Source organism: Muscardinus avellanarius (assembly GCF_963383645.1).
Source record: "Muscardinus avellanarius genome assembly, chromosome: X".
Classification (NCBI taxonomy): Eukaryota; Metazoa; Chordata; class Mammalia; order Rodentia; family Gliridae; genus Muscardinus; species Muscardinus avellanarius.
This window is the reverse complement of record NC_137792.1, coordinates 63396538-63468626: the sequence shown is the minus strand read 5'-3', so window position 1 is coordinate 63468626 and position 72089 is coordinate 63396538. Positions and strand designations below refer to the sequence as shown.

The 72089-nt window shown below is 36.1% G+C and overlaps 1 protein-coding gene across 1 annotated transcript; it reads left to right on the top strand.

The window, feature by feature from the left end:
* Positions 1 to 33210: 33210 nt before the first annotated feature.
* LOC308278929 (ADP-ribosylation factor-like protein 6-interacting protein 6) lies at positions 33211 to 54125 on the top strand (the record flags this gene model as incomplete). The annotated part of the gene is given in 3 exon segments (XM_080718926.1): positions 33211 to 33355; positions 53423 to 53887; positions 53890 to 54125. Coding segments are annotated over 3 exon segments (846 nt in total).
* Between the last annotated feature and the right edge of the window lie 17964 nt (positions 54126 to 72089).

Genomic DNA, 72089 nt, shown 5'->3' with positions numbered 1-72089 from the left:
TACAGGCACTCACTCTTGGTATCCCCCCACTTTCCTTCCTCCCAATACCCAGATTGATGTTGGTATATATTCACATGTATACACATAGTCTACAGTAGTATTTCTATTAATGAAGCCAAGTCTCCTGAGACTTTTCTTAAAAATATATAATTATGCTGAGATATACATAAAGGTAGAAGGTATTCATAAAGAGAAGCTGAAAATTTTTCTAGAAAGACTAGCATATGTAAGGGAATATGCTGGAGTTTTTTGTTTGTTTCTTTGTTTGGTTGGTTTTCTTTTCTTTTTTTCTTTTTTTTTTTTTTGTAGTACTGGAGATAGATCCAGGGGCATTCTACCTCCGAATATACCTCCAGCCTTAATTTTAATTCTTTAGTTTGAAACAAGGACTCACTGATTTGAAAATAGCCTAGTTAAGTAGCTGAATCTGTCTGTGAACTCGGATTCTCCTTTCAAATGCTGAGATTACAAGTGTGTACCACCACACTCAGCTTAGGACTAAGCTATTAATAGATAAAAACTTTACTCCTTTTAGAATAACATATAGAAAGACAGTATAGTTCAAGTGTAGACAGCAGACAATAAATAACCAAGACTCAATACACAAAAATTCACATCACTTTCACAAGGCTATTTGATATCCTGTGATATATATTAATCCAATAGTTCTTGGATATCAATGAAAAGTATAAAAAATAATAAAATATGTGTACAATGTACTGTTGTCTGGCTTATTGTGTTCATCATATCATTACATATTTTATAGTTTGCTCCCTTTCATTCTTCTATACAATTCCAATTTGTCATTATATGACAATACATTCATTTTTTTATTCACATTATGAAACTTTGAACATTTTTCTTATGCAAAGAATACTCTGTAGATGAGAAAATAAGGTGATCTAACTGAGAGGGATGGGAAGATAAAGAGGATAATTTCCTAATGTACACAATTCACATTCATAAACATATAAAAATCAATCACTAAGCCAAGAATAAGGAGAAATTGGGTGGGAATTGAGGGAGTACTAAATGAGTAATGTGTGCATATATGCCTCTACCATCTTGTACTCCATGAAGATGTATGACTAGAATGCACCAATAAAAAATAAATGTTTATATATGTCTTTTGGTGAAAATGTACACTAATTTCTTACTTAATATGGTATTGGAAGCCTTAGCAGGGCAAATAGGCAAGAGAAAGAAATGAGAGTATGAAAATTTGGGAAAAAGAAGTTAAACTGTTCTTGTTTCCATATGACATAATTATATGCATAGAAAAACCTATATACTCCATCAAAGAAATGTCAAAAGTTATAAATGAAGTATATAATATTTCAAGATCCAAATAAACATCCAACAAACAATACCACTTTTAAATAGCAACAATAATCTTGGTGAAAAAAATGAAGGAATAATAATATTTACTATAGATACACAGAAATATTTATAAATAAGCTTATCCAAGAAAGGGAAAGATCTTTCATATTTTTGTTTTTTTGTGTTTGTTTCTGGGGATTAAATCCAGTGGTTTATGTTCAAGTTATACTCTATCCCTATTTTATTTTATTTATATTTAATTTAATTTGTTTTTAGAACTATTTGAATATTTATTTTTATTTATTTTATAAATATTGGTATAATATAGTCCCTTAACAAAACCTAGTTCAGAGTGATAGTGACATACATGCACACAGTATTTAGTGAACTCCCACCCACTCCTTCTCTTCCCCATATATGATATTGAGATTAGCACTAGTATTCTTACATATGTATAAAATGTCAGTAGAACTGTTTACTTCATTAATTCTACATCTCTTCCCTACTTCCCCAAAGCCTTCTCACTCTCTCCATTGAACTTTGTCTTCCACTATCTAAAGTCTCTCTTTTATCCCAAATACTCCCTAACTTACACAAATGGGACATTTTTGTGAGTGTGACATAGGGTTGTAAGTTTGTCCTGCCCCTTCAGGGTCTCAAGTAATCACTAGAAGTGATGTCTGTGGGATAAAATATTTTTTGTTTTTAATTTTAAAATAGGGCCTCACCAAGTTCCTTAGGCTGACTTTAAACTTGAAATCTTTCTTTGCTGGCCTTGATCCTTCTGTCTCAGCCTCCCAAGCACTAGGATTACAGGTGTGCACCACCGTGACAAGCCATAAACATGAAATCTTTATCAGGCTAAGCACTGGGAATAGAATTAGACATCCCCATGCCTTGTACAGAAAGATATTCACAATGCAAATTATAAGCATTGATAAAAATAAATTTAAATGACATAAAAATATAAAGGTATCCATGCTCATTGACCAAAACAATTTACATTGTAAAAATGACATCCTAAGCTGGCGTGGTGGTGCATGCTTGTAATCCTAACATTTGAGAGTCTGAGACAGGAGGATCCGGGTTCACGAACAGACTCAGCTAGTTAGTGAGACTCTTTACAACTCAGTAAGATCATGTTTCAAAATAAAGAATAAAAAATAAGGCTGGGTGTATTGCTCGGAGGTAGAATGCCCCTGGGTGCCATCCCCAGACAAAGCAATCTATAGATATGATAACATTACAATCAAAGTTTTGAGGAAAACATTTCCAATGACATAATGTACTTATGTAAGAATATCAATGTCAATATTAATACGTATGAAGAAGATAGGGAGTAGGGAGGGAGCCAAGGAAAATCTTATCAAGTGCTTTGTGCATGTATGTCACTATTGCTATGATTTACATTATGATGCAAGACTAAAATGCACCAATGAAAGTATAAAAAATAAAATTTCCATTCAGTAAAAGAGGAAAAAAGTTTTGACTTTCTTTGCTAAACATCTAAAACACTAAAAGTTCATGTGAGGAATATTGGGATTAGCTCTTCTATAAAGGTGTTATAGAATTCATTTGGAAAACTCTCTGGTCCTGGGCTTTTCTTTGATGGTAGACTATAATGCTTTTGCAGTCTCTTTAATTGCTGTTGGTTGGTTTACATTTTCTATGTCTTCTTTTCTCAGTTTAGGAAGGTTGTATTTATGTAGAAAGTTGTCAATTTCTTCCAGATTTTCCATTTTGTTGCAGTATAGTTTTTGAAAGGAGTTTCTAGTAATCCTCTTGATTTCTACAATGTCATTAGTGATATGTCCTTTTTTATCTCTTATCTTTATAATTTGGGTTGATTCTCTCTTTTGGGTTAAGATAGCTAGTGGTTTAGTTATCTTGTTATTTTTTTCAAGAAAACTGCTTTTGGTTTGGTTGATTTTCTGTATTGTTTTTTATTCTCTACTTCATTGATTTCTGCTCTGATTTTAATAAATTTCTCTCCTATACTAGCTTTTGGGTTAGATTGTTTCTGTTTCTGGGACTCTCCCAAATATATTCTATGAAGCCAACATCACATTAAAAACCAAAACGAAGTAAAGACAGCTCAAGGAAGGAAAACGACATGCATATATTCAATGAACTTGAGTGAAAATCTGCTAAACAAAATACCAGCAACATGCATTCAAAACCACATCAAGCCAGGCATGGTGGCGCACGCTTGTAATCCCCATGCTTAATAGCTGGAGACAGGAGGATCGCGCTGATTTGAAGCCAGCAGCACTGGCTTAAGAGACACTGATTCCAAAATAAAAAAGTATAAAAATACGTCTGGGAGTGTAGCCCAGATGTAGAACAGCTCCCAGGAACCCCAGTACCACCAAAAAAAAAAAAAAATCAACAAAATCATACTGCAGGGCATGGTGGCACACACTTATAATCCCAGCATTCTGGAGGCTGACACAGGAGGATTGCAGTTTGCAGACAGCCTCAACTACTTAGTGAGGCCCTTTGTGATTCAGTGAGACCTTGTTTCAAAATTAATAATAAAAATAGAGCTGGATGTGTAGCTCAGAGGTAGAATACCTCTGGGATCCATTTCTAGCAATGCAAAGAAAAAAAGAAATAAAGTCATAACCATGATGACATAGGGTTCATCCCTGGAATGCAGGGCTGATTCAACATATAAAAATCAGTTAATGTAATTAATCACATAAACAGAATCAAAGACAAAAATCATATGAGCATTTCAATAGATGCTAAAAACACATTTGAAAAAAATCCAACTTTCATTTATTCTAAAAGCATTGCAGAGCCAGGCCTGGTGGCACACGCTTGTAATCCCTGCACTTGGGAGGTGGAGACAAGAGGATCGCGCTAGTTCGGAGCCAGCCTCCCTGGCTTAAGAGACCCTGTTTCCAAGTAAAAAATATAAAATAGATCTGGGAGTATAGTCCGGAGTTAGAAGGGTTTCCAGGAATCCCAGTACCACCAAAAAAATAAAATAAAATAAAATAAAAAAAAAGCACCACAGAGAATCAGAATAGAATAAACCTACCTCAACATTGTAAAGGAAATCTACAATAGGCCAATGGCAAATATCATATCAAATGCAGAAAATTTTCAAGAATTCTTCCTAAAAACAGGAACAAGACAAGGATGCCCATTATTACCACTTATTTTCAATATAGTACTTGAGTGTTTATCCAGACCAATAAGGCAAGAAAAGCAAATCTAAGGAGTCAAAATAGAAGTCAAACTTACATTATTTACAGATGATATAATACTATACTTAGAAGACCCAACAAACTCAACCAAAAGTTTTATAGAACTGATCAACAAATTAAAGTGTCTGGATAAAAAATCAATCTTAAAAAAATCAGAAGCTTGCCAGGCGTGGTGATGCAAGCTTGTAATCCCCACGCTTGGGAGGCAGAGACAGAAGAATTGCGCATGTTTGAAGCCAGCCGTGCTCGCTTAAGAGACCCTGTTTTCAAATAAAAATTAAAAATAGGTCTGGGAGTCTAGCCCAGAGGTAGAAGGGCTTCCAGGAACCACAGTACCACCAAAAAAAAAAAAAAAATCAGAAGCTTTTCTGTATATAATCACAAATGCACTAAAAAAATTTTAAACAAACTTCCTCTCAGGATGACACACAAAAAATAATATACTTAAGAATAAATTTAACTAAGGAAGCAAAAGACCTCTGTGAAGAAAATTATAAATTATTGAAAAAGGAAATCAGAGAAGACCTTAAACAATGGAAAGATATTCCATGTTCATAGATAGGTAGTAAAATATAATAAAAATGGCCATGCTTCCAAAAGTTATCTACAGATTCAATACAATACTCATTAAATTATCATGATCATTCCTCACAGACATAGAAAAAGCAGTTAAATTCATTTGTAACAACAGAAAACTGAGAATAGCAAAAGTAATTCTCATAAGCAAAAACCATGCAGGAGAAATCACAATTCCTGACTTTAAAATATACTAAAATGTCTTAGTAATAAAAACAGCATAGTGGACGGGCGTGGTGGTGCACACTTGTAATCCCAGCATTTGGGAGGCTGAGAGTGGAGGATCGCTGTTCACAGACAGCCTCAGCTACTTAAGTGAGGCCCTTTGCAACTCAGTGAGACTCTGTTTCAAAATAAGGAATAAAAAAAAATGCGCAGGGGGTGTAGCTCGGAGGTCAAATACCTCTGGGTTTCATACCCAGACCAGCAAAAAAACAAAAACAAAAACAAAAACAAAAACAAAAACAAAAAAACCCAGAATGGTAATGACACCAAAAAAAAAAAAAAAGATGAATAGACTAATGAAGCCAAATAGGAGACTCAGAAAAAAGAAACTGCTTTTATAAGTGGGTCAAAAATATACACTGAAAAAAAGATAGCCTCTTTGACAAATGGTGTTGGCAAAACTGGTTAACCATATGTGGAAAAACATAAATAAACTCCACTTTCTCACCCTGCACAAGAGTCAATCAAGATGGATCAAAGATTTGGAAATTAGACCAGAGACCTTGAAACTCCTTGAACAGGGTATAGGTCTAACACTGCAAAACATAGGCACAGATAAAACTTTCTCTACAAGACACCCAAAGGCACAAGAAACTAAAAGGCAAATCATGTGTGGGATTGCAATAAACTGAAGAGCTTCTGTACAGCAAAGGAAACTATCAAGAACCTCAACCGAGAGCCAACAGAATGGGACAAGATCTTTGCCAACTACTCCTATGATAGAAGATTAATATCTAGAATATACAGAAAACTAAAGAAACTCAGCACTAAGAAAACAAATATCCCAACCAAAAATGGACAAGTGAACTAAATAGACACTTCATGAAAGAAGAAATTCAAATAGCCAATAAATCCATGAAAAAATGGTCAATATTATTAGCAATCAGAGATGCAGATCAGAACTATCCTGAGATTTCACCTAACTCTAACTAGAATTGCAATTCAAAACACAACAACAAATGCTGGTGAGGATAAGGAGAAGTGTAAACTCAAATATATTGTTGGTGTGACTACAAATTAGTACAACCACTTTGGAAAACAGAATTAAGAATTATTAGAATTAGCAGAATGGGAAAGAACTTATAATATGACCCAGCTATACCACTTCTAGTATACCACCCAAAAGAATGGAAATTAAATACCAAACCAATGCATGTGTATCTATGTTCATAGGTGCACAATTCACCATTGCCAAACTATGGAATCAGTCAAGATGTCGATCAATAGATGAATGGATTAGAAAACTACAGGATATGTACACAATGGAGTTTTACGCAGCCATAAAGAAATATACATCATTTATAGGGAAAAGAATGGAATTGGAGGACATTATACTATGCGATATTAGTCAGTCCCAAAAAATAACAAATTGTATGCTCTTCCTAAAATGTGGAAACTAGGGAGAAAATGGGTCATGGAAGGAACTCTAGACAAAGAAATACTATAGATGATCACATAAGGCAACCTAACTGAGGGGGCAAGAGGAGGGAAGAGGGGGATTCTCCAATGCACATGAGGTACTTTATCAAACATAAATGTCATTTACTAAGCCAAATATGTGAAGAAAGGAGGAAGGAATGGGGTGGAAATTGTAAGGGCTAATTGAGTGATGTGTGCATGTATGTCTCCCCCATCTTGTACAAAATTAAGATGTATGACTATAATGTACCAATTAAAATTTAAAAAATAAAAACTAACAAATTAAAAAAATATGTGAAACTACAAAAATCCCCAGAAATGCTAAAGAAATCTTGAACAAAATTTCAAAAAATGCTGAATATATTGCATTACATGAATTCAAATTATTCTAGAAAGTTATAAAAATTAAAACAGCATAGTAAAGGCTTAAAAATAGAATCATACACATAGACCAATGAAAGAAAAAAGAAAAACCAGATATCAATCCATGCTTGTAGAGCCAACTAGATTTTGACAATGTTTCTAATAATATACAGTGAAAAATATTATAGTATTTTTAATAAATTATATTAGAAAAATGAGATATGCATCCACAGAAAAAATGGATCCAGATTGTTTTCTCCCACTGTTCATAAAAATAAAGTCAAAATGGATCAATGAGCAAAATTTCAAACTCCAAAATATGAAATTATAAGAGTAAAGTATGAGAAGTTCTTTAAAACTTTTGATAGCCAATATGTTTTAAAAATGACCCTGAAGCATATGCAACATAAATAAAAATAGACAAGTTGTAGTAAAAGAAGCTTCTCCACAGGAAAAAAAATAATCAACAGAATTAAGAGACAACCTACAGAATGGGATAAAATATTTGCCATCTGCTCATTTGACAAGAGACTGATATCTATAGTAAATAAAGAACTAAAAAATTGAACACCAAAAACACAAATACTTCAATTAAAATGAGCCAAAGAATAAAACAAATTTTTGAGAAGTTATACAAATGGCCAGTAAGCACATTAAAAATGCTCAATTTCACTAATTCTCAGAAAAAAGTAAATCAAAAGCACAATGAGATAATATCTACATTAGTAAAATGACAAAAAACTTAAATAAAAACTTGTTGAGGAAGCATCAAGAAGAGAACTCATGAAACTACTGGTGGAAATGTAAATTTGTACAACCATTTTGGAAAACTGTTTGGAATATTCTCAAAAAGCTTAAAATTGAACCATCATATGATATAGCAATTCCAGTACTTGGGTATATATCCAAAAGAATGAAATCATTACACAAAATATAATTGCACTTCCATGTTTATTGCAGCATTATTTACATAAGTTGAAATAAGGATCATACCAGATGCTTTGGAGTAGATGAATGGATAAAAAATGTTTCTTTTCAGAAGGAATGTTACATAGCCATTAAGAAGAATGACATTCTGTCACTGGAGGCAGCATAGATAGAACTCTAGGTTATTTTGTTAAATGAAGCAAGTCAGACTCAGAAAGACAAATACTACATATTCTTATACATTGTGAAAATCAGGATGTCACCCTTGTAGAAGAACATAATGAAATAGTAGTTTCTTGAGACTGGGAAGGGGAAATAACTAAGGAGATAGAAGTTGTTTAATAAAGGGAATAAAAAGCAGAATAGAAGAATTAATTATACTTATTTAGCACAGTATGATAACTATTGGTTAAAACCATCTACAATATATTTTAAATGACTAGAAAAGGGCCAGGTGTGGTGGTGCGCACTTGTAATCTCAGCATTTGGGAGGCTGAGATCAGAGGATCACAGTTCACAGACAGCCTCAGCTACTTAGTGAGGCCCTTTGCAATTCAGTGAGAACCAATTTTAAAAAAAGACTAAAACAATAGGACTGGGGGGTGTATCTTGGAGGTTAAATGCCCCTGGTATCTATCCCAAGTACCCCCAAAAAAATTGACTAGAAAGTTAAGTACACAATTCCAAAGACAAAAGGATTAATGTTTCAAGATATAAGGATGTTTATTATCTTTATTTGCTATTACATGTTACATACATGCATTGAAATACAATAATGTATTACAGAAAAATATACAAGTATAACCAGGTATGGTAGTACACATCTGTAATCCCAGTACTTGGAAGGGTAAGGCACATATGCAGGATTGAGGCCAGCATCACAAAATTATGGAAGCCCTGTTTCAAAGTAAAAAGGGTTGGTGGTATACCTCAGAGACAAAATGCCCCTGGGTTCAATATCCAGTACCAAAAAGAAAGATATATAAATGTTACCGTATCATATAAAATGTTACATATCACAAAAAGTAAAAAAAAATCAGATGCTCTCCCTAATATCTGGAAGATAGGTAGAAAAAGGATCATGGGAGAAACTCTAGACAAAGGAAAATCCATAGATGAGTAAATAAGGCAACTGAGGGGAATGGAAGGGGGAAGAAGGAATGATGTACATTCACAAACATATCAAATTAATCACTAAGCTAAACATGACAAGGAGAGAGGGGGAAGATGGGGAAATTGGGCAATTGAGTAATATGTGCATGTATGCTTCTATAATCTTGTACCTTATTAAGTTATATGGCTACAATGCACTGATAAAAAATGTTAAAAGCCAAATATGGATTATTGCATATAAATTAGAAAACCATTCTGAAGATCAATTTCACAAACTTTGTCTTAAAAAAGTAAAATTCCACAATGTACAGCCCGATAATTCCTTGTCAGAGATCCTCTCTCACATACATAGCATGAGGAAATGTAAACAGAACTATTATTTTTAGCATTGTTTCTTTTATACATAAAAGTAAAAATTGACTGCCCACTGACATGAAATTAGATGAATATATTTTTGCACATTCATACAAAATCACTTTGCAGCTGTGAAGATTAATGAACTACAATGCATTTAAACATATGAATCTCACATATTAATGATTTTAAAAGAGTAAATCAAAAAAGTATTTTCAAGCACAACATTCAAGAAGGTCTTTCTGTAGATGGAAACTTATTTCAATCAGTATGGCTAACAAATTCTAGAACTAAGGCAGTTTATATAATCAAATAAATTAAATATCTAGAAATATTCTTGTGGCTTTTCATGATGAAGAACAAGGACATCTTCCTAATAAATAATTTTCATAACTGTCAATCAAGTTAAAATAATTTATGTAAACTTATACTTTGTAATATTACTATGTATTATAGTTTGGAACTTATATGTTCCTCAAAGGCTTATGTGTTGAAGGTTTGTCCTAAGCTAGTGAAAGTATATAAATGAAGACAGTAAGTTACTGGTATGCCTTGGAAGGGCAGATTTTGTTCCTGCCCCCTACCCACCCCTGCTTCCTGATCATCATGAATGAGCAGCATTGATATACCACATGCTTTTCTCCATAATGTACTGCTTTACCACTGGCTAAGAAGCAAGGGAACCATATGATCATGGACTTAAACCATGGGCCAAAATAAATCTTTCATCCTTCTAGTTTATTTTCTCATGTATTTTATCACTGCAAAGGAAGGCTGACTAACACAATGCATATAATCAAATCTACATCTTAATTATGACCAAATATAATCAAATCTATATCTTAATGTAATTAAATCTATACCTTTCATTTATTATATTTGAAATAAGAATCCCCTTTCCTTCTCTGAATATGAATCAGCATTAAACTATTACCTCTCAGCCAGGCGTGGTGGTGCACACTTGTAATCCCCGCGCTTGGGAGGCTGAGACAGGAGGATTGCATGGGTTCGAAGCCAGCCTCAGCTACTTAGTGAGGCTTTCAGCAACTTAGTGAGACCCTGTTTCCAAATAAAATATAAAAAAGGTCTGGGAGTATAGCCCAGAGGTAGAAAGCCTCTGGATTCCACCCCCAGTACCACAAAAAACAAACAAACAAAAAAAAAAACCCTATTACCTCTCAAAACAGAGGGGATGCTGCCATTGTTTAAGTGCATTTAAATCTGCATTACTTAGACATTTTGACTCATCATTAATAAATGATGATAAGGACATGTCATTTCAAAATGCACTGAAAAGCTGTAGACTGTAGACTATTGATTGTTCTTGAATAAATAATATTATGAAAACTTCAGTGATTTTTAAGACAAACCCACAATAGTACATGGCAAATTAAATTTTAAAGTAATTAACCACAAAATAAATGAATAATTTAAAAATTAATCTATACTATTTTTATTAAGAATTTCTGCCTTGACTAGACTTATCAGAACATGGAGATATTCTTGCACAAATGATTCCCCTGGGAGTCCATTCTGCCATACTAATAATTCATGCCACACCCTAGATTATCTAGCATATAATCAAGGGATTATTATTTGCTTATAATGGTATAATTTGTTAAAAGTTCATGTATTATGCTTAACAAGGTATCACACTTTGATTCATAATCAGGTACATTCTATAAATCCTATTAATATGTAATTAACAAAAATCTATTTTAGTAATGAATTTTTTGAGCTTAATAAAAATTTCAATATTTCTCTGTACATGTTATTTACTCTGGGGTATTTCACCATTTTTCAAATATTGTTATTACTTTTTGATTGTTTTAGATTAGTAAAAGTGATTTAAAATACAGTATCTCTTGATCTTCTGATTAAATGCTTTATTTTTCTAAATGACTGACCTTTAAAAGGTCTGATACCATCATGCCATTTTCAGTAATACTTGTTTATCCCCATTCTAGTTTTAAAAATGTTAAACACTTGAAATTTTATAAGCACATTTGTGTATTTTACAATTTAATATTGTAAATTGAGTTGAGGAAGAGAGATGCTATTACATGGGATATAGTGCATTTTTGCATGTACTCTTATCTTAAATATCAAGATAATGTTTTCAAATGTCAATTGTAATAGAGAACCTGTTCTAAAAAACATTCTATTGTCTGATGCTGCACTGGTATTATGGTTAACTTTTGATAGAGATATATCAATTATTTAAAAATCAATGAACAAGCCAAGCATGGTGGCATAAACCTTTAATCCCAGGCCAAGAAAGTTCAAGACCAGCTTCAGCAAAATAACAAAGCCCGTCACTCTTTAGTCAGACTCTATTTCAAAATAAAAACTATAATGGTATTGGGGGTAGAGCTCAGAGGTAGAAACCCCGTGGGTTTCATCTACAGCTCCATAAAATCATTTAAAATAAATAAAAACAAGAGCTTTAAAAAGTAAAATAAAGTAAATCTCCAATTTTTGTGAAACACCACAGTAAATTTTTTATTGAGAAAACAATGATATTATTTCATATTTCAATTTGTTTTATATTCTTTTAATTCTATCTTCTTTGAAATGAATTCACATGTAATATAAGCTGGTTCATTGGCCTCTGTTTTTTCATATTAAAAATGTATATGGTGGGAGTTGGCGGAGAGTTAAATAAGTGAAGTGTGCTTGTATACCTGTACCATGTTGTACCCCATTAAGATGTATGATATGACCACAATCCATCAATAAAAGAGAGAAAAAAGAAAATTTATGTTTCAAATAAGAAATCAAATAAACTTTGTAATGTGTTTGTTGAATATAGGTTTTATATTTGTTTATTTCCTAGTTATAATTGTATCCTCAAATTCAATATTATTCTTAGTTTTAAATTTTATTGGTTATTTAGTGGAATAAACTTTAGGATTCATTGTGTAAGTAAAAAGCAAGTTCTTATAGTAATTTGAAAAAGTTGTCCAAAATTATTCCCATTTTATAACAATTATATAATTTAATCAAATTAATGGGTGGTATAAATTGACAACCAAAACAACAATGTGCAGTATGATGTTTTGGGTTAGGTAAGTTTAGGAAATGTCAGTAGAATACAAATATAAAACATTTCCAGAGAGAAATATTTCATGTTGGAATGCAAGGTTTTTTGTTGTTGTTGTTGTTTTTGTTGTTAAGACTTGAAAAAGAGTCAAGTATCCTAATGAAAATACTTTAACTGAAGCTCCCCAAAAAAGCTTTCACATATGAACATACATTTTTATCAGTTGAACTTGATGTGAGCAGAGATAGGGAAGCATTAGGTGACTAGATTAAATCTTGAGAGAAACATAATGTTTCAGAAAAACATTATGATGTCTACGGTTCCCATTTGGAATAAAAATAAAGGCATACTAAGATTCAAAGTAATTATAAAGCAAATGCAAAAATAACTTCTGAAAATGTATTTGTTTGACAGTCAAAATATAGAATTTTTTTCTTTTCTTTGTTTTTCTTTGCCAATGCCCTATGTCCTTGCTTCATCTAATAGATAAACCAGCATAAACTGGGAGAAGACAAAGACAGGTATATTTTTGTCTTCTTTTTCCAATGATGTTGAAACTCTGAAATTTCAGACCTATGATCTTGACATTAATGGACAACAAAATCTAAGAGGAGACTCTCAAACACATGTCTTCCTAACATTAATGAAGTAGAGATTAGTATCAGGCAGAAATAGTTCAATAATATTAAATCATCTTAATAATATTCAGCTACTATACTGGTTAATTTAGTGAAAATGGATGTTTATACCTGCACACATGTGCATGTGTTTGCATATATATATATTTTTTTCCCTTGGTGAGATCAAGAAATTTGATCGTAGTTCTCCAGATAAAAGAAGAAAATAAGCTGAGCGTGGTGGCTCACGCTTGTAAGTCCAGCATTTGGGAGGCTGAGACCAGAGAATCGCGGTTTGTGGACAGCCTCAGCTATGTAGTGAGGCCCTCTGCAACTTAGTGAGACCCTGTTTCAAAATAAAGAATAAAAAATAGGGCAGGGCATGTAGCTCAGAGGTCAAATGCCCCTGGGTTCCATCCCCAGACCTGCAACAAAAAAAAGAAGAAAATAAAATAGTATACATTATATGTCAGTAATGTCAAGTGGATATTTAACTACTTAAATAAGCTAATCAGTATTAATTTTCATGAAGTTCATGCATCCATTCATGATCATTTATTAAAGGTCTAACATTATACTGAGTGCTGAAAATTCAGAGGTTAAAAAAGCAAGGTTTTTGGTCACAATTAATTTTCATTCCACTGTGTGCTTGTATGTATGTGTACAAATGAGTGTACTTGATGGTATTGGTAGTAGTAACAGTGATGAGCATTATGCATGAACTGAATTATGAGCTGCATTATAACTACCTGCATTATGACTAACTGCAAAATGATCTGCTTTGAATGGCTAGGTCAACCATTTAGCACCCATGCAACTTTGGACATGTTCCTTAACTTCTTTATGCCTTAGCTTTTGTGTATAATGTGATAATAATAATAATAATAATAATAATAATAATAATAATAATACTGGATCATGTATCTCATTTGAATTAAAAGAGACCTATAGCAAAAACTACTAGATGTACATCAAAATATACCCTTCACTATTAAAACCCACAGTTAAGACTTATTTTTCCCAGCTGCCCTCCTAATTAGTCATGATTATATTAACCAGGGTATTTTGAATCTCTAAAAGAATAAAAGCAGGATAATACATGAAACTTTCAGTCTGGTCTATATAAATTTCCTTTGTATTTTTTGCCCATTATGGCTGATGGTATTGGCAGTGACCATGGGAACTTTGGCAGTCACTTATATCATGATTGTAAAAGGCTGGACAGCTGTCAGACTGAGCCCCTATATGAGTCCATGCTGCATGTATATATTTATGTGTTGTCATGTAGTGAGTAGAAACTTATAAACTGACCATTTCAGTCCAAAAGAATATGTTCTATAAAGGATCCATGGGCGTATGGAGAATGGTTAAATAAATTATTAATGCTTGGGGAGCAGAATAAAGAGAGGTTTCTAAGAGAAATGAGCTTAAGCTAAGCTTTAAAGTATAAGTAGATACTCACCAGCTAAATAAAATAAGAAATAGCATCCTAGACAGAGTAAAAGTCATTCTCAAAGGAACAGAGGAGTACAATTAATGATATATTTTGAAAAAAATTTATTATTTTTAATCTAGAGTATAAGATGGAATTCAAATAATAGGGGGAAATACAGTTGTAAATGAATGTATATGCCCTAGATAGCCTCATAAGCAAGGATATGAATTTTAACATAATTTTGAATTCCAGGTGAAACTAAAAGTTAATTTTTTATCATTGATCTACCTATACCCAAGAGGTTGGTTCTCATCTTGTTCGGGAGTATTATCATTGATCTGGCTGGGACTAAAAAAAGCATGATATGCAAGTTGATAAAAAACCAGAGTTACCACATTGGTAATATAAAGCATTCAAAATGATCTTTCTCAGCCAGTACATGTAAGGCTTAGATTACAATTGGAAGAGTTACTCTCTAAATCCACATTGAGAGTAATTCATGTGAAAATGATGTGGATATAACATTTGACCATAAGCCTTGTTTGAGACAGTAGTATAACTCAATTTATTTTAAAAATCAAATACAAGCATCTTAATTAAGTGGAATCAAATAAAAACTTTAAAACATAAAGCTTTAGATGATGTAAGACATTTCAACTCTCTTCAAATAACTCAAAGCCCATAATATTGCCTTGACATGGAACAAAAAATGTTCAATATTCAAGACTGTCTATATTGACCAGAAGACAGAAATGTGGGCATATTATTTTTCTAGACCAGCTATAACAAAGCACCAAATATCTGGCTTCCTAAACAACATAAATACATTTCCTCATAGTTCTGGAGGTTAGGGTCCAAGATCATGATGTCCATAATGTTGGATTGTAGATGGCTTGTTAGATATCATCTCTCCCTGTCTTTGCAAGGTCTTCTGTCTGTGTGCCTGTGTTCTAATATTATCTTATAAGGACACAAGTAAGATTGTATTAAGGCCTGCCCCAATGACCTACTTTTTCTTTAACTACCTCTTTGAAGTCCTTATCTCAAGATAGACTTAAAAAGGATTAGGACTTAAAGAGAGGAAATTGGAAAATATGCAATTTGGTAAGAGTGAGTAAACACAAATCAACACATTAAGAAATCTCTAAGAAGCCGGGTGTGGTGGCACACGCTTGTAACCCCAGCATTCAGGAGGCCAGCTGCCCAGCTGCCCAGGTTGCAGGATTCAAGGACCAGGGTAGGGGACCCACCAGGTCAAAGCCTCTAATCTCCAGTTTGCCAGCCAAGGTCTTTGTCCTCCCTGCAGCTGCCCCCACAGCTGCAAGCAACATGGGCCCTTGATCCCCATATCTCTGAGCCAGATCAGCACTCCCCCTCTGGCCTGGGGAACAAGGCCATGCTAATCTGCTCTCCAGGCAGATTACTCAGAGCAGAGATAAGCTTGACCCAGCCAAGGTGGGTGGGAAAGACAGCCCTAGGGAAAGAGCACATACCATCAGGGAGATAAGCAGTCTTTAGCAGGCTCTGATGTGTGTGGGTGTGTGGATGCATGTTTTGAAATTATCTGTTGTGCTTGTTTGTCCTTGTTATCTGATTGGTTGTATTCTAAGGTTGGTGGGCTCGGACCATTAGCGGGCTCTGACGTGTGTAACCACTCCCTCCTGGGGCTATAAATTCAGACCTTGGAATGAGCTCTGGGTCGGAACCTCAACCATTTAGTGTCTTGGTCTCAACCCCTGGCTTGCCAGGACAGAGCTGCAGCACAATAAACCTCGCTTGCATTTTACATCTCTTGTGAGTCCTTTGTTATTTAGGTTGGTGGGCGATTCTCGGACCCTTCAATAGTCCAAGTTGAAATGGAATTACTTTTATTTGAGAGAAAGTTTAGGCTAAATTTCCTTCCTGATTTTGCTTATATTGTGATAAATAATCAGTAAAAATATAAGTTAAAATTATTCTGTTGAATTTTGTCATTCAGTTATGTTTCCTAATAAAAGCAAACACTTCATGGCCAAAATATAAGTCAAGTAAAGTCATAAATTGATCAGAGTATTCAATAAATGATTAAAATCGTAGTGCTTAGATATTTTACAGTGGATTATGATTTGCAGGATTAATTTAGTATATATTACATTTTAGTCTACAATAATATTAACAAGAGTAAATGAATTACCATTATATCCAATTTAAAGATATGAGTATTGAGACAGAGATATCATAAAAGTTGCACCAAATCATTATCAAATACTGAAGCTACAATTTATTTCCTTCCTATTCTTCAACCTAGGTTCTAGGTAGCCTTATATAAATGCAGTGGTACATCCTGAGCCACAGACATAAATGATGCACCTTACCAAAGCATCGTTCTCTTGATGGAATTCAGTTAAATCATTGTATAGTATAAAGTCAAATTCAATTTCTGCTTAAATTTTTAAGATGAAAAGGATTTAAGAGCTTTTTGGTTCATGACACATGACTGTGGAAAATGTTCCAAGACAACACTAGTTTAAGACATTGCTATGCCATTAGGAAACATCCGTGGAAAAGTTTAAGAAATTCTTCCAAAGGATCCTTCTCACCATGCTGAGAAGGGACAATGATCATGATTGAAGAAATAATTTTTGTATGCAAGTGTTCATCTACCCAATATAAATTGCTTATAAAATATCTTGTATTGCAAAAAAAGTTGCTTCATTCACAGATAATTCATCAGAGAGAGCCTCAAGGAATAATTATTTTACTCCCCTCCAATTAACTTGAGCAAGATATAAAACCCTGACCTGACAGAAGACTCATTTCAAAACTCTGGGTATGTATTTTTTATTATCTTCTGGCATATTCAAAATTACGATAACCACTTAGTGAAAGATATTCTTTTTTTAAAATTTTTTATTGGTGCACTGTATTCATACATCATAGTGGGATACAAACTTTTGTAGACATACATGCACACATCACCCAGTCAGCCCCCACCAGATCCCCACCCCAATCTCTCCCCATCCCTCCTTCCCATGATTGACTTAGTGGTTGACATCTAGTATTATAGCAATTTATCCAAAATTAAAAATGATAATCTTACATAACAGTTTCATTTGTCTGATACCAAGCTTTTGATGACTTAAAGATAACATTTCAATATTTCTTTTTGCTTTCTTTCTTACAAGAGAATATTTTTTTTCTATTTTTTAAGTGAAACTATCATATATTTATATATTTATTTTTCAGAAAAAAATCTATCCTAATATGGAATATGGGTTCTAGATACCCAAAACGATCTTCGAAAAAGAACAAAGCTAGAAGATATATGATTTCTGATTTCAAATCATATAAAGCTACAATAATTGAAACAGTGTAGTACTATTCTAAAGGCAGATATATAAACCATTGGAATTAAATACAAGCCTAGAGCTAAATTCTTCCCTATGTTGTCAAATTATTTTTGACAAGGTTTCCACGAACATTTTGTGGTGGAAATAATAATCATTTAACTAAATATTGTTGAAAAATAATAATTACATTGAAAAGAATAAAATTGGACCCTTACCTAATCCCATATACAAGTATTAACTCAAAATAGATAAAAGACCTAAATATAAATCTTAAGACAATAAACATTTAGAAGAAAATCTGGGTCATAAAACCTCACAACACTGAAATTGGCAGTGATTTCTTGGATATGATTGCAATGGCACAGGCAACAGAAGAGTATACGAACTCTCTAAAAAATAAAAAAAAATATTGTATATCCAAAGACAATGTAAATAGAGTTAAAAGTTTCTAATAGAATTGGATAAAATATTTCCAAATGCTATATCTGAAGGTATATTAATATTCCAAGTAGAAATCTTAAAAATTAACAACAATAAAGGCAAACAATACCATATAGAGATAGGTAAAAGACTAATATAAATAATGAATCTCCACAGATAACTAATCTTAGTTGTCTGTTGGATGGAAAATCTTGTTTCTCTGGTTCTGGTGTGTCTTACCTAATTCTTCTTTGTAATTAATCTCTTGGAATATTTTCTCTAGCGTTGGTTTTGAAGACATAAATTCCTTCAGTTTCTGTTTGTCATGGAAGCTTCTTATTTCTCCATCTAATTTGATTGAAAGTTTTGCTGGGTAGGAAATTTTTGGCTGGAAGTTGTTTTCTTTCAGAGTTTGGAATATGTTACTCCAAGCCCTTCTGGCTCTCATGACTTGGTTTGGGAAGTCTGGAGTGATTCTAATAGGTTTGCCTCTGAATGTCACTTGGCCCTTTGTTTTTGTTGCCTTTAAGATTCTCTGCTTGGCTTCCACATTGGTCATTTTGACAATTATGTGGCATGGTGATCCTCTTCTTTGATCCTGTCTAAAGGGAGTTCTATAAGTTTCCTGGACCTGTGTATCAACCTCTTGCTCTATGTTTGGAAAATTTTCTGCTAGTACTTCCTTGAAGAGATTGTTGATCCCTTTGGTTTCACTTTCTTTTCCCTCCTCTATTCCAATTATTCTTAGGTTAGCTCTCTTAAAATGGGACCATATTTCTTCAATGTCAGATTCCTGCTGTCGGATATTTTTTTCTAGATTAGAAACTATGCGTTCATTTTTGGAATGATCATCTTCTAAGAGCGAGATTCTGTTCCCCGTGTGGTCTAATCAGTTGTTTGTACTTTGAATCGAGGCCTTTACTTCATTAATTGCATCCTTTATCTCTTTTTGGCTCTCTCTGAGTTCTTTTCGAAGCACCTCTATTATTTCTACAGTTATTTTCCTGATTTGATCTTCTAGAAATCTCTGATTTTCTGTTTTATCGGGTTCTGATGTTGTGGGGTTGTGGGCATTTATTGCTCCAGTGTTATTCCTCTTTCCCATGGTTTCGGAAGTTTGTGCCTTCTCTGGGTTCTTCCCTTGGGTCACTATGACTTCGCTTAAGGTGCTCTGGATCTCGAGTCTGTAGTATCTCTGACCCCACTACTCCTTTACTGGGTTGTATCACAGAGTCTCTGACCCAGGGAGTCGATAGAGGCTGCTTTAAACTATGGGGGGTGCCAGGTTGCACATTCTCCTATGGTGTGATATCTCTGTCACCACCACTCCTCCACTGGGTCAAGTCCCAGGGAGTACAGTACTGGGATTTCTCCTCTGTGGCCTGCAATTTGACTCACTGTTCTTGACTACGCAGTTGTAGGTGTACTGGACTTGGTGAATTCACTGCTGCTGCCGCCGGTTGCAATATGGCGCCGTTGCCACACCCTCAGCCGTGAGGCTGGCATAATTTTTCTTCTCTGGTTTTGAGTTCCACTCAGTCCCTGCAGCATGTGCTGAGCTCAGCCAGTGGGAGCTTTAGGTGCTCCCTGCGCTGAAAGATCCTGCCTGGCTCTTCTGCAGTGGCTCACCTCAGCTATGGTCCGGTGAATTCGCCGCTGCCGCCGGCAGTATGGCACTGCTGTCACGTCCTCGGGCATGAGGCCGGTGTATCTCCTCTGTGGCTCTGAGCTCTGTTCTCAGTCCGCTTTCTCTCTGGAGCCTGGTGATTTTTTTGTTTCTCTGGTGATGGTGTTTTCTGGCTATGAAAGGCGGTGATTTTGTGGTAATGGAGATTGGTTGTTAGCGGGGCTTTTAAGCCCCACTTTTCTCGGTCGCCATTTTCCCGGAAGTCTATATCGGGAGGTCAAAATATATTCTTTTATGTTTAATTTTACACTAGAAAACTCAATTTAGATTTTGCTGCTACAGGAGTTGTTTGCAATTATTTTGGAAATACTTTCACTTTAATTCTTACAATGAGCCAATTGCATCCTTCCAAGTGAATACTATTTGTCAGAGCTTGACATCTTGCTTTTGAAATAGAATGCATTGAAATGGATATTTTGACAGGAACATTTGATGTTTGGGGTATTGTGATGTGACGGAGACAATACAGCTATGGTTGTTTGTTAGAATATTTTTATTATTGTCAGGCGTGGTGGTGCATACTTGTAATCCCTGAGCTTGGATGGGGGAGAGAGGAGGATCATGCAGGTTCAAAGCCAGCCTTGCTGGCTTAAGAGACCCTATTTCCAAATAAAAAAAAATGTAAAATAGTTCTGGGAGTGTAGACCGGAGGTAGTACGGTTTCCAGGAACACCAGTATCACTAAAAATATATATTTTTATTATAAAATAATGTGAGCAATTCACAGTTCTTACTCTTATTTTCCCCCAGAGTTTTACATATGCTAGATATTCAAGCAATTGCTGAGGATTGCTAATAGGGACAGATGAAAAGATAAGTAAACATGTTTATGTAAAACACACACACACACACACACACACACACACACACACACACCCTGTGCTTCACTAATATTTTTAATTTCATGTTTACTCAGTCACATCAGTTTTGTTTTTAAAAATGAAATAAATTTTTTTGCTGCTGGACATGTTGACACATGTTTGCAATCTCAGCTCCTCAGGAGACTGAGACAGTAGGATCATAAGATCAATTTGGTAATTTAGCAAGACCATGTCTCAAAATAATATTTTAGAAGTTATAAGGATGAACATTAATGGATGATTGACCTTGGGTTCAATTCCTGTATTGCAAAACAAAACAAATTAAAAAAAAAAAATCCTGGTTTCTGCCAGGTCAGATATAGGGACTCAGCTGTTTCCCATGGGGTCTTTCATCAGCCTCTCTCTTATAGCTAAGTAAAAATATTATAAGTGTAGTTTGCAGGATAAATGACATATTTTATTCAGTATATTATAAATTTGAATGCGTTCATAGGTTTTCAGGAGACGTGAGTTTCATACTTAAACATAAATCACAATGACCTAAAGAATTTACTGGCACAGATTCCTGTGTCTTACCCTGATCTCTTCAAATTCAGTGGGTTATTGTGGGATAATAGCAGAGTTAGAAATGGGCACCTCTAACAACTTCCTTATGCCACTTTTTCAGAGGCTAACACACTGCGGATTACTACCCCAAAGCTAGGAACTCCTTCCAGTATCAGTCTGGGTGCTCTAAGACCTTCTCTGAAAGATGGAAGTATCATTTTGAGAGAATACAGACATCTGCCATGGAAATGGTATTTAACTTTTTCCTTCTAGTTGTTAGTTTCTGTCATTATTTTTCTAGACATCATTAGTGCTCTCAGTCCTATAAAACGCTGTCCCCAAATCTCTGTATAAGAATATCTTTTGCTTCTGTCTTGTCTGGAAGCCAAGTCAACACTCTAAGAATGTGCCTTGTGCTTTTCTTAGCCACAAAATCTTTCTTTCTCATCTGTTCATGTCATGGTGCTGGATATAAAACTAAGGGCCTTTTGCATACTGAGCAAGCACTCCACCACCAAGTTTTACTTTCAGCCCCTTCCTTCCCTGGTTGTGACATAAGACGAGTGTACATCTCTCACTGAAAATACATCTTCTGCAGAAGTCACACAGATATTAAGATGTATGTACACTTTTTTTATACTTTCATCTTTATGAAATACTATTTCTCTTGATCTTTTAGCAGAAATCTTGCTTTGTCACTGTATGGCATCCCCCAATAAGATAACACACTCTCTTCTATGTTATTCATGTAGTTCTTATTGACTGGAGAGGCAGTTCAGTACAATGATTTCTGTCCCTATTTGTAACACTTAAAGAACATGTGTTCAAATTTTATCCTTACCATTTATTATTTTCCCTCGGACATATTATTGAATTTATGGATTTAAGTTACCTACTTGTAAAATGTTGGTGACTATAAAATCATCTTTCAGAGTTACTTTGATGATATATAAGAAATTAAAATAGTTTCATGCAATTTCTTACACATGGTAAATATTATATGAGAGCTTGTTGGACAAATTGTAAATTATTATTTTATCTTTTCATATACCCTCAATTTTATCCCTCAATATTTCAAGAAAGAAGACTTTAAATTAAAAAAATTCTATTAATTCTATTAATTCTATTAATCCATCTTTAAAAAATCAATTTTTTCAGCCAGGCATGGTGGTTCCCACTTATAATCCTAGCATTTGAGAGGCTGAGACAGGAGGATCACAGTTTGAGAAAAACCTCAGCATTTAATGAGACTTTGCAACTCAGTGAGACCCTGTTTCAAAATAAAGAATAAAAAATAGTGAGACTGGAGGATCAAGGTCCAAAGACAGCCTCAGCTACTTTAGTGATGCCATGTGCAACTCACTAAGATCCTGTTTCAAAATAAAAAAATATGGAGCCTCCAGGCCATCCAGCCCCAGGCTGGCGGAAAAGTTGGGAGGCCCAGGGAAAGGCCACAGCCTCTCCCCTGCAGATCCCGAGTTTTCACGGGAGCCCTTGCTGTGCTGCCCACAGGAATAAAAAATAAGGCTGGGGTATAGCTCGAAGGTAAAAGGCCCCTGTTTTCCATCCCCAGAACTGCAATAAATAAATAAATAAATAAATAAATAAATAAATAATAAAATTCTTTGTTCCTACTTTCTACTCTTCAATCCATTACAGAATAATATCTGCCACTAAGCTCTCCACCTTTTCAAGGTCACCACTGAACTTCCTCTCTCAAATTTAAAGGCTTTTTTTCTGTCTCTGGGTTTCCTTTCTTGCATTTTATCACTGCTAAACAATCTTCTTTTCAAAAGCTATTCTAGTTTACATTCATGTTTTCATGTTTTCTTCATGCAATTTGCAATATTCTCCTTCCTGAAATATTTTTTTTTTATAATTAAAAAATAGCCTGTGCCAAAATGCACCAAATAACACACCTGGGAAATACAATAAAAACAGTGAAATCATATAATCTTAAAATAAAATCAAATTACTTGGATTTATACAGACTACTGAGATATACATGCACCCAGAAATGCTCATCATTTTCATTTTGTATTCCTTCACATGAGAATTTTTTTAAAAGGGAGGACCTAAGAACCAGGTTAAAGAATATTAGACAAGAGCCAGGTGTGAAGAACTTCTCTATGCCTTTGGCCATTGTGGGGAACCATTAATGTCTTCCCCTTATCTTTACTAAAAGAGTACTTCTGACTGGCCTTCACCCAGAGTCAACAAGGTTTGGAGTCATGGTGGTTTCAAAGTAATTAAGACTCTCTCAGAACAATTGATGGTATTGTTCTGTCTGATAGATAAGATTAGCTTTGTGTTGTACCAGGGTATTATTTGACTTGCCTGCAATGTATGTACTTTGGGATTGTCTTTCTTGTATTTCTGTGCAACCCAAAGCTAGAAACTGTATAAAAGGGCCATGAGAGAATACACTTGGCAGTAGTAGTGACTGGTGGCCCTTCCATGCTTGAATTCTTCAATCCTCACCCCTTTCTTTGGAACCTGTACATTTGCCAGCTTTCTCCAGCAGCCGGGTGTGGTGGTGAATGCTTGTAATCCCAGCATTTGAGAGGCTGAGACCAGAGGGTTGCGGTTCAAAGAAAATCTCACCTACTTATTGAAGTTCTTTGTAACTCAATGAGACCCTGTTTCAAAATAAAGAATAAAATACAGGGCTGGAAGTATAGCTTGGATATAGAATACCCTGGGGTTCAATCCCCAGTACCACACACAAAAAAGAATATTAGACAAGGAGATTTTAATGGTAAATATTAGGCTTCATCTGCTCTTGAGTGTATCTGTACCACACAGGTGTCAAACCAGAGCTCACTCCAAAGTCTGAATTTATAGCCCCAGGAGGGAATGTTTACACATGTCAGAGCCCGCCAAAAGTCCGAGCCCACCAACCTTAGAATACAACCAATCAGATAACAAGGACAAACAAGTACAACAGATAATTTCAAAACATGCATCCACACACCCACACACATCAGAGCCTGCTAAAGACTGCTTATCTCCCTGATGGTATGTGCTCTTTCCCTAGGGCTGCCTTTCCCACCCACCTTGGCTGAGTCAAGCTTATCTCTGCTCTGAGGAATTTGCCTGGAGAGCAGATTAGCATGGCCTTGTTCCCCAGGCCAGAGGGGGAGTGCTGATCTGGCTCAGAGATATGGGGATCAAGGGCCCATGTTGCTTGCAGCTGTGGGGGCAGCTGCAGGGAGGACAAAGACCTTGGCTGGCAAACTGGAGATTAGAGGCTTTGACCTGGTGGGTCCCCTACCCTGGTCCTTGAATCTTGCAACCTGGGCAGCTGGGCTTACGGATCTTCATTCTGTTCCCAATCCTACCTTACTTCTATATCTTAACTCTATATTCTAGTATCGTATTTCTATTCCTAATATGGGAGAAGACTTCTCTAGTTAACTTCTCATGCTGGGGGGGGGGGTGCTTCTTCCAGCCTGCTTTCCAGCACCCCTACAATTATCTGTTATGGATTCAGAGAATATGGTTTTGGGGAAACTGTTCCTGGGGACCCCTGTTACAGTCCTAGTCACAATTTTCCTCAAACCACAACAAAACCCAAAATGACCAAAAACAGAAAAAAACTGCGGGATCTTGTGCTGAGCTAAGGATAAATATACATAGCTTGGACAGTTGCTGAAGATTTAAAGAAGTTTATTAAAAAGATAGAAATACAGAATAATGTTACAGCCCCATGCCACAGTGGCATGGGGAGAGGGTAGTCCGGGCCAATTCACCACGCCCCCCCAAAGATACAGCACGTGGACTGGACTTTTTATACCCATGACCTCCATCCTGTTTATGTAATTCTGACATAGTGAAGTCCCTGTAAGGTACCTCACCCAGCAAGGTGTGGCAAGGTGTCTCCTTTCATGAAGGTTGACCCCTCCTACCATTTTATCTAGCTTATCTAATCATATAGATCTGTCTTTAGAGAAAGGCCTAGTTCTCCTCTCCAATTGATTTGTTAATTACTTTTAGCTAGGTTAATTTACACTGGAATAGTTCCCTTTTTTTAGGCAGAAACCAAGTCCTTGCACAGATTTGCCCCTCACCCAATTTTTGAAATATATTAATAATCATAGCTTTCTCAAATCTTCCTAGGCCATTCCCAATACTGGTACATCATCCAATATTTTTAATGTGTTAACAACAGTCCAGGCTATCAGGGTGTCACAACTGATTTAAACCACTCATAATATTAGTATTTACATTTTCTATATGTTGTTGGTATCCGCAGATACATTCTACTACTTTTATATATCTGTCTATAAATCTTTGCATATACATTCAGTATTTTCCTCAAAAGACATTCCTAGGGAAAAAATTGATAGTATAAATAATATGAATACTTTATGACACACAATAGCTATTTTAATCCACAAAAGTATTTGTGGAAAGAGCATTTCTGGAAGATAAAACCTGAGAACATGGGGTAATTATGTGTTTGGTCAATTCCAGGAAGGACCAAGTGCACAGTATGTCTATAATTGCATTAATAATTACAGAAATGGTAGAAAATAAAGTCATTAAAATATCAGGTCACCAGATGATTGGGATAAGGTGAAGATGGAGTTCTTTATTGGCCCTTATAAGAACTTTGGATTTGACTCAAAGAGATAGTACCAGTATTGGGAGTGGCCTAGGAAGATTTAAGAAAGCTATGATTATTAATATATTTCAAAAATTTAGCGAGGGGCAAATCTGTGCAAGGACTTGGTTTCTGCCTAAAAGCAGGCAACTATTCCAATGTAAATTAACCTAGCTAAAAGTAATTAACAAGTCAATAGGAGAGGAGAACTAGGCCTTTCTCTATCTAAAGACAGATCTCCATGATAATCTAGGGAGGATGGAGCAGGATTTGACCTTTGTCCCTCATGAAAGGAGACACCTTGCCACACCTTGCTGGGGGAGGTACCTTACAGGGTAAGGGGAGGTATATTACAGGGACTTTAACTACATCAGAATTATGTAAACAAGATGTAGGTCATGAGTATAAAAAGTCTGGTCCAGCTGTGATCCCTTGGGAGTATTCATTCGAGTCACCCCTCCATGCCAGTCTGGTATGGAGCTGTACTTATCCTCTGTATTTCTATCTTTTAATAAACTTCTTTAACTCTTCAGCAACTGTCCAAGGTATGCATATTTATTCTTAGCTTAGGACAAGAACCCTTTTTCTGGTTTTGGTCATTTTGGGTTTTGTTGTGGTTTGAGGGAAATTGTGTCTGGGACCCAAACAGGGGTTCCCGGGACCAGTTTCCCCACCACCATACTCTCCCAATTCATGACACCAATGAAATTCTTTGAGGTAATAACACACATGATATGATATAACATGTTTCAACAGAGTTTCTTGAGCAGCTCTGTTAAAATCAGACAGAAATGGTAGAATAAGTAAAGTTAGAGTATCCCAGTTATAAGACAGAAATATAATATGGTGATGACTTGAGAGTGATAGAAATATGTAACCTTACATTTTAAATATATTTTGTGGGTGAAACCATCACAGATTTTTCATTGAGTTCATATAGGATGCAAAAAAAAAAAAAAAAACAGAGTTAGAAATGATTAAGCAGTAAGCAGCTTAGACTGATCAGCTAGAAGGATAGAGTTGTCTTTTAATGAGATTTGAAAGAATGGAAGTAGACAAGCTTATTTATGACAGAAATTATGACCATTTAAGTCCCAGGTACAAACTGTGGCTGATAGCTGAGACTGGATCAATGAAGTGCATAACAGTGTTAAAGGGGAAGAAATCGATTGTCATCTTTTTTTAATTCCTAAAATATTTTTTAGATTGATTATCTGCATGCTTGGGCAAGTCATTTTGAGGAGATAGAAAGGAAATAGGCAGATAGGGAAAAGGCTTTGGTAGAAAAAAGCTATTTCCTGAGTTTCCTGAGGGGCAACAAATGCCTGAAATTCCGAAGGCTCAGAGATAAAAGGCCAGAGCTCCATAAAGCCATCCTGAGTTTCCTAATCAACAAACCCACCAAGCAAGTCTGGCATTCCTGAAAGAAGACCCTTCAAAGGACATACAAATACCCTATGCAAATTCTCCTTGGAATCCCAAAAGTCACCCTAACCAAAAACGGACTTGCAAGCGGTCAGGCATTGGCCAGTCGGATGGCAAAAGGGGGACTTTCCCGCTTGGGACCCCCTCCCCTTTTGGGGAGCTGTTCTCTCTCTCTCACAGGTCGTGTTGGCCCTGAGAGAAGGCAGAGTGCATCTGAAGGCACGTGGCTTGGGCGACTCTCGAGTAGTGACCTGAAGGCCTCTGCTGGACATCATGGCTGACCAGGACCCTAGGGGTGACCTGTACCTTTTTTCTGGCAGATCGCGTGGACTCTGGGAGAAAGTAGTTTGCAACTGATGGGCACTTGGCTCGGGCAACACTCGGGTAGTGACCCTGAAGGCAGCGACTGAACCCCGGAGTTCCGACAGCCCCTATGGGGTGTTCGGCCACTTTTCTCTATTCCCTTCTGGCAGATCGCGTGGGCTCCGGAAGAAAGCAGCCTGCACATGAAGGCAATTTGGCTTGGGCTACTCTCAAGTATTGTCCTGAAGGCAGCTGCTGGACCCAGAGTCCCAGCCCCTTTGGGGCTGTTCGGCCACCCTTGCCCCATTCCCTGCTGCTTCCAATAAACCTTTTACTCCCCTTCCTGAGGTCTGCGGGTGTCATTCTTCGCTCACCATAGACAAGAACTCGCCGGGTTTTCTCTCAAGAAACCCCCGTTTCAATTTCATCTTTAAGAGTCTCAGCAATGAAATAAAAATTGTTTCAATATTATTTAATTGTAAAGATTAAACGAGGTAATGCAAAAAAAATGTGTGGCGCATAATTGGTTTGAAACAAATTGTGGTTTCTCCTTTTAATTACCCAAATTATAAATTTGTCCTTAATAGAAAGTGCCTCTATAACTTCAAGCATTCTGGACATTATATATAGTAGATGCACAATGTTCATTGATTTCAATGGAATATGTACTAACAAGCATGTTTTTAACCTCTATAATTGATGATCCATAATATATACATGCATGTCATATAAGGTTAGCTACATTTATAATTATTTGTGCTAAACATATATCATTTCTCTCTAACAAACTAGTTGATTTTTTTGTTTGTTTGTTTTTTGTGGTACTGGGGATGGAACCTAGGGGGATTGTGCCTCCAAGCTATACCCTAAATCAAATTTTTTAGTCTATTGTTTGAAACAGCGTCTCACTGAGTAATGAAGGGCCTTGCTAAGTAGCTGATGATGTCTGTGAATCAAGATCCTCCAGTCTCTGCTTTCTGAATTCTGGGATTACAAGCATGAGTCTCCACGACTAGCCTCCAACTAGTCCTTTAGACAGTCTATTTCAATGAAAACAACTCTCAGTTCATGTATTTCTTTCTTTCTTTCTTTCTTTCTTTCTTTCTTTCTTTCTTTCTTTCTTTCTTCTTTCTTTTCTTTCTTTCTTTCTTTCTTTCTTCTTTCCTTCTTTTTTCCTTTCTTTCTTTCTTTCTTTCTTTTTTTTTTTTGGTGGTATTGGAGTTCCTGGAAACCTTTCTACCTCCAGGCTACATTCCCAGACCCATTTTATATTTTTATTTGGAAACAGGGTCTCACGCCTGGCTTTATCTTTCTTTTCCTTTCTTTCTTTCTCTTTCTTTCTTTCTTTCTTTCTTTCTTTCTTTCTTTCTTTCTTTCTTTCTTTATTGTGGTACTGGGTGTTGAATCCAGGGACATTTTATTTCTAAGCTACACCTCAGTCCTATTTTATTTTTTTATTTTGAAATGGAGTATGGCTAGGTTGCTGAGAGTTTTGGTAAACTTCTGAGGCTTCTCTTGAACATGTGATTCTTCTGTCTCAGCCTCCCAATTGCTGGGATTATAGGGGTATACTACTGCAACTATCTCACTGCCTTTGTGTTTTTCTAAGATAAACATATTTATATATCTTTTATATATACCATGCTCAAATTTGTTATTAAAATGCTTAGACTCATTGTCTTCTTCTTCAGTCCTAAGAATAATCAATTTAATTTTGTTTACTCCCAAGAAAGAGGGACAATGGAGTTGTTGTATTTGAGAAGTCTGCTTTGTAATTTGGGCAGCAGTTCTAGGGATGTGCAGGCCTTCTGCCCTACTACCTGTGAGATAAAGAAAAAAAAAAAAGCCATACTATATCTTTTAGGCACAGATGCTTGCCTGCACTGATATTCAGCATTTACATGAGAATCTGTAGGTGCTGAGAGAAGTCTAGCTGTGGACATATGATGTTTGTATCTTCCCCTCTACCTCTTCTATTACTCATGAAGGAGAAGCAGCTTCAGGAGCTCTCCAAAACTCTGTAGTAATTGTATTATTCTTCCCTTTTCATTGACTTTGAAAGTCTGAATAAATAATTTTCTATCTGTTTGAAAGGAAGCTAGATAATGAGGCGTATGTTGCTCATATAGTGAATCCAAGGAGCCAAGACAAACAGGCTTTAGTTTCTTTATGAACTAAATTTTTTCTACATAGAGTCAGATCAGGCTTACTGATTGCTGTTGAAATATCCCAAGTGATAGCAGTTTTCTCATGTTTACCATTTCAGCAACTGCACCCAATCACAAGGAGATATCTAATCAGCTAATTGACCAAATTCAGACAGGATGTTATGGAAATATTTCCAGACAAATTGGTATTTATCTTCTATTTCAAGGTCTGCAGGGCAGGAAATTTCAATACCATCTTCAACCTGAGTTAGAACTGAGTGTACTGCAGCACTAAAAAATTGCATCATTAATTCCAGCTTAACTTAGTCTGTGGCTTATTTTTGTTCTTTGAACCATACAAATATTTATTTTGGCAGACTTTAAAATCTATGCTAAAATAATCTTAATAACAACATAAGTATACAACTGTGCATTTTTTTGCTTTTATAATGTCATCTCAGTACCTTGTAAGCAAATTACCTTCCTTATAGAATATTCATCAAATATATATTCAGCAAAATCCTTGGAATAATTACCTTTGTGTATATTCTAAATCTAATCACAAATCTAGATATAAAACAGTATTTGGATTGATGAAATAAAAATACATATTTTTATACATTTCTTAACTTAGATCTTTTTTCCTAAAAATGTAGTTAAAAGTTAAATTTAGGCTACTGCTATTCAGTAAAATACTATGTCAAAATGTAGTGTATTAGTATATAGAATACATTAGATAATATCAGTAAAAATGTATATACTGTAATCTGAAAAATATAGAAGAAACATATAGAAAAGAAAATTAATTAGAAAAGAAAAATACTACAGTTAAAGCCAGTCATTAAATGTAGATGAAACAGCCCAAGAAATGAACATAAATACAAGTGTTATGATTAAATTAAACGATAAGGTATATGTTAAAATTCTAATTACTTGTCCCAGTCTAAAGCATATTTATAAAATTATAACTCCAGTTTAGGATGTTTTCAATTTAGTGTTAAGCATATACTTTTTTTAATCTATTATTTGGGTCAAACTTTAAGTGAGACTGTGGCCAAATGATGACAAAAATCTAAAATTCCTGGCTTAAAATTATCACCAACAGAAAGTGAAATTTATGGAAATAAGCAGGGTGCCATTCATTAGCATGTCAAAATGCTTCTTCAACAGGATGCCATTAAATTATTGTGGTGATAATTGAGACACTAGAAAGAGACAGATGCTGGGCCTGTAGTTCCCAAGATCCTATAACCCATTAGCAATTAAATTTCAATGAGTTAACATAACTTTGCTCTCACTAAATTATCAACTGGTAATATTCTTTTTGAAGCTGTCTTTTTCCAGGCAGGTTTCACCTGATTTTAAAAGCAAATGGGAATGCAGTTAATCTGTGGGGATTAGGAGACAGAGCATCAAGGTATAGAAATGTGCCCTACTCTCAAATTCAGAATTTGGGTGGAAGCCAACGAAGCCAGGGCTGGAGCTGTCAATACAGTTATATCAGAGTGGTATATGATGGTTATTGAATTTGTGATAGACAAAATGTCAGAGGATCAGTGTCTTAAAGGAGATCTCTCTTATTAGATTAAGTTGTATAACCAGGTAAAAAAGATACCCAAAGAGACTGAATCAGTGATTTAGGGGAAAATGGAAAGGTAACATGATTTCAATCTGAATTATCACTGTCATAATGAAACAGAGATATATTTCTTTCTCTCTCAAATATAAAATAAGAAAAGGGAATTAAAGGCAGTGGTTCTCCATTAACATCATCCAAGCATATTTCATCGTATAATATAGTCAACTCAGCATACTTCTTGAGGTCTCCATAGCAGGGTAAGTAGACTGGGAGCTTGCAAAAAAGATATTTATATGGACAGAGAAATTGGTACTCATCATCTTCACTGAAGGCCTATAGCCTATAAAGAGCTTCCTGGCCCCACATAACAACAATAAACATAGAAAATATGAATGTGCATTTTTATATTTGTAAGCAATAAATATCTCTAACTCAAGATAGGACATAAAGTACAGATATATAGATAGATATATAGATGATAGATAGACAGATAAAATTAAGATAAAATCATATAGGCAAATTCAATGTCTCATAGGTTCAGAAAATTAAGCTGCAGGCCTAGGAAAATCTTGGAAATAAATTTGCCCTTTGGAAAAGAAAGTGATGAGGGATAAGAAACAGGGCATGAGTTCAGCACTTTAATAATAGGATCTTTGAAAAGCTGCAGAGAAGAAAGCATATAAACTCCAGCATCATGTAGACATTGGTTTACATCCTAGATCTATCTTTCACTTTATAGGATACCTTGGCAAATTATACAACTTTTTTGATAAGTTTTCTAGTGTGCTCTAATTGGCTAAATTGTTTCACTCTAAAAATCCTAAATTGAAGTTCTAGTGCTTAATATTTTAAAATATAATGTTACTTAGAGGCAGAGTCTTTAAAAAGAAAAGAATGAAAAAATAATTAGAATAGTCTGTAATTCAATTAGACTTATGCTACAATAGGAAAAGGAAATTAGGACACAGACATGCTTGTAGAAGATACCCATCTACAAACTAAAAGAGACCCTTGGAGGAAACAAACTTACTGACACATTGATGTTGGATCTCTAGCTTCCAAAAGTATGAGGAAATGCATTTCTGCTGTTTCAGCCACACGACCAATTCATGTGTTAAAATGAATGTTCAACATGTTTACTTTCCCCTAGAAGCAAGTTGGTAAGTTCTAAACTGTCATATTAAAGCTAAGTATGCCCTTTATATGGTTTTCATTTAGACTGATTTTCCTTTAAAGGTTACAATGTTATTTATGAGTGAATCTCCAGTGTTTTAGACAAAGCCTAGCCATACATAAATATTCTGACATTGTTTGAGGAAGAATGGAAGTAGGGAAGGAAGGAAGGAAGGAAGAAAGAAAGGAAGGAAGGAAGGAAGGAAGAAAGGAAGAAAGGAATGAAGGGCCAGAAAACATTATTACCATGGATTGAAAGAGACTATACAATGAAAATTAAAGCCCAGGCAGAATCTGTACCTCAAATTTCAGTCATCAAGTGTCGCGACCCTAAGGCTCTGACCAGCAGAGCCTAGGGAAGTAACACATGGACTCCGACTTGCTGATGAAGCTACTTCCTACTTTATTCCCCACAGCAGTTTCCTTATATACCATACCAAGCCTGTTCCCAAAATATCCACCAATCCCATTCTGCCCATGTCCATCCCATGCTCCCTAGAAGGTACCTCATAGGCATACTGGCCTAACCACGAGGCATTACATCACAGTCCATGCATGAGGCGCGTGATGCTGACAACAGCGCATGCACCAGCCAAGACCAACAGCACATGCTCCAGCCAAGACCACCATCCTTGGCAGTCAGCCCGGACGCCATCTTGGGTTGACGTGCCACACCCTGGCTTCCCACAATCAAGCAGAATTACTATGAACAGTGAGCCAATTTTTACTAAACTAAATGCTACTACTATGCTGTATGCCCAGAGATAAAACAAGGTCAGTGTAGGAAGCAGTCTTCATGATATGTATAATATAGGGGTGCTAGGGTGATGATGCAGATAAGTACTAAAAACATTAAACAATATTTACTTTAGCAGATAATGGCATTATAAAATATTCAATAACCTCATCATGAAATTTCATTGTGCTTCAGATGATGAAAATTAATTTCAGACCTTTGATGATAAGTTTCAATGTAAAAGGAATTTCCACACTGAGGACTCAAAATATAAAAAACATTAATTTTAACCATAATTTTCTAAAATCATTTCTGGAGAAGCCACTTTGCTCAGTTATGAGGGAACAGAAAAAAAGTAAGAACTAGTTGCTAGTCCCAAGAGCTTGCAAAATTTTTGCTATTTTGGAAATGATTCTTATTTTTATCCAAATAAGTAAAATATCAGCAAATACACACCTGTGTTTGTATAGTTACATAAAAATAAATAGTTGCACAGCCAAGCTGGAAAATAGCAATTACATCTCAAATAATCCTCCTGAAGCCTAAAATCATTTATTTTTTTTAAGAAAGGAAATTGAAGTTAAAATGCACATAGGCACTTAGTCAATGCCCATTGAATGGAACCAAATTAATTATTTTTATAATAAACAGTAAATATATTCAAGTCAGCTAGAACAGGTAGGTCAAGGCTCTCATTGAAAAACACACACGTGAAAACTTTATCCTATACTTTCAAAGTGCTCAAGGTCATATCATATAAGGATCTGTGACTATCTCTTATAGTACTAATTAACTCTAAATATGTAACCCAACCCTTCCTATGAGAATCTTAAAAATATTGGGACACATGCCTTTTTAGCATATATGAAATCCCTTTTTTCTTCTAACTGTATATTTTTGTTATAAGAACCAGTGTATATTCGTATGGATGTCATAGGGGCATAATAAATTTTTGAGAAAATAGCAAACCCAATATAGTTTATCACCCTAAAATTATTTTCATTACTACATTAGTCCTTCATTCTAAACTGCAAGGAAACATAATCTTCAGATGTTCTGAAAGCATGTCGACGTAGCATTTTGAATAAATACTTCTAGAGATACTCTATAGCCATAATGATTAAAACAGAGTGAATTTTCTAATCTTATATTTGAGCTGACATAACTGCTTTTAGAGTAGAGATGATAATAGTAGTAACAGTAACAGGAGGTACTGCATATTTAAGTACTCTAATGGACAAGGTAGTAATGAAAAATAATTTACATAACAATACACAATATCCATATATTTACCCATATATTCATCATATTAATTCAGGTTATTATGCATGATGTGTTTTTTGATTTATTTATATTTTGAAGTCTTTTAAAGTTCTTTATTTTAATCAAACAGTAAAAATAAATATTGTAGAAATTATAAAATAATTTTTAATTTCTCTTTTTGTGGTACTGGGATTTTAACTTGGGGCATTCTACCTCCAAGCTACACCCCAAGCCCTATTTTTTATTCTTTATTTTGAAACAGGGCTTCACTAGGTTACAGAGGACTTCATTAAGTAGCTGAGCCTGACCACAAACCTGCAATCTTCCTGTCTCAGCCTCCCAAGTACTGGGATTACAAGCATGTGCCACCATGCCTGACCTTCATTTATTTTTTAATATTCTTTTATTACTAAAATTAATCTTAGAATAAATTCCAAAAGATCAAATAATAAGAAGTGAGATTCTTGATCTACTACAGTATTCCATTGCAAAAACAAAAATAAAACAGAAAACTCAACAGATGTGGTGGTGCATGCCTATAATCCCAGCACTTGGGAGGCCAGGATGGAAGGTCTGAGGCTAGTGGGTGGTAATTTTTCAAAACCCTGTTTCAAAGTAAAAAAGTAAATAAAAGGTCTATAATAAGTATACCTCAGTGATAGAACATTTCTGGGTCTAATCCCCAATAACACATGCATATGCACACACACACACTGAAGCAGCCATTCTTAGCCCCAGTGTCACAAAACACCATTGTGTTACAGTTTTCATGTATAGCTCAAATAGTGACCCACTGATAAATATTTAAAATGATTTTATGTTTATTATTTGCTTGTTTCTGTGAAAATATCAGCTTTAGGCTACTCAGGGGAAGTTACTGAAGATGTAATTGGGAAGAGGAAAACTTTCAAATAGCTGAGTTGTTCAGTTCAAATTTATCATACTATGAATACATATTTATGTTAGTAAGCTTTTTATAAGTTCAATGGAATGCCTGAGAAATTAATTTAGAGAGGGAAAGATTTATTTTGGCACATGATTTCAGAAGTTTCAGTATATAATCGCTTGGCGTTCTGGCTGTCAACTTGTAGTAAGACATGAATTCATGTGGGGAGATGAGTTAAAGCACAGCTGCTCAACTTATGGTGGCAAAGAAGCAAAGAGAAAGGGGCCAGAAACAAAATATAGTCCCTAAGGACCCATTCCCTTCAACTAGGCTTCACCTACCACAGCCTTCAGGACCTCCCACCAGTTTATTCAGCTGTAAAACCAGTGATTAAATACAAACCCCCATGATCCCACCTCTGAACATTGCTGTATTGATGACCAAGCCTTCAACATATGAAGTTTTGAGAAAAATTTCAGACCCAAAATATAATACTAGTCATATCTGCTTCATTGATAATGCTTCACATTTTTATATGCATTAAAGTAGATAAAGGATTATCCCAAAATACTGGCCAACTTGAAATTAAAGGTGTTTTCTTTGTCAGGAGAATGTGCCATACATGTGTCATTATTATGTTCATTAGAGTCTAAAGCAGCAGGGCATGGTGACATATATCTGTAATTCCAGAAGTAGGGAGGCTGAGGCAGGAGGACTTCAGGTTTGAGGCCAGTCTCAGCAACTTAGCAAGATGCTGTTTCAAAACAAAACAAAAAAATAAATAAATAAAAATAAAAAGGATTCAGGGTATAGCTGAGAGGTAGAATGCCCCTTGGTTCAATCTCCAGTACCACAAAAGAAATCTTAAATGAAAGATCAAAGAATGGATTTAAAACTAAATCAGCAAAAGCTAGAATTCTCATGAAGCATATTTCTGGAAAAATCCACTTTTTCACATGCTGGTTAGTAATACAATTGCTTCTGACTCCACTTGGATTTTCATTAAAATAAAAATTTCTGGATCCTATCCACAGGAAAATGGTATACAAATGGGAACACAGGAATGCACCAAATCAGTTTTGTGCGTCTGTAAACCAAATTGAGTGAAAATTCTGAACCATATACTGTCCCATTTTTTAAGAGCTATGCCAGTCAACTAACAGTCATATGAATGTGAACTTTAGTTAGTACAGATGAATGTGCTAAATAATGAATCTCCTATTGAAAATGAGTGCCAACCTTATCCAAAAGGCTCATCACATATCTAGCTCCTCTGCAAAGATATCATAAGAAAAAGCCTCAAGGACCCCTTTAAGCCCAAAAAGAACTGTAGGATATAGAATAACAATGAGAAAGAACTTCCACAACTATGCCAGAATAAGCAAAGTTTGAACTAAGCCTATTAGGGTACCCTGAAGTGGGAATGCATTTGACAGCAATGCACATAATATATCAATAGATATTAATATGTAAATAAAAGTGTTAATGAAAATGTGTACTTGGTGATGCTGGATTAAATAGTCAAAATAAATTATTGAAAGACTTCTTAAAACCTTCATTATTCTACATTATGAGTCTCCCAAAATAGGATTTAGTGTATGATGCTTCTGAAACACATTTTAGCTTGAAACTTTACCTTTGTGCAGCTAAAATTAATGTTTGTGGGTTGATATATGCTGGATTTAAGGAGGTCTCCAGATATTTAATTCTGTTATAATTACTTAAAGTGGAGAAGTTAAAAACTAGGATCCCATGACTGTCTGGACTTCTAGATGGGAAACAATACATGAAGTGATCCATGTTTATGTATCTTACTGTATAATGTAGATGATTCTAAACTTCTACCTTTTATTATATATTGCATATGTATTTTCATGAACTGTGAAAATATTGTCAAATCTTTATTTAAATGGCCACTTTGAAAATTCTTGTATTTTACAGGCTATGTTTAGTCTCAGATGCATGTCATCTACATATTTGTGATCTAAATGTCATCTATCTAGTTATTTTATAGTTCGTTGAAACTAAAAAAAATGTAATCTTAACTCACTGATATTAAAAAGCCAGCTGCAATGTATATTTACCACAAAATAAATAACTTTAAACCCCTAATATAGGGAAACAACTTCAAATCTCACTGAAGAGTTTAATATTAAACTGAAGAATAAGATTTAATTGTTTTGAAAGAGGCCATTCATTCTTGCTTACCTTAGTTTTCCTGATAAAAGAAAGATAAGACCTCTATATCAGGAATATTGCTTCCAAGCTTCTGAAAGTATATGACTTCTTGTAATAGATGGCTTCCAAAATAACTCCAATGATCCTCCCAATCCTTGAATTCCCAGTTTTATGTTGCCCCACTCTTCACCACACCAAACTTGTTAGGAATTACAAACATAAATTAGCAGAAGTATTTGAAATCAGAAATTAATACGTTGTAATATTGCCTTACTTTCTTGGATTATGTCCTCTAGGAGAGAGATGTCTATATTTGAATGGTTCTATGGAGAAGTCTACAGAGTGAGGAACAGAAGCCTTCTACTAATAGCTAGCAAGGAATGGAGGAATTTTGCCACCATGGAAATAAATTCTCCACCTCAGTCAAGCATTCAGGGTAGTGCATTCAAGAGGACAATTGACCTCAAGTTGATGAGAGATTTTGTACTAGGACCATATATATCATTTATAAATTTATTACCCACAGAAACCATTAACCAATATTATAAAATTATTTGTTACATAGAAAAAAATTTTTGTGTTAAAAATATTAAGCTTTGTGGCAATTAGTTACACAACAATAAATGGTTAACACATTGTTTTTAGGTAGCAGTTTTGACAGAGACAACTTGATGCCAGAAATACTTATTTTAATATCTTTATTATAGGTATTTTATGTAGATATATTTGATAAGCTTAGTTTGAATAATCTTCTAAAAATAACCAAATAATATGAGGACTATACCATTCAAGCTCTCCTAGTGCCAGTTCCTTTATAAATAGTAAGGCTTATCAATGGCACATTGATTATTAGAATGGCATAAAGTTTAGAAATAAATTTAGAGAACAATGAGTCTTAGAGATAGGTCATGGATGAGATATAGCTCATTAATTGCTAAAATCATAGTTAAAATAAGTCTGTACATATATTGCAATAATTCCTATAGATGTGAAAGCAATCTGCCTGCCATATCTATCACCCCATTGCTAGGACAAGTTAGTTCACCTACTTTGGCTAGCGAGGTGAGTGTTGTTTTCATCCCCTCACTCTATGTGCATTCTTCCCTAATCTACACTCAGTTGAAAATAACCTTCTTTTTTAGAGGAATACTTTTCATTTTTTAATATTTTTGGTGCATTGTACTCATACATCCTAATGGAGTACAAGAGTACAAGATGGTGAAGGCATAGGTGACAACATCACTCAAATGGCCCTTACCCAATTCTCGCCCATCCCATCTATTTTTATGTTTGGCTTAGTGATTGACTTTGATATGTTTGTTAATGCACATCATGATCATTAGAGAAACTTCCTCTTTCTACCTCCCATCCCATCAGTTCGGTTGCCTAATTTGCTGAACAATTGTTCTCCTTCTTTATCAAGAGTTCCTCCTAAGATTCACTTCCCTCCTAGCTTTTGCATATTAGGGAGAACATCCAATTTCTTATTTTTTGTTACTGACTAATCTCACTTAGCATAAAATTCTCCAGTTCCATCCATTTCCCTGCAAGTGACATAAATTTTTTTTCTCTATCACTGAGTAAAATTTGATTGTGTACATATCTCAGACTTTTGTAATCCATTAATATATTGAAGGACATCATGGCTGGTTCTATAATTTGGCAATGGTGAATTGAGCAACTATAAATATAGACACACATGAATTAGTTTGGTAGTTTGGTTTCAATTCTTCTCAGGATCCTCTGTACAGTTTTCCAAAGTGGTTGCACTAATTTGCAATCACACCAACAATATATTGGAGTTCCCAGTTCTCCATATCCTCACCAACATTTGTTGTTGTTAGTGTTTAAATGCTTGCTCCCATTTTGAATGGAGTTCTATGAAATCTCAGGGTAGTTTTGATTTTCATTTCTATAACCAGTAATGATGTTGAACATTTTTTCATGCTTTTATTGGCCATTTGAATTTCTTCTTTTTTGAAGTGTCTATTTAGTTCATTGCCCATTTTTGATTGGGTTATTTGGTTTCTTAGTGCTGAGTTTCTTGAGTTCTCTGTATACTCTAAATATTAGTCTTCTATCAGAGGAATAGTTGGCAAAAATCTTCTCTCATTCTGTTGGATCATGTTTGAGTTTCTTGATAGTTTTCTTTGCTGAACAGAAGCTTTTCAGTTTAACGTGATTCCACATATTGATCTGCCTTTCAGTTTCTTGTGCTTTTGAGGTCTTGTTGAGCAAGTTTTTATCTGTGCCTATGTGTTGCACTATTGGACCTATGCCTTCTTCAAGGAGTCTTAAGGTCTCTGGTCTAATATATAAGTCTTTGATACATCCTGAATTGATTCTTGTGCAGGGTAAGAAAGTAGGGTCTATTTCCATTTTTCTGTAAATGATTAACCAGTTTTGCCAACACCATTTGTTATAACAGGATATCTTTTTTCCAGTGTATGCTTTTGGCCTTTTTGTAAAAATTTAATTGGCTGTAAGTGTGCAGATTTTATTCTGAGTCTTCTATTCTGCTCCACTGATCTATGTATCTGTTTTTTGTGCCAGTATCATGTGTTTTTAATACTATGGCTTTGTAGTATATTTAAAGCCAGGTATTGTGATTCCTTCTGCATGGTTTTTGGTGCAGAGAACTAAGGTTGATCTTGTATTCAGAAACCATGCTGAATTTCTTGATCCATTCTACAATCCATTTGGCTGAGTTTGTTGGGTCTTCTAATTAAATAGTGAAAGTATGAAAATAGTAAAAGTTTTAATTCTTCTTTTCCTATTTGTACTTTTTTGATATTTTTCTTTCTTATTTCTCTGGCTAGACTCTCCACTACTATACTGAAAAGTGGTGTTAATGGACATGCTTGTCTTGTTTTTGTATTTAGGGGGAATTATAGCTGTTTTTTTTTTCCTTTTATTATTATGAGGGCTGTGGACCTACTGTAGATTGCGTTTATGATGTTCAGATATGGTCATTCTGTTTTTATTTTTTGCAGTGCCTTTAGAATAAATACTTTTTAGATTTTGTTAAATGTTTTTTCAGTGTCTGCTGAAATGATAATTTGATTTTTTCTTTGGTCATATTTATGTGATGAAATATGTAGATTTATTTTCATATGTTAAATCAGCCTTGTATCCCTGGGATAAAATGCGTTTGGTCATACTGTATTATTTTTTTGATGGGGTTTTGAATCTGTGTTGCTAGTTTTTTGTTTAGTAGTTTTCCATACAAGTTCATCAATGATATAGGCCTGTAGTTTTCTTTCCTTGAGCTGTTTTTATTTGGTTTTGGCAATAAGGTCCTGTTGGCTTCATAGAATGCATTTGGGAAGGTCTTGTTTCTATTTCATGAAATAGATTGAGGAATATTGGGATTAGCTTTTCTATAAAGGTTTTATAAAATACACTTGGAAAACTATCTGGTCCTGGGCTTTTTTTTATGGTAGTCTCTTTATTGCTATTTCAATCTATTTTATTGATATTGGTAGGTTTAAATATTCTATGTCTTCTTGACTCAGTTTAGGCAAGGTTGTATTCATCTAGAAAGTTGTCAATTTCTTTTAGCTTTTCCGTTTTATTGGAGTATAGTCAGAGGAGTTTCTGATAATCCTCTAGATTTCTATATTGTTCTTGGTAATATCAACTATTTTATCTCTTATATTTATAATTTGCATTGATTCTTTCATTTTGGTTAAGTTGGCTAGTGTTTTATCTATCTTGTTAATTTTTCAAGAGACCAGCTTTTGGTTTTGTTGATTTTCTTTCTTTTTTTTTTTTTTTTACTACTTCATTGATTTCTCCTCTAATTTTAATATTTTTTGTCTTCCACTGGGCTTGGGTTTAGATTGTTCCTGTTTTTCAAAAACTATGATGTGTGTTATTAGGTTATTTATTTGGTGATCTTCTGTTATTCATATGTGGACTATAAATTTTCCTCTTAATACTGCCTTAAAAATGTTGCAGAAGTTTTGATATGATGTATCATTATTTTCATTTTTTTTAGAAATTTATTGATTTCACCATTTACTTCTTCTATGACCCATTCTTCATACAGCAGTGTGGTGTGCAGTCTCCACATGTTTATGTGGTGCATCTGGGCTTTCTTATAGTTGATTTCTAGTTTTATTTCATTGTAGTCTGAAAAGACACTGGGAAGTATGTGACAATTTTTTAATTTGCTAGTGCTTTCTTTGTGGCCCAGAATGTGATCTGTTTTGGAGAAGGTTTCATGAGCAGCTGAGAATAACGTGAACTATGCTGTAGTTGGGTGGAATATGCTATATGTGTCTAATAGATCCTTTTGGTTGATGGTGTTTTTTAGGTGTGAGGCATCTTTACTGACCTTTTGTCTGGAAGATCGGTCTACCAGTGTAATAGAGGTGATAAAGTCTCCCAGTATAATTGTATTGGGACTTATGTGTGACTTAATGACACAAAGAGTTTGTTTTATGACAGTAGATACACCTATGTTTGGTTCACAAATGTTGACTATCATTTTCTCTTGCTGGATTGTTCTTTTATCAGCAAAAAATTACCTTCTTTGTTCTGCTAATAAGCATGGGCTTGAAGTGTCTCTTGTCTGATATCATAGTTGCTACTCTTTCTTGTCTTCGAGTTCCCTTGGCATGCCTTAACTTCTTTCAGCCATTTACCTTTAACTGTAATGTGTGTTTCTTGCAGGCAGCAAACAAATGTATTATGGTTTTTAATCATTTTGCCACCTTATGTCTTTTTATTGAGGAGTTGAGGCCATTTATCTTCATTGTGATTATTGAGATGGTTTTTAATTCCAAATACATTTAGATTTAACTTCTGTTTAAGGTAGTGTTTGTTCTTCTTGGCTTAGTTGTTTACTGGGTGGAAATTTTTGTGTCACTGGTTCTGGCATGTATTACTTATTTCTTCTTTGCAGAAGAATCTCTGAATATTTTCTCTAGTGCTCATTAGGAATATGTAAATTCCTTCAGCTTCAGTTTTTATGGAAGATTTTTATTTTCCCATCTAATTTGAAAAAGACTTTTGCTTGGTAGGAAATTTTGGGAACAAGTTGTTTTATGTATCTAGATTTAAGTGCAGGTCATCCTCCATGCTTTCCACAGATGTGGAGTCTTGGTGGTGCATGCCTTTGAAACCATATTCAATGTGAGAGTCTCTTTTATGCTCAACTAGGGATGGACTGATTTGTCTTATCCCCATTCACCAATATATGGTGGTCTGTGGTGATCCTACATATCCTACTAGTTGGATCTAGTGTTAAGCATAGGTCTCCCCTCATACTTTCCACTGAATTAGAGCCTGAGTCAGTCTGAGCCTCTGTTATGTCCAAAAAAGACTTTAACCTCACCTTCTTCAGTTTGAGCCACAAAGTCTCAGACCCAGGGAATTTATTGTGGCTGCATAAGTCCCTGCAAGCCCTGCACTGGGCATTCTCAAGCTTGAATGGCAGCTTCATTTACAGTATTGTTGAGCACTGGTCTAGATCTTTGGAGGATGGTGAGCTCAGCCTCCACTGCTTCAGGTTGTAGCCAGTGTTTGAACAGGAGGAAATGATGATTTAAAATTTTGATGATCTGCAGCTGCTTTCTTCAAGTCTTTGGTTGTTTTCCTGTTCATCTCTGAAGTCAGGTGCAGTGAGACAAGATGGTGCCTATGGCCACAAGGAAGACAGGTTTATTATCTTCTCTCTGATCACTTTTTTCCTTCAACCTTTTACTTATCATGTCCTTTTTATAGGTATGGTGTTTTCTAGCTTTTGCAAGAATATTGTTTTTAAGGATATGGAGACTGAGTGTCACCAGGACTAGTATGTGCTGATTTTCTTGGTTGCCATCTTCCTGAAAGTCTCTAGAGGACTATATTTTCTTCTGAGTATAAGAGAAGATGTGCTCTCCTGCTAAAACTTCCAGACCATTTTCCAAGGTCCACTGGTAGGAGAACATAGGATTTTAAATTTTCTAACACTCCAAAATCATTTAAATGAAGTGCTTCACATGAAATATTTTTTTCAAAACAGATGATACATACATACATATATATGTACATTCATAGATATATATGTACATTCATAGATAAGTAGTTTTCTTAATACACTTTAATTTTAGCCTAGCTTATCTTTTTTGGGACTGGGGATAGAACCAAGGGGTATTATACCCCAAGTTGCACTACCAGCCCTATTTTTTAGTCTTTATTTTGAAACAGGGTCTTACTGAGTTTCAAAGGGCCTCACTAAATAGCTTAGGCTGTCCATAATTCACAAATGCTGAATGAAGCCTCCTGAATGTTGGGATTCCAAGTATAAGCCAAAATGCCTGGCTTGTAGACTATCTTGATATATCCAAATTTATTTCTAAGTACCAAATTTTTACCCAGGTTTTATTTATACAAATAAAGGAATTTAAGACAGATTAATAACAATTAGTTGGGTAATATACTCTTCATTTTCTTACCAGTCCTTTCTACTCACAATTAGTCTTTTCACAATCACAAATACTAGCCATTGATTTATGTTACTTTTCAATGTTTAACTTTTCAGTGTTAATTTTTAATGTTTAATACAGATTCAATTATATAGCATAAAGCAGAACAAAGCAGAAAAGAGTAACAAGATCACTATGTAAAATGCCTCATTTTCAGCCCCAGTTAGTTACTGAAAATAATTATTTTCATACTTTGTCTCAATCGTCTCATTTGCAAAAGTGGTATTACATTATTTCAGAGATATTTTATGGTTCAAATGGAATAATAAATGTGAAAGAACATTGGAAACTTGAAAGATATGGAAACATTAGGTATTGTTGAAACAAAGCCCCATAAATACAGTGGACTTAATGCATTTAAACATTTTAGAAATTCTAGTTTTTATTTCTAAAATTATGTCAAGCTTATTTAAATGTAACAGCTAACAACCGTGTTTTCTTATTAAAAGCAAAAATCTGGTCTGCCTTCTAAAGCACAAATAAAACTTGTGACATTTCTGATATAATCTATCAATATAAGCATAGATAAATAAATAGGAAATTTCAACATTCTATGTGAGCTTTGCTTTTGTTGTTGTAACTCTACAGGGAAAAGTAGCCATCCCCACCTGTGGTTAAAATGTATGACTCTGATTTAGAAATCTATTTCAGTATCTTTAAGTATGTGATGTTAAAAATATTTTCTCTCAATCAGATGGTGAGATTCCTGAGATGTTGCATTTTTTTCATTTAAATTCAGTTCTGTTGCTCTAAATGCTTCTTTGTTTCAGTTTCTTAAACTATAAAATCAGGGCATGCTGCTTAGTAATGGATTCACTGTTTGTTATTTTCTGGCACAGTAGTAGCCTAACTAAATCATTCACAGTATATCAGTCTAAAAGAGATCCAACTCCAGCACTACTCTAGGGTGTCAGGATATTATTAATTTAGAAAAATACAGATTCAATGCACCAATAAAAAATGAGTTAAAAAAAAGAAAAAGAAAAAATACACATTCATATACATGACCCAAGTACTTGGAATCCAATGAAAGCAAAAGAGAACCTTTAGTATTGAAAAAAAAATTGGCCTTGGAACACATTTTCACAGAAATTACATTCTCAGACTAGACACAGGATGCACTCAATTGAACAGATTTGGGCATTGATTCATGCAAAAGAGGAACCCTTTATGTTTTATAATACAATTTAAAATTTTACATATCATCTCCTTCAATGTAACAAATGTTTATTTGTTTATTCTATGTACTAGTCATCATTCTACGTGTTGTGAGAGTGCAGAGTTTAATGTAACCTAGGTACTTGAACTCTAGGAGAAATTATGCAGGTAAATAATTAATATGAAAGGAGACATAATGAAATGTTGTTAAATCTAGGAGTACAAACATACTCTTAATGCAGAAGGGCAAATGATCAATTCTGAGACTCAAGAGACCAAACCACTGTATATGAGCCTGAGGGAAGTTAAGAATTCCAGAAGGTAGAAAACAAATGAAATCACTTGACCATCCAGGCAAAGGGAAGAGAACTGCAGTGATAAGGTCCATGGAGAATAAGTACGCTGGTAAAACCTAAGTCATTATGAAAGAAAGGGGGAATTGGGATTTGAAACTAAAAAAAAAAAAAAAATAGTTTGACATCCAATTGAGAATGCCATACTAAGAATTTTGGAGTTTATTTTGAAGAAAAAGAAAGTTACTACAGAAAGTGTCATGTTTCTTTGGGGAGAGTACTGGAGGTTTAACTCAGGGGTATTTTATCTCCAAGCTATACCCCAGCTGTGTTTTATTTTCTGATTTTGAAACTTGGTCTTGCTGATTTGCTGAGGTTGGCCTTTAACCTGCAACCCTCCTGTCTCAGGCTCCCAATTACTGGAATTACAGGTGTGCACCACCATTTCTGTCTGTAATCTTTGTTGTTTAAAGAAAGTTCTCAAATCTTTATGAGGGAAAGACTAAAAAGATAAAAGAATAAATACAGGAGGCTCTAGCCGGGCATGGTGGTGCCATGTTGGCTTAAGAGACCCTGTTTCCAAATAAAAATATAAAAAATAGGTCTGGGAGTGTAGCCCAGATGTAGAATGGGTTCCAGGAACCCGAGTACCACATAAATAAATAAATAAATAAATAAATAAATAAATAAATAAATACAGGATGCTCTTTGGTCCAGAAGAAAGAAGTGTGCCTAAAACAAGGTAGTAGAGATGTAAATAGAAAGAAGGGAAAAAACTAGAACTGATATGAAAGAAGACTTTTTAAAAATAGGGTCAATAGCATTTTGCTGATTGGATGAAGGTATTAGTTGGTATGAACATCAAAGGATCTGAAATGCCTAAAAATTTTACCACAGGTGATTGTATAGTGTAATGTTCCACAGAAAATTTTAGAAACAAGTTTTGACTATGATATTGTAGAGATTCTGTTTGTGGCCTTAATAAAGTCTGATAGCTCTCACTCTTTCTTGCAGAAAAACAAAAGAAAAATCCAAAATTGATGTGCAAATGAGTAAAAGATGATACCTTGCAGTGAAAGAAATTGGGCTACCTCCACATGGAGGAACTATGAAAACATTCAACCCTCAGCATGAGTTATTGTTTCAGCCTAGGAGAGCCAGTGTCTTAGCGGGGATGGTCACAGGCTTCTACATAATATTTAAGACTCAGAAAAGTGGAAATAAAAAAAAAATCCTGGAAGAATGTTGAGGTGAAAGTTAAAAGAATTTGGACAGTCATGGAAACAGCCCAAGTTGAATAGCTTTCTAGATACACAGCCTAGATGAATCAGATTCAACACTCATCAAATTAATAAAATAGTGAAAGTGTGGTGGCAAAATTTCTGTCTACAGTTTTATTTACCATTCACTGAGCTAACATTATTCTATCATATTTTAATATATTAATGTAACACTAAAACACGTTTATATTTCTTCTAATTCAGATATCCTCTGTATACTTGGAGGTTGGAAAGAAGTCAATGAGTTATGAAATTAATTAAGAAAAAATAAAAAATAATTTAATAATATTGTTATGACATAGGGGATAGGTATAGAGGAGTGTTTCAACCAGGATACAATAAGAGTTGGTGACTGAAACACTGGCATAAATCATCAAATCATCCTTCATAGTTCATGCAAGCTTGCATTCATTCATTGATTCATTAATTCATTCAGTAAATGTTTACTATGTAACTATTGTGTACTAGTTGTTATGCTGGGATCTCGTGATGCAAAGTAAGATAGTTCTTTCTCTCAGGTCTACAATTACTGAGTTAAAGGTGTCCTAATGCAGGGGGTTATAAGTGAAAAGAATTTAACAATCAAGCTTATTCTCCACTTGTAAAGGTTGAATGAATGCAATTACAAAGTAAAAATTAAAAACCTGCAAAGAACCTTGTTTGAACACATTATCTGTGCCACATACTGAGATATGTAGTTTGCATTAATAATTCAACTAATATTCATAAAAATCTTATATGGTAGAAATTGTTACACCAAAATGTAAGGCAAGAAAATAAAATGTGAATTTAAAACATCATCTCAAGGTCATATAATATAATTATTGCAGATAAAAATGGAAAATATATCTCTTCTATTTTAAAGATTATAATTTTATTAAGCCAAACATAATCACACAGGAAGCTTCTAGGGAAATTAGACTGAGGAAGAACATTTAGATCATCATAGATGACAGTCTTAAAAAATTATGGATATAGATGAACCATGAGTGAAAGAAAATAAGAAACATGAACCAACAGAAATATTCTGTGTGGACACTTATCAGGGCAAAGAATTAAAAGGGAGAGAAGAGACTTCTGGAAAAATAGTGTCCAAGGAAAGCTTCACATATCAGTCCTGCTAACTATCAATCTCTATTGCCATAAAAACAGTGTCTTGACAAAAGCAATAAATGAGTATAAATTAGAACAGAACACTGAAAATTAAAAGGTGACAGAAACAAGGCTAGAAGGCAGACTAGAGAGCAGAAAGTACCCTGCCAAACTTTGGCTGCATCCATGGTGGCCATGGTAGTGACATATCGCCCCACTGCAATCGGACAACCAGCATTATGCCTTCAGAGACTGCCAGCAAAAATGCCATAACCTTTAAATGAAATAAGCAGCTGCAGCTTATTGGAATTGTAAGTGGTCAGCCTCACTTGCACAGTCCCCAGTGATGACTTGCAGCACTGGCTGGCAAGCTCACTGCATTCTGCAGAAATCCAGAGCAATGCTAAACAACAGATTTAGTGAACCCACTAACCCCCACAGGAGACTTCCAGGTGTGGTGACAGACTTGCACAGCAAACAGTATATTCACAGGGTGTGAGACTTTTGGAGTTGATCCTGGTGAAGGATGGGTAGAGTATGCTGTCCAACATAGCAAAGGTGCAGATTAGCAGACAGACCCTATGGCCAGACAAAAAGGTCTAGAGTCACCAGGGCTCAGAGCCCTAGCAGGGCATCTGGAGATTGCCACAGACCACCAAAACATGGTGACTGGTGAGAAGTCAGACCAACCCAGCATTAACTATGGAGAATGCAGACTCCTGCAAATATACTGGGTCTGATCCCAGAAGCACCTGCTGCCTACATAGGCAAGGAAAGGTGCAGACTAAGCACTGGTGGAAAGCATCGGAACCTGCGCTTAACACTAGATCTAGCCCCAGTGATACTGAACACCTGCATAAACTGAGAAAATTGCATAGACAGGTCCTTTTGAGAGCTAAGAGACACAGGTTTTCAGGGGGAAAAGGTGCCAGTGGCACTTGGCACCAGAAAAGAGAGAGACACCAGGCCAGTGTCCCAATCATTGAAGGAGACCAAAATGACAGGTCATAAACTGACATAATTACTATAGGTTACAGAGAAAATGAGAGTGCTTGGCATATGCTCAAGAACCTATTATAGAATAAAGTAATGAAAGAATCCATGAAGAATTAGGAGGAGTGAAGGGGACAATATGCTTAGTATTCAAATATTTGTAGGGTGGTATTTTTTTGTTGTTGTTGTTTATGTTTTGTTTGGTGTGTGTATGTTTGTGTGTGTCTCTCTGTGTGTGATTATTTGGTCTCTTTCCCAACCCTTTAACAAGACTTTTTCACTGTACATATTTACTCTCTTTTCTCCATTCATTTCTTTCTTTTCTTTCTTTTTTTTTTCTTTTCCTTGTCTTGTTTTAAATCTACCTCTTATCATTATACTATATATTCTACTTTGGTTACTAGAATCCTACTATGTATTCAATATTTCTAATTACTACTATATACTACCTTACCAAACTCAAACTTTCATTATATTCTATCCTATCTTCTACTTTACTCTATTCTTGCATTTACTACTTTATCATCTTCCTCCTCATTCAGTGTTCATTATTGAATACAACAAAATGTGCCCTTGTATATACCAGCTGAAAACTACAGAGCAAAATAAAGGTACCAAAAGCAGCAACAAGGTATACTTAAGAAACCTGAAATCATGGGAAAGAAAAGAACAAGAAAGAAATGAACTCCCAAAACCCCACAATAACAGAACCCAACAACACAGAACTGAAGAGATCACCAGAAGGACAAATTACAAATTTAACAGAAGGTACAGGATTTTTGAAAAGAATTTAGAGAAAACCTGAAAGATATAAAGGAACACATAAACAAAGAATCTGACTCTCTGAACAGAAATCAGAAAGAAGGTGTCAAAAAACTCAAGGATACAATCATTGCAATGAAGGAATCAATACAAACTAAAAATAGAAAAAAAAATATAAGGACATCATTATCACCACTCCTCTTCAGTATGGTACTTGAGAATCTAGCTAAAGCAATAAGGCAAGAGAAGAAAACCAAAGGAGTGCAAATATGAAAAGGAGAACTAAAATTACTCTACTTAGAAGATCCAAAAGACTCAACCAAAAGGCTTATACACTGATTAACAAATTCAGCAAAGTGTCTGAATACAAAATAAATTTAAGTAAATTAGAAGCTTTTATGTGGTACTGGGTAGGGAACCCAGGGGAATTCTACCCCTAGCCATCATTTTTATTTTATTTTTTATTTTAAGACAGGGTCTAACTGAATTGCAAAGGGCCTCATTAAGTAGCTAAGGATGTTATAAAACCATAATCATCTTGTCTGAGCCTCCCAAATTCTGGGATTACAAGTGTCCATCACCATGCCCAGCTCAGAAGCTTTTCTATATGCCAACTATAAATCCACTGAAAAAAAAATTCAGAAAATAATGCCACTTAGGTTATCCCCCCAAAAAAGAATAAAATATTTACAAATAAACCTAATCAAGGAGTAAAAAGACCTCTAAAAATAAAATTATAAAACATTGAAAAAATAAATCAAAGAAGACCTTAGTTGATGGAAAGTTCTATGTTCTTGGCTAGAATAAAAAAAAATGATCAAAATGGCTATTCTTCCAAAAGTGAGCTAAATATTCAAGACAATACCCATTAAATTACCAAGGTTATTTCTAACAGACATAGAAAAAAATCAGTCCTTAAATTCATTTGGAACAACAACAGTGTCAACAACAACAACAACAACAAAAACCCAGAAAAGCCAAAATAGTTCTCAACAACAAGAATTAGGCAGGGATCATCATAATATCTGACTTCAAACTAAACTAAACAGCCATAGCATGGTTTTGGCACAAAAACAGACACATAGATCAATGAAGCAGAATTTAAAACTCAGAAACAAATCTGCACACTTATAGCCAATTTAGTCTAGAAAAGGAGACCAAAAACATACACTGGAAAAAAGGTGGTCTCTTCGCCAAATTATGTTGGCAAAACTAGTTAACTATATGCAGAGAGATGTAAATAAACCCCACTTTCTCACCCTGTACAAAAGCCAATTCAAGATGGATCAAAGACTTGGAAATCATACCAGAGACTTTAAGGCTTCATGAAGAGAATGCAGGTCTGCCACTTCAACAAATAGTCACAGGTAAAAACTTTCTCAACAAAACTCCAAAGGCACAGGAAACTAAAATGGAAATAAATTCATGGGATTGCATTAAAGTGAAGAGCTTCTGCACAGAAAAAGACACTATAAAGAACCTCTACAGAAATCCAAGAAAGTAGGATAAAATTTTTGCCAACTATTCTTCCAATAGAGGAATAATATCTAGAATATACAGAGAACTCAAAAAAGTCAATCCTAAGAAAATAAGTAACTCAATAAAAATGAGCTAATGAACTAAATAGACACCACTTCACAGAAGAATTTCAAATGGTAAATAAATGTATGAAAAAGTGTTCAACATCATTAGCAATCAGAGAAATGCAAATCAGAACTTCCCTGAGATTTTACATAACCATACTAAAATGGCAATCATTAGAAACACAAACAACAACAAATTTCAATGAGGATATGGAGAAGCGGGAACTCTAGCACATTGTTGGCGGGATTGAAAATTAGTACAACCACTTTGAAAAACTGTATGGAGGATCCTCAGAAGAATGGGAATGAACTTACCATACAATTCACCAATACCACTTGTGGGTATCTACCTAAAAGAATAGAAACTAAATTACCAAACTAATGCATGCATATCTATGTTTATAGCTGCACAATTCACAATTGCCAAACTATGAAACCAGCCAAGATGTCCATCAACAGATGAATGGATTACAAAAGTATGTGCTGTGTACAAAATGGAATTTTATTCAGACATAAGAAAACAAAATTAAATCACTTTTGAGAAAAGTATGGAACTGGAGGAAATTAGCAAAGTGAGATTAGTGAATTATAAAAACTAGGAAATTGGATGCTCTCTCCATATATGGAAGCTAGGGAGAAAAAGGGTCATAGGAGTAACTCTAGATGAGGAAGGCAAAACCATAGAAGAGCATATAAGGCTATCTAACTGAATAGAATGCAAGTTAAAAGGGGAAAGTTCCCTAATGTAAATGATGTACACTTATAATATATCAAAATTAATCACTAAGCCAAATATAAGGAGGGAATGGGGTGGGAACTGGTGAAGAAATAAATGAGTTATGTGTGTATGTATGCCTTTACCAACATGTACCCCATTAAGATGCATGATGAAAATGCACCAATTAAAAAATGAAGAGAAGGGACATATATTTTATTTCCTATGTTGGAAGATAATAGGAAAAAGGGACCTCACATAAATGAGGAAAGATAAGTAGAATAATGGAAGGGGATGGGGGAGGGTGGAAAGGAGGAAAAAGGAGGTTTGATGAAGAAAATATTTCTAATAATGCTATGTCCATATATGAAAGTATCACTACCAATCTCACTAGAACATATGGGGAGATAGGAGGGGATTGTGGGGTGGAAAGTGGAGGAAAACACACTGAGTACTGTGTGCATATATTTTTGTATCACTTTGAACTGCACTATAAAGTATCATTTTAATGCACCAATAATAAGAGTAAAACAACCTATATAAGGGGGTGGATTGCAGAAAATATCAGTAAAATTCTGAATTAGTTACCAGCTAAAAGGAAATAATGTCAGTGAGATCTAGTAGTCTATAGTCCACATTCATATTGAAGATACATCAGGTTTCTTATTTCCCAAACAAAGGCCAAAATTCAATTAGCAAAACTCCAGAAATCTTAGCTTGGATTTGTTATCAGAAATCTTTGTTTCTTTCATTTCTATCTATTTTTAATTAGCTGAATACTTCAAAAAGTCTGTGGAAATTATAACAGACTGCAGCATAATATATGTGAAAGCATTTTCCAGCTATGAAGCGGTTACCCACTATGCAACTAGTTTTATAATTATAGATAAGGGCAGTGAAATACTAAAATCCTGCTGGAGTACTGTTGCTACAGTTATCTGTGTCAGCCAACAGCTGTGGTATCTTATGTCAAGAGGCTACCTGAGTCATAATTCTCACTCTTTGTAGTATAAAGCTATTATTTTATGTCTCTATTTTTCACTTGATGGTATGATTCAACAAGTATATACATAACCAAATAGTGAGTTGTTGCTAAAATTAACTGGATTCTGAAAATATATATTTTTGGCATATTTTTTGGCGGTACTGGGGTCCATGGAAACCCTTCTACCTCTGGGCTACACTCCCAGAACTATTTTATATTTTTATTTGGAAACAGGGTCTCTTAAGCCAGGAGGCTGGCTCTGAACCTGCGGGATCTTCCTGTCTCTGCCTCACAAGCATGGGGATTACAAGCGTGCACCACCACACCTGGCTTGAAAATATTTTTAAGTAATCTATATGCTTCAAATTATGCTTCAAATTAGGAGGCAGAGAATATGATCCTTATTTATCTATCAAAAAATTTAGGGAGAGCGCGAGGCCGTCGGTTCCGCGGCGGCGCGGCCTCGGCACCCCAGCGCCGCTCTCGCGGCCTGGGTACTCCGTGTTCACTCAGGGGGACAGTTGGGGCGAGAGCGAGGTCGACGAAGGGGAGGGATGCGACCTAGTGGCCAGCGACCTGCGGGCGGAGTTCTCGGCCGGGGCGTGGGCGGAGCCCAGAAGGGGCCCGCCGCTCGGGGACGGCTCGCCCGTCCTGCCCGACAAGCGCAATGGCATCTTCCCGGCTGCCCCTGGCAGCCGAGCCCGGGCTCAGTGGTGGCCCGTCCAGATCCTGTCTGTACTCTGTTCCCTGCTGTTCGCTGTTCTGCTCGCTTTCCTCCTCGCCATCGCATATCTGATCGTTAAAGATTTACATGCTGAGAAATTGAAAAAAGAAGATGATATAGACATATATCACTAGGATTTTGGACTCTGCTTATAATATCCTTAATTGCTGGCTTCTCCTGTTGCAGCTTTTCTTGGACAGTGACTTATTTTGATTCTTTTGAACCAGGAATGTTTCCTCCTACTCCTCTTTCACCTGCCAGGTTCAAGAAACTGACTGGACATTCTTTCCACATGGGCTATAGCATGGCGATTTTGAATGGCATTGTAGCTGCTCTTACTGTAGTGTGGTGCCTCATGTGAATCCAGACTGGAATAATATCATTGCCTGCTCAGAAGACTAAGAAACCATCGGTGTGATTCAGATAAAAGTCAAAATTTTTACTATTGTGGAGGGCCTTTTAAAGCATCATAGGCATTGGGAATATCTGAGTATTATATTTCAAGTACTTTCTTAAAAGTATAAGGTGTTTACCTCATCTTTTTACTTTCGTGTGTGTAGTTTTTACAAGTTTTAAAAAACATTTTAGTGGAAATCAAACTTGAAACTTGAATACAAAACAATGCCTACCTTTCCATGTATATACATTTTTGCCAAGAAATGCTGATATTACTGCTAGTTGAGATAGAAATATTATTTATACATTACATTAGGAAAACAATGTCTGTTACTCTACATTTTATAGAAGCTACTTTTAAATAAAAACACTTAGTTTTTCATATTCATATAATCAATAGAAGGTACATTTATATTTTTATGGGGGATAGTTCTTTAGTGGGGATTTTTGCATATTTTGCTATTGCATGTTGAATTTCTGTGTTTTTTTAATTATTACATCTAAGCAACTGTAAATGTTATTTTTTAACTGGTGCAAATCTAATAGCTACCTTTTCTATTAAGTATTTTATTAAAAAAAAAAAAAAGCTGGCCATAGTGGCAAATGCCTATAATTCCAGTACTTGGGAGGCTAAGACAGGAGGATCACAGGTTCAAGGCCAGCTTCAGCAACATAATGAGACCCTGTTTCAAGATATAAAAAGGGCTAGGTATTTAGCTCAGAGGTAGAATGCTTCTGGGTTCAATCCCCAGTACCAAAAAACAAACAAAGAAAAAAACACATTGATATAAGTTTAAAATTTAATAAATTTATTTTTTATGAAATAAAAGACTAAAAAGGTAAATTATTTAAGTCATTTAAATATTAAGAAATTTGAGGCTGCTTAGTGTTTCTGTTTTTCACAATTTTAAATATTTATACTGCTGTGTATATGGTTACAGAACTTATTTTGTTTTTAATAAATGAAAACCTAAATTTAAAAAAAAATTAAATATATCTCCATTTCACAAACCATGGTAATTAGTGGAGGCAAGATATGAGCGCTGATAAGATTATACCTATGATCTTCATAAGTTACAACTTTCTCAGTGTAATAATATAACACATTGGCTTCTGAAACATGAAGTCTGGGGGCATATTCTAAGGATCCTGAAGTTAATCTATGAGACTATGAGTGTGCATATGTATGCCTATTACTTTTTACAAACTTAATAAGCAATCCCATTCCACTTAAGATAATATGGAAGACTAATGTATTTTAACATATGACATTATTTTAACTTAAAATTTCAGAATCTAGATTTCTATTTTTTTCTGAAAGACATCAGAACCAGGTTTGTGCTTTTGCTTTTAATCACATTGTTGTCATTTTTTTCTTTAATTGTCAAATACAAATGAAATGGGCAGTTTTATTATACAGAAAATGAGTGCAGTTTAAGTGACAGTCAAATGAAAGCATAGTGTATTGAGCCCTACTCTCAAAGTCACTGTTGAACCTGGACTGTGGAGCTGGATAGATGAGATGGACTAAAGTCTTGATGCAATAGTCATTTATTCTAGGGAGTTTTGGGGTATTTATAACCTTGCAGGACCCAGAGGTTATTAGAAGTTACAGACTATGTGACAGCAATTGACATACAGCACAATAGATCACATTCTCAGAAATAGCCAAGTCAAGGTCTTCTGTAAAACATTTTATCTCTACAAGGAATATACATTTTTCTAAGGCTGTTTGATTAAAATATACTGATTTGGCAGGAAACATGAGAACATACCCAAGGCCACATCTTGTTCCAAGGCACACTGAGTGAAAGACCTTTGTTCTTTTTCTTGGAGCATTTTCACAAGACTCAATGTGTTCCTTTATAAGATGTTTCTATTAGCCCATGTCCTGACATCTTACACTTTTTTTTTAATGCATACTGCAAAGGCTGTAGCAGTGTGGAGTTTCTGATTCCTACTCATTCATTTGTGGATACAAGAGAATCCTAAAACAAGGAAAAGAGACATCTTGTTATAACAACAATGTTAGAGATAAAATTGTGAGCTACACTTTCCCACCATGTTTGGGGGTCCATCCCCTGAAGGATTTGAGTTACTTCTTCTGCCAAGCTATCCTTTGAGATTCCAGCCATTTGCTTAACAAAAGTATCAAAAACAGCCTTTTGTAACTGAGCCACATCCAGGCTAAGGATTCCCCAAAGATCTTTTATGTGGTACTTAATCTCTTCCCAGATATGATTGTTTCAATTTAATTTAACAGGAGTAAGGAAAAAAATGTGGTATTCCAATCACATTTTATAAAAAATTGTTTCTGAATTTCCATTAATTAATCACCTAACCATTTTACAGGTTTTTTTTCAGATCCTGTACTTTGGATTCCAATTGTTCTTCAATTTGAGTTTGCCTAAACCAAAGAGCAGGGGAATCATTTTGCCAATTATGTACAAAGCCATGAGTATGTACTGAGGTCTGTAATTCCACTCTGGCCATATTGGTAGTGGCAGCAATGGCAATTATGCCAACGATAGCATAATGATTTGTTTTATAAATTATTTAGATCAATGTAGTAACTGTTTTAGAACTTTAGGCAACAATCCAGCCATGGGTCCTTTATCCCTTGGTCTTTTTAAAATTAAAGGGAGCCAAATTCCTATTTGATATTTTACAAAATAATTGAGTGTCGAGATAATTAAAATTTACTTACCAGTTTAAGCAGGTATACAGTCAGCAATTCCAACAGTCCACACTATGTAAAGTTACATTCATTTATAACATACTTATGGCAAAAACATAAGGCATTTTTATACAAGCTTTTATGAAAAAAAGAATGACTGCGATTATAGGTATATTTACTAAGTGTCTATCCAGTAAAATTTTCAATTAATGTCTGTAAGATTTTCATGGCAGCAAAAAGCTTCCAGAGATGTCATTCAGGTCCCAATACATTACTTTAAGGAAATATATAGCCGTGGTTGTGGAGGAGCAAAGCTTTCACCATACCATGCCATAAGTCCTAACGGTTCTTGATGTACAATGTTGTGATTAAATAAATGCCACTCCACAGAAGAATTATACTCAGAGCAACTGTTGCATCCATACTGTTTTTTTTCCTGAGTTATAAATTGGCCATGAGGTCCTCAATCAATGAAGTTGTAATTTGCATTTGTAATTATTTTTCCCATCTTTCCTTGGCACGTGGAATAATATATAGGGCCCTTATTGTCTAAAAGATATTATCTCACAAAAAGGATCAGTGCTATTCCCCATGATTTTGGTGATGTAAGAATGTCTGTCCAAAAAAATTCAAAACAGTCCCATCAAGTTAGAGTCTAGTTTATAAGCCCATACTTGTTGCTGCAGAAGCATGCATTTCTTTCTGATTATTACCCGCAAAAATAGGCAAGGTCTCATAACCTATAAAAATTTAAAAGGAGTTTCTTTTTCTTTAAGATGAATGGGACCCTGCGAATGCCAAAGCCCAGGCATAAACATGGAATTATTTGTATATTCTAAAGAAGTAGGATCCATCCAATCGACCAACTGCAATCAAGGAGGATGGGGACCAGTACACATGCTCTTATGCATTTACCCCAGAAGAACAAGCGATAAGGTCCACTGTAGTAAGGAATAAATTTTCTAGGGTGCAAGAACTCCTAGTACAGTGCAGGACTGCATCCTCATGTACTGATAGGCTCTTAATTTGACTCCAAGTTGGCCGGTGTGTTTTATGATGATAAGACCTATATCTCTATTTTGGTATGATCTGTAAATTGGTAATCTTATGGATGTTCTCTTCTGATTTCTGTTTTACTTTCAGATTCCCCTGTGTCGACCTAAGACTGGAGCAACTGAAGAGAAATCCATAATATTTGGGGGAGTCATCCACCAGCACAGAATCATATTCTGTTTTCAATTTATAAAAAAAGTCTTTTTCCATTTATCAAATTGCTTATACCAAACAGGTTTCTGTATGTCATTATTTAAAAACAACAAGTCAGACAAAAAGTGCTTTTTGTGCGCATCACAACATCTCCTTGAGGCAAATTAAAAAGTTTAAGAAAAAAAAAAAAAGAAGGCTTGTCGATAAAGGAACAGTTCAAATGTTATGTCCATATATGAAGGTATCACTACCAATCTCACTGACAGGTGCAGCCAGGGAGGATGGAGTGGGTGGGAGAAGGAAGGAACACAACAAGGCCGTGCACACGTATCTTTCTATCACTGTGCCTCATTCTGCTGTATAATTACAAGCCGCCAATATAAGTAAAAGAATAAATAAATTAATTAATTAATTTTAAAAAAAGTTTAAGAGTAATTAAGATTAAAGCAAGTATACTGTGTGGGTTTTCCCCCTTTTTTCTTTTTAAAAGTTGAATTATGAGCGTTCTATGCACCCATTTAACAAAAGTAGTATGACCATATAAGGTATACCAGCTATGTGTATAATTTTCTAGAGCATAAAATTGTTACTGCTGTAAGTAGTACCATTGTCTGTCTTAATATTGACTGGAATGCCCATAACTGCAAAAGTTTGAATTAAAGATGAACACAGTGTAGCAGCTGATCTTGAACCAACTCCTGTAAAGCCTGTGATTTTTCTATATTTAAGGGTCATTGTAGTGTCCAAACAGGGTCTTTATTTTTTAAGTAATTTGAATTGGTTTAATTATTTTAATGGTACCTAGGAAAAACCCAACTCCTGTCAGCCTTTTTTGGATAGTAGTAAGAAAGGCAATGCCAGCCCTGTGAAATTTTAAATTCTTTTTTGGAATATACCCTATTCATTTTATTATATTTTGTGATACTGGGAAGTACTGCTGCTGAGAAATGGGGAAGTATTTGCATTAGTCTCTTGCAAAAATCTTGACCCTACAGATTAATGGGGATTTTAGTTACATAAGGTTGCAGAGTAGTATCAATTTCTTTTGGTCCTACAAATCTCAGCTTTTGAGTACTCTGATCAATGTTAACTGTACCTGGATTCTGCAGGCCAATAAGCAAAATGCTTTTAGGTATATTAGGGCAGGACGGGGGCCTTTTAATTTTTTTTGTGTGTGTGTGGTACTTGGGATGGAAACCAGGGGAACTGCAACTCCGAGTTACACCCTCAGTCCTATTTTTTAGTCTATTTTTTTGAAATAGGGGCTCACTGAGTTGGAAAGGGTCTCATTAAGTAGCTGAGGCTGTCCACAAACCTCAATCCCCAGGTCTCCACCTCTTTTATACATTTTATAGTGATGGAAACATCTGTCCTTGAATCTAGCAGTCCTGTAAATGTGTGACCATCAATTGTCAAATCTGTTTTCATTTTTTCCTTTACTAAAACACTAAAAGGCACCACCTTGTCTATACTCGAGTCTAAATAATTTTTTCCTCTGTATATCCTGCCACTTTGGTTGTATACTTTAAGGTAATAACAGTAGTTAGGCTATATACTCTCCCTTTTTAAATGTCTAGTCTATAAGAATGAAGTACATTATTGCAATTTATTCTTTGTAATCCTCATCAATAACACTTCTATGAATTGTAATGCCTTTTATAGACAAACTGTTTCTTCCTAGAATCAGCCCCACCCAAAATTCAGCAGTCAATTTGTAGGGACATTTTTAGTAAAAATGTTTAATCTTTTAAACATATCTTAGATTTATTAAGCTCTTAATAATCATCCCCCTTCTGGGCATTTTGGCTGAATGTTTAGCATTTGTATAGGAGGCTCCAGATCATAATGCAACCTGCCAGGGAAATTAGGAAATAAGTCCTCCACTTCAGATGCGGAGGACTTGAGCTGAGCAGGCAATTTACTTCCCCCCAATTTGTCTGTACACAGAATCATTGGCAAGGCAGTTTTTAATTTTACTTTTAATTTCACAAGGAATATTTCTTTTTGAGAATCTTTGACTAATTTTAAGGTTTCATCATATAATTTATATTCATATAGGGAGTCAGCTATTATTTTTCCTGGTCCATAATCTCTTTATCATTCTGTATCATATTAATAACAATCCAAATTAAAGACCAAGTAACCCAAAATTGTAACAAGGCTCTGTTACTCTGTTTTTTTTATTGTCCTACTTTTCTTTAAGAAATGATGTATTAATTTTACATATAAATTTACTTTTTCCTGCTTTTGTCCCATCTTTTTCTACTAAGCTTATTTTGTAGGGGTCTCCACAGTGTTTCTTTATGAAGGCTTTCAAGTACCTGTTCAGGTATCATTTATTGACCATTGCTCTCAAAGTCTATGTTAAACCTGGACTGTAGAGCCAGATAGATGAGATAGAATAAAGTCTTGATGTAATATTCATTTATTCTGGGGTCTTGTGAGGTATTTACAACCTTGAAGGACACAAAAGGTTATTAGAGGCTACATATTACATGACAGCAGTAGATACATAGCACAATAGATTATATTTCCCAAAATAGCCAAGTCAAGGTCTTCTGCAAAAAAAATTATATCTCATTATAAGGAATATACATTTTTCTAGGGACATTTGATTAAAATATATTTATTTGGCAAAATAGTACTAGAAAATAGCCAAGGCCACATCTTGTTCCAAAGCAAACTGAGTGAAATACATCTGTCCTTCTAGGAGTGTTCTCATGTGACTCAATGTGTTCCTTCATAACATGTTTCCTCTAGTTTGTGTTCTGACAATTGTGTACTGTGCACATCTCCCCAAATAAAGGAAAGGAAAAAATACTGGGAGAATCAAGTGTGGTGGCACATGCTTGTAATACCAGTACTTGGGAGGGTGAGACAGAAGGATCACATTATTCATAGCCAGTCTCAGATACTTAGTAAGGACTCTACAAGTTAGTGAGACCCTATTTTATAAAACAGAAGTGGGGGTGTAACTTGGAGGTAGAATGCCCCTGTGTTCAATCCCCAGTATAGAAAAATAAAGAAGAGAAACAAAAGATAAAAAGTAGTTATAGAAGTGCCAAAACATTTTTCAAGGTATTTTATATAATTATTAATTTCCACTTTATTTTGATTTTAGTAAGACAACTCCATTACATTAACTACTTTGTATTTTTATAATCATGCATATAATAAATATTTTTTAGGAATAGCTTATATATTTTTTTCAGTACTAGGGATTGAATCCAGAAGCATTCTACTTCACAGTTATACACCCAGCCCTATTTTTAATTCTTTATTTTAAAACAGGGTTTCACTAAGTTTTGGAAGGCCTTACTAAGTAGCTGAGTCTGGCAGAAAAACTGTGATTCTCCTGTCTCAGCCTCCCAAACACTGGGACTACAAGCATGTGCCACCATACCTGGCTCTCCCAATACTTTTTTCTTACTTTTTTTTAGGGGGGGCACTGGGATTACAAGCATGTGCCACTATACCAGGCTTATATATGATTTGGGTTTTTATATATATCAATGGCAGATATTGGGGGCAAGATGGCGGCGGCCATGGACACAGTGGCAATCGTGGCCACTGAAAAGAACATGCATTCCTAAGGAAGCTCTAGACATTAGATTTTGGTTTAATATCTGATTGTGACATCTTAAGGAGACATTTCCAGCTGTAACTTCCTATCTAGAATACAAGAGAGAGAGTGGATAACAGCAGAATTAGAAGCAAGAGGACAATGAGTCACCTGCCACGCAGGAAAAGTGATTTTTGGAAGAATATCTCATAAGAGTTTAGAGAAAAGACCACTTCAGCTGCACATGCTGGGGAACTCTTAACAACATACCTTGTAAGAAAAATGATCCAGATGTGGTGGAGGGAGCCCAGCAGTACCAGGTGCAAGCCCTGCCGCATGTCCTGGGGAACTCAGTGCGCCTGGCTGCCTTGCTCCTCTGTGCTGCGCTGGGCGCCATGGTGTGCTCGGAACAGCAGATCCTGCTCTGCGCAGTGAGGCAGTTGCCTCTGCTCTTGGAGGATAGAGAAATTCATTGCTGCTGAGTGCTTGATCTCACAAACTCTTCAAAACACACACACTGTCTTCTCTTATTAAAATATATTGAAGAAGGGTCAAGATGGTGGCGGTGGCAGCAGGAGATGCAAACAAATCCTACACAATCTGCCTTGAACTTTTGGAAAAAAAAATCTCTGCGAAGGGGGACTGCTCCTGCAGCACATGCTTAGGAATTCTGGACACCATATCATGTAAGAAAGGTGTTCAGTGGAGAACCAAGAGGAAGGCGGTGGTGGCAAAGGCAGAAGCAGCCGGTATTTGGAAAAGGCAGAGATCCAATCCAATCTACCTTGAACTTTTGAAGAAATTGCCCTAAAGGTAGGCTGCTACAGCCACTCATGCTCAGGAATTCTGGACAACTTGCTGTGTGGGAAAAGTGTTTGGGAGAGAACAGAGATGGTGGTAGTGGCAGCTGCAGTGGCAGCGGCAGACACCAGTACTTGGGAGAAGCAGAGTTATGATCCAATCCACCTAGACCTTTTCAAAAAATCTCCTCAAAGTTAGATTGCTACCACCGCACATGTTGGGGAATTTGGGAGAGCATGCTGTGTAAAAAAGGTGCTCAGAAGAGAACTAAAATGGCAGTGGCAGCAGCAGCAGGGACCAGTATTTGGGAGAGGAAGAGATCCAATCCAATTCACCTTAAAATTGTAAAAAATTTCCCCAAATGTAGATTGCTACTTCCGCACATGCTTGGGAATTCTGGAATATATGCTGTGTGAGAAAGGTTTTCAGGAGAGAACCGAGATGGCTGTGTTGGCAACAGTGGTGGTGGTGACCAGTATTTGGAGGGTCAGACAGATCCAGTCCAATCCAACTTGAACTTTTGAGGAAATCTCCCCAAAAGTGGTCTGCTCCTGCCACACATTCGTGGGAACTCTGGACAACATCCTAAGTGGTAAAAAGGTTTTGGGTGTATTAAAGGGAGCCCCGCATAGTGAGGTTGAGCCGCCACCCTGAGTGTTCTGGGAGACATCAGCCCTCATGGGCACCATGCTTCTCTGCGCAGCACTGGAGGCCAGGGTGCACATGGAGCAGCAGAGCCGGCTTTCTGAAGTGAAGCTGTGATCTTCTGCCTTCAGAGGAGAGACAAATTCATTGCCACTAGGTTTTTGGGATCCAAGCTTTTGCAAAAGACATGTTCTCATTTTTCATATTAAAAAAAAATGAAAGAAGCAAGGCCAGTGCCAGGGCCTCTGAGGCCAGGATAGGAGCCTGCCGGGTGGTGAGGCTGGTGCTCGGGCCAGTGAGGCCAGGATCAATGCCTGCCATGAGGCAAAGTTGGTGCTGGGGCCTATGAGGCTGGGATTGGAGCCTGCCGAGGGGTGAAGCTGGTGCGGGGGCCAGTGAGGCCATCATTGGAGCCTGCTATGAGGCAAGGACATTGCTGGGGCTTCCTGTGCTGGGGCCTCCCAGGCCAGGTTCGGAGCCTGCAATGAGGAAAAGCCAGTGCTGGGACCTCTGAGGCAGGGATCAGAGCCTGTAATGAGGCAAGTCCTGTGCTAAGGCCTCCAAGGCCAGGATGAGAGCCTGCTGAGGGCTGAGGCTGGTGCCAGGGCCAACAAGGCCAGGATCAGAGCCTGCTATGAGGCAAGGTCTGTGCTGTGGGCTCTGAGGCCGAAATCAAAGCCTGTCAAAGGGTGAAACCGGTGCCGGGGCCAGCGAGGCTGGGATTAGAGCCTGCCACGAGGCAAGACAGATGTTGGGGCCTCCGAGTTCAGGATCTGGGCCTGTTGAAGCTGGTGCCACGACAAGCAAGAATTGAAGCCTGCCACGAGGCAAAGCCGGTGCGGAGGGTTCCAAGGCCAGGATCAGAGCCTGCTCTGAGGGAAGGCCTGTGCTGGGGCCTCCAAGGACAGGATTGGAGCCTACCAAGAGGTGAGGACCATGCTGGGTCCAGAAATGTCAGTATTGGGGCCTTTCATGAGGCAAGGCAGGTGCTGGAGCCAGTGAAATTGCTATCAGTGTCTGCCGTGTGGCAAGGCTGGTACCGGGGCCAGCAAGGCTGGGATTGGAGCCTGCCACGAGGCAAGGCCGGTGTTTGTGCCTCCGAGGCCTGGATCAGAGCCTGCCATGCAGCAAGGCCTGTGCTGGGATCAGCGAGGCTGGGATCAAAACCTGCCATGCAGTGAGGCTATTGCTGGAGCTAGCAAGACCAGGATAGGAGCTTGCCTTAAGGCAAGGCAGGTGCTTGGGCCCCTGAGGCCAGGATCGATGCCTGCCATGAGGCAAGGCCAGTGCTAGAGCCAGTGAGGCCAGGATAGAAGCCTGCTGAGCAGAGAGGCTGGTGCCAGGGCCTTCAAGAGTGGGAACTGAGCCTGCAATGAGGCATTCACAGATAAATATCACAGAAAATAAAATATCAGATGCTTTCCCTAATATGCAAAATCTAGGAAGAAATAGGTAATTATCGTCCCCCAAGACTCCGACCAGCAGGAACTTAGAGAACGACACAGACACCTCTTCAGCTGAAACATAAATTCTTCTTTAATGGATCCTTAATTCTCTACAAAAATGTCTCTTAATCTCTATCTCTCAATATATATGTCAATGCGTACAGCAAGCACAATATATATCAGCATCATAATCCCTCCCTCTATTCCCTGCCAACCCCAAGCTTCCCACAGCTAGGGCATGTACATTTCTGACTCTCTCTTAGGCAGGCTGGTGGTAGCACGAGGTGCTGTGTCACTAATCATTCTGCAGGCACGTAATATGGCACACTGCGCATGCTCAAGGAGACGTCAATCTTGTGAGTCTTATGACTTGGCTGCAAGCCTAGGCACCATCTTGAGTCCATGCTGGCAATAAGCCTGGGTGCCATCTCAGTCCAGCCGAGTGGGCCCCGACAGGTAATAGGAGGAAATCTAGTTGAAGAAAGGGCCCTATGGAGGAGCAATAAGTTGACCTATCAGAGGGAATGGAATAGGGGAAGATGAAATCTCTTTAAAGCACATGATGTACTTAATTATATCAAATTCAATCACTAAATCAAGCATGGGATTGAGGGAGGGGGAAAGAATGGATGGGGACTGGATAAAGGCTAATTGGATGATGTGTGCTTATATATCCTTACAAGTCTTGTATGCCATTGGAATGTTAATATATATATATAATATATATTAATTAAAATTGATATTATATAATATAATATATTATATATATATATATATATATATATATATATATATATAATCAATGGCAGTATAAAAACTCTCACATAATTTTCTTTATAAATATCCCATATCGATTACTCATGAATGAGAATTTGAGTTATAAATGCCATAAGGTATTATCCATCCTGCCTCTACCTTTAACTGCTCTGTTAATACCATTTGTTATATCAGTCTCCTGATGTTCCAATTTTATAATTTCTTATGGTTCTTAGCTTAATTGGCTCTTCTAAGGTATTTGATGTGGTGTTTCATTTTATTCTTTTTAAAATGACCCACTTTTCTCCCTGCCAAAAACAAAAATATTATTGCCTATTTATTTATTTATTTATTTATTTATTTATTTATTTATTTATTGGTGGTAATGGAGTTCCCAGAAATCCTTCTACCTCCGGGCTACACTCCCAGTACATATTTTTATACTTTTTTTTTTTTTGAAACAGGGTCTCTTAAGCCAGAGCAACTGGCTTTGAAACTGCTTGATCCTCCTGCCTCTGCCTTCCGAGCACAGGGATTACAAGTGTGCACCACCATGCCCAGCTATTGCCTTTTCTTTAACACTTTAGTCATTCTTTCATAGTCTTCTAAAATTAATTTTCTTTTTTTCTGTCCATTAGATTCTGATGCGTCCAAGATTTTCCCTAGTCTCTCTTCATTTTTATTACTTCTTGACATGAATATATTTATCTACATTTAAGGTCTCAGTTGCTATTTATAAGATAATGACAAATGTAAACTATGTAGCAAAACCTCTCTCCTAAGCTCCATGCCTATATGTACTGCAATCCTCTACTTGGAATCTTCAGCTGTATGTTACATAGCTTTCTCTCACTTAATATGTTCAAAACTGAACTCACTGGTTGCATCTCATGAACTTGTAAACATTCTTTGATTTCATCTCTATTTTTTACTGTCTCATGAGTAGTAGGCATTCTTAATGTTTTTTTTTTTTTTATCATTTATCCCAGTCATAAATCCAGAAGTTTAAGGTACTGGACTTACTTCAGTACAGCAAACACAAAGTTCAGTTTTCAAACCCACATTTGTAATTTGTTTAACTACCTATGGATGCAATAGTAGAAAATTTCATTTACTCATTTTGTCACTTTCAAATTCCAATGAAGATGGAATGATTTTTTTTTATTTTACCATTTTTCCATACAGTATTCACTCACAGTATATTTGCTGAATGAATGTATATATGCTATTATGCATTATCTTTCCATCTGATGGGTGGGCTATGCTGAAAAAGGAGAGAAAGAAGGAAGAAAAGGAAATTTGTACTTGCTTGACATAATTGCAATAAAATATTTATAAAGTTACTGGGGTTTCCAAATTATTTTATGAGTATTTTTGTAGATTTGTTACTGATTGCCCATCTCAATTAGAGTACTCTGGACCTGAACATGACTTTCCCTTTTTAACTTCCTATTAGTTTTTTTTCCCATCATTTTGATGTTCAGAGGTGCCTTTTTCTGGAATCACTTAATTTTCTAGTAGTTGGTTTATTCAAAATCCTCCCAAGGGAACTTTATCTCCTTTCCTATAGTCTTCCCACTAGATCCATTAGACCCATAGAAAACAAAATTCAGTATTTTTCACCAGCAAACACTTGAAGTGCAAGTTATTCACTGAATAGTCTTACATTTTTTTTCTGCAGAAATGCACATAAGTTTAGCTAAGCTTTTCAACTTCCAGATTTTTAGATGTGAGTCAGATAACAATCCCTGCATCCAGCAGACTCCAGGGAATACATGTCAAATGGTTTTGAAACTTTCCCTCACTTAGTGTGAGGTAAGTGGAAGTCTGCTTCTCTACATACCCATGGGGAAAAAAGGTTCTCTCTAAAAATGGTTCATCTCTCTGGAAATAAAACTGAATTTTTAGTTTCTCAATCTCTTATGAATCCTGAGCTTTTTCTTAGAAATGCTAGATATAGTGGGTGCACTGTTGCTGGTAGAATCATTTTAAGGTTATCCTTTTGTAAATGTTATAACAAATCAATGTATCTTAGCAAAATATTACCTTTCTTTTTATATGATATCTATGTTTAATCTTTGGTACCTCTTTTAAAATTTAATGATATTCAGATAATTCAAATAGAGTGTATCATAATGCAGTGGCATTCTCTTTCCCTAATCCTCAAAAGTGACCTATTTATTATGCTGAACTGTTTTTCTTTTCTCTTAACTTTTTGTTTCAGAACCTCAGTCTCTCTTTTGTACAGTTTCCCACAAATCCTCTTAACTTACTCACTTATCCCAATGTTTCAATCTTCTTTTATTTTTAGATTTTAACTATGAATTTATTGCATGGTAATTTTTTTTCTTCCTCAGGATAGATTGAGACAGAGAAATAAATTACAGAATTAAAACTTTGGCAATTGAACTACTCCTCCTTTCATCATGGTCTTATTTTTTTTTCCACCAAATTGTCCTCTTCCTGATATCCTTATTCATTTGTCATGCTTCTGGGAAACTTAGGCTTGTCACATTTATTTGGATGGATTCATGGTTCCATACGTTTCACGTTCTTTTTGAATACCTATTACTTTTATGTCATTGGTTTTGAGATGTTGGTAGACATCTTTACTTTTGCCACAAAACTGGGATTTTTTGTCAGTATATTGTGACTGAATTTTTTTAATGGACGAATGCCATGAACTGGTATTTGACTATCTGTAAGCCTTGATATATACACTAATTATGTCCCAACCAGTCTATGTAAAGCAGTGGCAGAGCCATAGGCCATGGTCGTGATAAGCACCACTATCCATACAACCTTTACCCTTCATATATCCTACTGTGGTTCAAGTGTTTTCAAGCACTTCTGTCATTACTGTTAATTCTTTGGCCCACTCAGATATGCAGATCAATACATTTTTTTCATCTTGGCTGGAGCGCTGGGAGTACTCAGTTACGGGGTCTTTTTGGTATCTTATATTTACACTGGTAGCACCAACATTAGGATCTTCATTACAGCTTGAAGCAGAAAGCCTTCTCTACCTGCTTTTCATATTTCTTAATGGCTGTCTCCATCAATTTTGGGACTATTCTTCCAAAAATAATTATTGGTGCAATTTAATTGTATAATATAATGAAAATCTTTGTTTATTCTACATTATAAATGCAAACAATTCTTCACATATCTGATGGAATAATATTTCTATTTTTATACTTTTATTGGTACATTTTACCCTTACATAATAATGTAGTTCATCGTGATAGTGATATACATGCACATGGCACTTGGTGAGCTTTCTCTCACTTTTTCCCCACTCCTTACTTTCCCCATGAAGAATGCAGAGATTATCATTGGTATTTTCACATATGTTCATAATGTGATTGGAAGTGTTAATTAATTTTCTCCCTCCACCCTTTCCTAAATGCCCTTCTTGGTCTACTGAGTCTTTTCCTCTTTTAGCTAAAGTTTCTCATGTATCCTAATTACTCCCTAGCTTCCCTATATGAGAGAAAGCATATGACTCTTCAATATCTGTAACTAGCTACACTCACTTAAACATAATATTCTCCAGGTCCATCCATCTTCCTACAAATGACATAATTTTGTTCTTTATTGCCTGGTAGTATTATATTATGCGTATATCACATAATTTTGTGATTCATTCTTCTGTTGATTGCCACATAGATTGATTCTATAATTTGGCTATTGTAAACTGTGCTGCTATAAACATGGATATGCATATATTACTATAATATCTTGATTCCAGTCCCTTAGGAAAGATACTCAGGAGTTGGTATAGTTGGAGCATATGGTTGTTTCATTCCCAGTTTTATGAGAAATCTCCACATTGATCTCCATTGTGACTGTACTCCACAAACAGTTTATATTTTGTGTTTACCCACATCTTCTCAAGCATTTAATGTTGTCTGACTTTTAAATTTTTATTTATTTATTTATTTATTTAAATATTTATTGTGAAACTGGGAATTGAACCCTGGGGTATTCTACCTCTGAGCTACACATCCAACCCTATTTTTTATTTGGTGAAATTGCCAGGACTGACTTTGAGCCTGTGTTCCTCCTGTCTCAGCCTCCCAAGTACTGGGATTACCAGCATGACCAATTCTTGTCATTTTAAGTACAACAACTAAAAACTTGTTTATTGCATTTTATTAAAAAGAGCAAATATAATGTTGTTCAACACTGCATTATTTCTGCTTTTGTGGGAAGCCAGGGTGTGGCACGGCAGCCCAAGATGGTGCCCGGGCTGACTGCCAAGTCATGAGAGCTTGTGATGGTGGTCTTGGCTGGCGCATGCGCTGTTGTCAGTATCACGCGCCTCATGCATGGATTGTGATGTAATGCCTCGTGGTTAGGCCAGTACGCCTATGAGATACCTTCTTGGGAGCATGGGATGGACATGGGCGGAATTGGATTGGTGGATATTTTGGGAGCAGGCTTGATATGCTGTATATAAGGAAACTGCTCCGAGGAAGAGAGAGGAAGTAGCTTCATCAGCAAATCGGCGTTCGTGTGTTTCTTCCCTAGGCTCTGCTGGTCAGAGCCTTAGGGTCACGACATAGTGGTGTCGAGACCCGGGATAAAGAAAATGTAAGGTCCGCAAGGTAAGCAGCGAAGGGATAGTGCTATAAGGTTCACAGCATAGTGATAAAGTTAAGGATCGCAGTAAGCGACGACGAAGGAATGGGGTCACAAGTGACTACGTTGAGAGTTAGGACTGTGGTAGAAAAAATCCTAGTTAAGGGAGGAGTGAAATTGAAAGCATGTACGATAGAAAAATTTTTGAGTACGGTGGCAGAGGAGGCTCCATGGTTTTTAGAGGAAGGGTATGTAAATATTCCTCAGTGGGAACAGCTGGGTTGTGACCTACAGTTAGCAGATGAAAGATTCCCGTTGCCCCTGGGAACATTGGCTATCTGGAGTTTAGTAAGGTCATGTCTGTTGGATACTTCGGGTCATTACCAACAAGTCTTAACAGAGGGAGTGAAGGCGTTTGAGAAAGTAAAAGAGCAAATGTCTCAACAAAGTCGAGAAAGTTCCCTTAAGCCAAGGAGGAGAGCTTTAGTTCTGATGAGGAAGTCGCAGAGCTTGTCGGCTCCCTAGCTAGGGCGCGGCTGCACCTGCCATTTTATTGGGAAGAGCCAACCGGCACATGGGACCCCCCTTGTTTACACTGCCTCCTTATAAGGAGCGATCACATGGTAGGGGCAGGAGTGCTGCTGTGTGGGCTAGGGTCCCTGCAGTCCCAGTTGCTTTCCCTGTCCTTTTAGATCAGAATCAACAGATATATCATCAGCTGCTAGACTGGAAAGTAATTCAAAGGATTAAAGAATCAGTGTCTACTTATGGTATGCAAGCCACCTTCACGCTAACTCAAGTGGAGGGACTGGAACGGCATTGCATGACCCCATTTGATTGGTCTAATTTATGCAGGGCTGTACTCTCGGGGGGAGCATATATTAATTGGAAAGCCGCTTACTTGGAATATGCTATTGAGCAGGAGGCTGCCAATGCTCAGGCAGGACAGCCTGCCTGGAATGTAGACATGCTTATGGGACAGGGGCTTTTGTAAATAATCAGATAGGTAATCCACAACAAGTGTATGATCAAATCAATCGTTGTGCCTTGAGGGCCTGGAAGATGTTATCAGGATCTGGTGATCTTGAAGCAAGCCTGTCTAAAGTCACGCAGGGACCCAATGAGCCTTTCGCAGATTTTTTGGCCAGGTTGGTGGAGACAGCTACCCAAGTATTCCCTGATGTAGATTCAGCAATGCCTCTCATAAAGCAATTGGCATATGAGCAGGCTAAGAAACCATGCCGAGATGCCATCAGACCATATAAACAGAAAAATTTAGACGTTTGGCTCAAGGTCTGCCGAGATATTAACGAAGGTGTTATACAGGACCAGGCTATTGCTGCAGCCATTGTGTCAGGGTTGAAAGGGAAATCATATCAAGTAGGTCAAGGGAGAGTACCAGGGGGATGTTATGCATGTGGCCAGCTTGGGAATTTCAAGAAGGACTGCCCTCGCCGTCAAGGTCAGGGGAAGGCATTAGGGCCGCCCCAGGTAGCAGCCCAGCAACCGTGGCTGTGCCGGAAAGGCAATCATTGGGCAGGAGAGTGTCATGGTGGCCTCTGATTTCAGAGGACCACTCCCTAAAGATACAGTAGGCCTTTTGCTAGGCCATGGTACCACGTGCGATGTCAGGCTTGATAGTACACCCAGGGGTTATTGACCAAGACTATGAGGGAGAAGTAATGATTATGGTGTCCTCCCCTAGAGGCATTTCTGCCATAAGTCCCGGAGATAGAATAGCCCAAATTTTGCTCCTTCCCAGTCACCATGCAAGATTTCCTTGCAGAGCGTTGTCCCGAGGAGAACGGGGGTTTGGTTCCTCGGGAAGCCCGGGCGCTTGGCTCACCATGGATATGAGTCAAAGGCCCATGCATAAACTGGTAGTACAGGGGATAATATTGTGGGGCCTTTTAGATTCTGGAGCAGATCGCAGCATAATAAACAAAACTGATTGGCCAAAAGGATGGCCTATTCAGGAAACCACCCAGCTGCTGAGAGGTCTTGGTTATTCACAGGACCCTCATTGCAGTGCTGCACTGCTTAATTGGAAAGATGAGGAAGGGCATTCTGGGATTTTTCAACCATTCATCCTGGATATCCCTATATCACTTTGGGGACGTGACATCATGACACAGATGGGAATTAGGCTTACCACTGAAGGAAACTATAGTCCTCAGAGCAAAAATATAATGATGAAAATGGGATATAATGGCAGAAGGGGACTTGGGCCTAGAGGGCAGGGCAGGCAATCCC